This window comes from Petaurus breviceps, unplaced genomic scaffold (assembly GCF_028583685.1).
Source record: "Petaurus breviceps papuanus isolate PSGF00001 unplaced genomic scaffold, PetGlider_PUasm1.0 184, whole genome shotgun sequence".
NCBI lineage: Eukaryota > Metazoa > Chordata > Mammalia > Diprotodontia > Petauridae > Petaurus > Petaurus breviceps.
Genome location: NW_027185793.1, coordinates 12,947,296 through 13,015,949, shown reverse-complemented (window position 1 = coordinate 13,015,949; position 68,654 = coordinate 12,947,296). Strand labels below are relative to the sequence as shown.

Sequence of the window (68,654 nt, the reverse complement as noted above, 5' to 3'; positions counted from 1 at the left end):
GGGTATGTGGCCAGTGTTCCAGAGCCTGTGGAGGCTTTGGAGAGGGAACCCTCCTAATAGCTCCAGCAGCTGCAAAAGCCCCAGCAATTTGGAACATAGCTCTTTCCACTCTGGGAGCAGAGTTCTACCATGGCAAAGAACTCAAAAGTCAAGTAACTGGCTGGCAAGATGAGCAAGCAGAGGAAGCACAAACAGACCATAGAGTCCTTGGTAATAGAGGCCCAAAAATCCAGTGAGGAGAAGAAGGCCTTAAAAAGCTGAATTTGCCAGACATAAAAGGAATTTCAAAAACTCACTGAAGAGAATAACTGCTTCAAAATTAGATTGGAGCAATTGGAAGCTAGTTACTTTATGATAAATCAAGATATTATAAAAGAGATCCAAACAAATGAAAAAATAGAAGGTGATGTGAAATATCTCATTGGAAAAACCACTGACCTGGAAAATAGACCCAGGGGAGATAATTTGAAAATTATTGGACTACCTGAAAGCCATGATCAAAAACAGAGCCTAGACACCATCTTTCAAGAAGTTAGCAAGCAAAATTGCCCTGATACTCTAGAACTAGAGGGCAAAATAGAAATTGAAAGAATTCACCAAACACCTCTTGAAAAAGATCCCAAAAAGAAAATTCCTAGGAATATTGTAGCCAAATTCTAGAGTTCCCAGGTCAAGGAGAAAATACTGCAAGCAATTAGGAAGAAACAATTTGAGTATTGTGGAAACACAATCAGGATAAACCAAGACCTAGCAGCTTCTACATTAAGGGATCAAAGGGCTTGGAATATGATATTCTAGAGGTCAAAGGAGCTAGGACCTACCTAAAATCAAAGAATCACCTACCCAGAATAACTGAGTATCATGTTCCAGGGGAAAATATGGTCATTCAATGAAATAGAGGATTTTCAAGCATTCTTGATGAAAAAACCAGAGCTGAATGGAAAATATGACTTTCAAATTCAAGAAGCAAGAGAGGCATGAGAAGGTAAACAGGAAAAAGAAATCATAAGGAACTTATTTAAGTTGAACTATTTTCATCCCTACATGGACAAATGATAATTTTAACTCATAAGACTCTTCTCAGTATGAGGATCATTAAAGGATATATGTGTGTATGTATATGTACATATATATGTATAGGAAGGTGTATGTGTATATAAATATATATGAGTGTGAGCATATGTATGTTCATGTATATATAGACAGAGGGCATAGGATGAGTTCAATGTAGAGGGATGATATCTAAAAAATAAAATTGAGAGGTGAGAGAGGAATTTACTGGGAGAAGGAGGAAGCTAGAGATAGATTAGGGTAAATTATTTCATATAAAAGAGGCAAAAGAAAACTATTACAATGGAGGGGAAGAGCAGGAAGGTGAAAGGGAATGGGACAACCTTATTCTCATTGAATTTGGCTTAAGGAGGGAATAACATACAAACTCAATTGTGTATCTTACCCTATAGGAAAATAGGTTGGTAAGGGGTTAGAGAGGGCATGATAGAAGGGAGGGCAGATCAGGGGAAAGGGTAGTTAGAACCAAACATTTTTGAAAAGGGATAGGGTCAAAGGAGAAAGCAGAATAAGTGGGGGGCAGGATAGAATGGAGGGACATATAGTTAGTCTTTCACAATGTAACTACTATGGAAATGATTTGGGTAACTACACATGTATAATCTATACTGAATTGCTTATCTTCCCAGTGGGGGTGGGTGAGGAGGAAAGAAGGGGGAAAAATCAGGAGCTCAAAGTTTTAAAAGCAAATGTTAAAAAAATGTGTTTTTTTACATGCAACTGGGAAATAAGATATTCAGGCTATGGGGTATAGAATTCCATCTTGCCCTACTAGAAATTGGGGGGGGGGGGTGAAGGGGGAGGATATAAGAGAGAACAGATTAGGGGAAGGAGTATTCAGTAGGCTTCTATTTTGGGTTGGAGGCAGGGGAAAGATGAGGAGAAAATTAGTAACTCAAAATCTTGTGGAAATGAATGTTGAAAATTAAAAATAAATAAATACTTTAAAAAAGAGAGAGGTTGGACAAGGTGTTTTATAAAGCTCCTACTAGCCCTAGGAGTTTATGAGACTTGGAAGCAAAATTAACAGCTTTATATAAGAGGTACTTAAATAACAGACTCCTTTGATATTCAAATGGATCAAATAGAAGCCAATGACTCCTTAAGACAACAAAAATATTAAAATGAAGGCAAAGGATTGAAAAAATAAAAGAAAACATAAGGTTTATTCATATTAAAAACAAAATTCCCTGGAAAAGATTTCAAAGACATATAATTTAATAGTTAAAAGAATATTTGAAAATCATGACTAAAAAACAGATACTGGGTATCATATATCAAGAAATCAGAAAAGACTCTCCAAAAGAAGCAAAAAAAAACAAGCAGAAAAGGAACTACTCATGTTTATTAGACCTGTAGGCAAATTAAAAAGGGAAAGAATCAATTAGTCATCTGCTTTTTTAAAAATCCCATAAATGAAAACTCCTGAGAATGTTATAGCCAACCCAGAACTTCCAAGTCAAAGAGAAAATATTGTAAGTAGCCAGGGGGGAAAAATTTAGGTTCCAAAAAACAGTTAGGATTATAAAAGATTTAGAAACTGCCATTGTAAAGGAGTGAGGAGCTTAGAATATACTATTCCAAGAGGCAAAAGATAGAGGTGTATAACCAAAAATAGTTCACCCAGCAAAAATGAATATAATTACAAGGGGAAAAAGAACCTTGAGTGAAATAGTAGATTTCTAAGCATTCCTAATGAAGACACTGGAACCGAGTAGAAAATTTGAAATACAAACAACTGTAAAAAGACACTTAGATATGATAATAGAATAAGCCAGGGGCCAACCCAACATAGTGTGGGCATGATGGAGGGTGTCTTCTAGGAGGGCCAGGAGTGCAGACTCATGGATCAGAACTTTGAATCTGGAGATACTCAGAACTAATGTTAGAGTCAGTCTCTGGCTCAGAAGCATCTTGGGATTGCTAGAAAGGTATTAGAATGTGGATTCAATTCCCAGATCCCAGAGGATGGGGCCTCCCAGGGCAGACAGCAGAGTAGCAATTCTGAGGGGCAGGAGGCAGGAAGTCTTTCAGAGGGTCCAGAATTACAGAATCAGCCCCTAGCATTCCCAGTTAGGCCAGTGATGATGAGTTGCTCAGAGCAGATGGCTAGACAAATGAATAAACAATAAGGATAAATAACAATTATTATGAAACCTGTGACACCCAAGACAAAAATCCCTGAATAGAATAGCCCCCAAAACATCTATAATCAAAGCCTCAAAGAAAAACATAACTTGCCCACAAAATCAATTAAAATTTTTAGAAAAAAAAATTTCTAAAGAGTGAATTAAAATTACGTTATCCATGGAATTAGAGTTATAGAAAAAAAACTGGAAAAAATAAAAGTAACTGGAAAAAGAATTAAGAGCATAGTACATGAATTATAAAACTTTGCCAAAGTCACAGACTCCGTTAGAATGTACCAAACAGAACTTAATAACTCTAGGAGACAATAAGAACTGTTTTTAAGAGTTAAAAGCCTGAAAATATAAGCCGAAAGTATATACATCATACTTTTTAAAACTGACCTGAAAAAAAGATGATGGAGCGAAATAATTTATGACTCATTGAAATATTAGAAAGTCATGAGCAAAATTAAAAAAAAAACAAGATAGAGCCTACATGGTATATTTCAAGAAAACTGCCAAAACAATGAAACAAGAGTCCAAAGTAAAAATAGAAAGATTTCACCGTTCATCTCCTGAGTGTAACCACCAAATAAAAACTTCCAGGACTGCTACAGCCAACATAAAGGGCTTCTGAAAAAAAAAAATACAAGAAGCCAGAAAGGAAGAATCCATTATCAAGGAACCACAGTGAGAAATACAAAACATTTAGAATTTACTGCAATGAAGAAATAGAGAGTGTAGAATACAATATTCTAAGAATAAACCAGCAAACGTGAGAATAACCTCATGGGGGGGGGGATGAACCTTTAAAGAAATAGTAGACTTCTAAGCATTCCTGATGAAAGGATCAGATCTGTATAAGAAACTTTGAAATTCAAACATAAGAGTAAAAAGAAACGTAAAATATTCTATAATTATGAAGTGTTTGGGTTTTTTTTAAAGCAATTGAGGTTAAGTAACTTGCTCAAGGTTACATGGCCAGGTGTTTCTGGGTGGGTGCTAAGTGTCTGAGCCCGGATTTGATCCCAGGTCATCCCGATTCTGGGGCCGGTGCTCTTACTTACTGTGCTACCTGGCCACCCCGAAGTGTTTGCTTTCTAATGGGGAAGGTGGAGATGATAGAAGTATCCCTTGAAAACCATAATTTTAGCAAAGGTCATAGAGGGAGACCAATATGATGGAAGACCTGAGAATGACTATTGTTAGACTTTAATGATCTTAATAGAAAATGGAAAGGAATCAGGAGATAACACAGGGGAGAAGAAAAGAGGAGGGATGAGGGAACTTACTTTCTCACATAATTAGGGATACAAGCAAAAGTTGTTTTTTTTTCAATGTAGTGTAAGGAAAAGTCCTTAGGTGAGAAAGTGAGGGAACAAGAGTGCTATGGGAGATTTGAAGAGGGATTAAACATGGAAGGGAAACCCTTGTGGTTGATGGCAACATCAAAGATATGTCCATCTTTTGTATAGATGAGGTACAGTGGAGGAGTAGGTCATGGGAAGTAAAAAGATTGTCAAATTGGAAAGTTATTGAGGAACTCAGTCACTCAGGTTTGAAACCCAGTTGTCATCCTTGACCCCTCACTCACCCTTTCCTACATATCTATCTGTTGTCAAGTATTTTTTCTATCTTCATAACACCTCTCTTATACATAAACCTTTCATCCACTGACACAGTCATGACCCTGGTATAGGTCATCATCAATTCATGCCTGGACTAATGCAGCAGGTTTGTGACTGGACTTCCTGTCTATTCCATCCTCTCCTTAGCTGCCAAAGTAATCTTCCTCAAGCTCAGGTATGACTCTGTCACCCACTAATCAATAAACTGTTGAGACTCCCTATTACCTCTACCCATACCTTTCATTCTGGCTTTTTCATAAATCTTATTCCATTAATTTTCCTTTTTCTCATATATAAATTCTTGTATCTCCCCTCACCCTTAAAGAAATTCACTTCATCATTTTATCCCTTGGAAAACACATAGATATAGCTTTCTTCCTGCAGTTGATTAATGAAGCAAGAAACTGCAGCATAGGGGCGGCTAGGTGGTTCAGTGAATAGAGCACCGGTCCTGGAGTCAGGAGGACCTGAGTTCAAATCCGACCTCAGACACTTAACACAAAAAACTAGCCTGTGACCTTGGCCAAGTCACTTAGCCCCAGCTGCCATTCCCCCCCAAAAAAAAAAGAAACTGCAGCATAGTGCCACAATGAATTGAGAGAGAGAGTGGCATCGTGAAAAGAACATTAGCCTTTTGGTTGCAGGACTTATGTTTGAATCCCACCTCTGACTCTCGGTTAGGTAGGTCTCTTAGTGTAGCCTTGCCTCAGTTTCCTCTTAAAGCTATCTTAAGCTTCAAGATTTAAATAAAAGAAAGTAATTGAGGGAATACCAATAAGCAAAGAGGAAACAAAATTAACTCTTTTGCAGATGATGACAGTTTACTTCAAGAACTTGAAAGAATAAATAAAAGTGTAATGAAGAAATACATCAGGAACACTGCAGGACATAATAGAAATCCATGCAAATCATCAGCATTTCTCTATAATACCAACAAAAGAAACAGAAAAAGGCATGCCATTCAAAATTACTGCAGAATATGCAAAACATTTGAAATTCTACCTACTGAAACACATTGAAATTATATGAATATAATTATAAAACATTATTTACAGAAATACTAACCTAAATAAATAAATTGCTCATGGTTGGGCCCTAGGATTGTCTTTTGCCTTTTTTTGTAATTCTAATGCTTGGTATGATGCTTTGAATATAGTAGACAATTAATAAATGTTTGTTGACTTGATAACTTGCTCCACAGAAATTTACTTCTCTATCTGTCAAAGGTAATTCTTGCCACAATATCAATGTATAAAATCAAAGCTCTTGCTGATTTATAATCTAAATTGCAATGAAGTGAGTTTGCTCAACTTGGAAAAGGTGATGTGGAACAGGTAGGAGACTTGTTCTGTTTTGTTCTAGAGGGAATAAGAAAAAGAGTTAATAAATGATGGAGACAGATTTTTGCTTACTGTGAAGAAAAACTTTCTAATTCTTAGATATGTCCCAAAGCAGAGTGTGCTGCCTTGGGAGATAATAATCCCCTCCCTGGATGCTCTCAAATAGAGGCTGGGTGCTTGTTGGAGATGTTGCAGAAACAATTCTTGTTCAAAATGTTACACCATACAGATGTGGTAGAGGAATTTCACACTTCAGAAATTGTCTTGACTAGATGACCCCTGAGGTCCCTTCCAACTCTGAAATTCTACTAAATGTAAATTACTATTTAGTAGAATTCTCTGCCCCTGAAATGCCTAGTAAACAGAGATGGTATACTCCTATTCCACAGAGACAAGCTGGGAGGATTGCCCTACTTAGTGCTATGATTACTTAATACATAAATGAAGGGAAACGTTTGCCCTCTGCTTCCTTTGGTGCTCCCTCTTTCTGAGAAAACCAAGAAGAAAACAAAGGTCTCAAAGAAAGCTTGAGGAAAACAACTTTTCTCACCTCTTAGGAATTTACTTTTTAATTGCCAGCAGATGGGAGATAAAATTGGGAGGTGGAAATTAATGCAGCTGAGTGAAATAAAAAGGACTACGTGAGGCCTTATCCATGGCCATCCTCACCTCACAGCAAGCCAGCCACAACAGCAGAGCAAGGTCACTGGAGCATTTCCTTTTCAGTATCACTTTTTATCCTTTACATACCTGAACAAGAAAGCTGTAATGCAGGGGGAGCAACCAGTTGAATTGCTGTATGAGTGGTACCACTGTTCCAGGAAATATGATATATAGGACTGTATGTAAAGAAAATTTTACTTTTTTCTGCCTAAACTAGATAATCTTTGCAACTGATAGGGCAAGAGAGGGATCATTAGGTCAGGCTTCTTGGAAATAAGGAAAGAAAAACACTGAACAATTTCTTCTAGCTAGGATTCAGAGAGCAAAAGTTTAGACTGCGGAAAGGAGTCAGGAGGCACCTCGTTAGGTACCAATTTAAACATTTTTATTAAAGGATAATAGATGAAAAGACAGAAAGTGGGTGACCTCATCAAATCCCAGGTTAGAAGGGACTACAGAGGGCATTCAGTCCAACAAATACCTGAAGTATGAAAATTCCCTACAATGTCCCAGATAAATGGTCATAAAGCCTTTGCCTTTTGGAAATCCATTCCACTTTTGATTAACTTTAGTTGTTAGGAAGTTCAAGAAGTCAATGCCATGCAGTGAAAAGACTGTTGAATCTGGGGTCATGGGATTACTATTACCCTCAAATACAAAGTTATGCAAATTTAACAAATGACAGTTTGCAAAGTTAATAACCTTTAATTTTAAAGATCATGCAATTTAAAAAATTAGAAAAGAAGCAGATGTGAGTAGCTGATATATTCTTATCCAAATGAGAGTGAGGCAATTACAAAAAAAGATAACTTTAACTACATGAAACTGAAAAGCTTCTTCAAAGACAAAATTAATGTACTTAGGATAAGAAGGAAAGGTGTTAAATGGAGAAAAATATCTTTGTATCAAATTTTTCTGATAAGGATTTAGTTGTTAAGATATACATATGTATGTATATGTGTTTGATCAATAGCCCCAGTAGATAAGTTGACAAATAATTAGATAACCACTTCTCAAAAGAAAAATTGCAAGGTATTCAGAACTATATGAATGAATACTCCAAATGATTAATAATAAGAGAAATGCATAACAAACAACCTTGAGTTTCACCAAATTGGTAAAGATGACACAAATGGCAATAAGCAATGTTGGAACGGTTGTGGAATGACAGGCACATAAATATATTATCAGGGGAGCTATGAAATGGTATAACCATTTTGAAATATAATTTGGAAATAGGTAATTAAATTGTCTATACCATTTAATTCAAAGACTGTTTCTTGGCTTAAACTCTAAGGAAGCTAGTGATACAAAGTCTCTACACACACCAAAATATTTATAATAGCACTTTTTGTGAGACAAAGAATAAGAAATAAAGTATATCCTATTAACTAGACAATAGTTAAACAAATTGTGGCACATTATGTAATAGTGTATTCCTGTACTGTAATAAATGATAAATACTGAAACATCTACATGAACCGATACAGGGTAAAGTAAGCAGACAACTCTCCTCCCCTGCCATATAGATACTAACTACAACAATGCAAATTGAAATAATGACACTCCAAAAAAAATCAACAGTAAATGTAACAAAATTACAAAGATCACGCATGACCCTCAACTCATCCCTTCATGGAGGTGAGAGTTCCACAAGTCTTAGATTTTACATGTTTTCTGGACTTTTTCAATATATTGTTCAATTGTGCTTTTTTCTCCTTTTTTTTTTTTGGTCTTTAAAAAAATACCTTTTTTCATACAGATGGTTCTCTGGGAAGAGAAGGGGGAGGGATTCCAGGGATAACTGTGATGATGTTAAAAAAAAAAAAAACTAAGGAGAAGGGCAGCTAGGTGGCACAGTGAATAGAACACCGGCCCTGGAGTCAGGAGGACCTGAGTTCAAATCCAGCCTCAGACACTTAACACTTACTAGCCATGTGACCTTGGGGAAGTCACTAATCCCAACTGCCCAGCCTACCCCCCTCCAAAAAAAAAAAGCTAAAAATATACCTAAGGAGGACAGAGGTAAAACGACTTCCCCAGGATAATACGGCTAGTATTAAACTCAGTCTAATTTGTCAAATTTGAACTCAGATCTTCTTGATTCCAGACCCAGTGTTCTATCTATTATGGCACCTAGCTAACTGAGTTCAAATTTCATCTATGCCAGGTAGATATGACCATAAATATGGGTAAATCACTTATCTTCTCAGTGCTGTAGCAGTTTTCTAAGACTACTTTTTTCAGAGGTATTGACTTGCATTGATAGAGGGAGTTTCCTAATCTACAAGTTTCCTATGCCAATGAAATCACAGGTCTGGACCCTATATCCTGCCTCTAGTGACGTTCAGAGTATAGTAGATAGGGTATAGTAAAGCAAGTGTGCAGGGTTAGTGCTATATTTGCCTTCACATCTTGGGTTAGAGTGAAGACCTGGGTTTTAGATGTACAAGAAATTGGTACTCAGGAAGCTACGATGTAGCAAGTAAGCAAAAATTAATCATTTAATTAATAAACACACACTCACACACACACATACACACTATATGGCAATATAGATAGGGAGAGGTTTGACTACACATAGCCAAAGTCACTCAACTGGGGAGGGAGGGAAATGTGTATGGTAACAGAGATCTCAGTGGGAGTATATACTCAAACTGGAGTATGAGCAGGAAAGTTCTACATCTTAAAGATGGCACTTGGTTGAGAACAAATAATCAATGGTCAGATGTGACAGGGGCATTCTTAATCAGATCCAGCTATGGTGGGGAAATTCCCTGGGTCACTTATCAATAGCAGACTCAGTTGAGGGGAGTTTTCTAATTGGGACCAGAAATTGGATGGGAGTTTGCGTGGATGACAGGGAGACACCAGGAATGGGTGTTGGCTCCCAGTTGCTCCAGTTAACTATGAGTCTTTTTCAATGAGGAACCATCATCATTTACATGATTGGCACAGCCAGAATAAGTCAGGACAGTGAAGTCTGTCATTGCTTAAATGTTGATGATTGTTAGGACCATTACGCCTAAATGACTCCAAATTAAAATTCTTCATATATCAAGGAATATATTACAAAAATCAAAATTACCCCAGTTGATTTCAGTTGACATTCATGTAATGTCTCTAACATCTGCAGCCTTTTCTGTCTCAGGTGGGAGGTGGACCTTATTGTTCATTGTGACAAAGGAAATCTTTTGGAGGCAAAATTAAAGTAAATAATGGGTTCTTTGGGTTTTGGACTGGGAGGAAACAGAGAATGCAAAATCCAAATGAGTTTCAGATTGGAAAGTTACTAGGTTCAAATTTGATCCATCAAGCCTGCTAGTGGCACCCATAATGGATCTGAAGGATACCCCAATAGGCTGTGAACCTAAGGACAGTCAAAATGGGCCAGAGGAGGCCCCAGGTCCTAAAATCTGGTGCACTACTGCTCTTTTGCAACTTATCCCAATTTAGCTGGATTGCTCAGGTCAAAGTTAGACCCAATGCTTCAATCTATCACAGTCCAGTGTCATATATCTAGTCAGAGGCCCAGAAGAGTATTTCAGACAGGAGAGTATTCCTCAGATTGTGGGATTAGATTCCTCTTATCCAAAGCCATGGTTTAATGGAAGACTAGAAATAGGTGCTCCACCTTCCATATCCCTGTGAAGATAGACTCTACGCCTTCCTCCTCCAGTTCCATTGGACAGCAAATGAAAAATAAGGGAGAAGTATTGAAGGCTCCTGAGGGCTTCTACTAGGCTGGTTGGTTATAGAGGGGAAGAGTTAGTCCTAATCCAGTTAGAGTTCCTTCTCAGTCCAAAAGTCTCTGACGGGGGTGGCTAGGTGGCGCAGTGAATAGAGCACCAGCCCTGGAGTCAGGAGGACATGAGTTCAAATCCAACCTCAGACACTTAACACAAAAACTAGCCATGTGACCTTGGGAAGTCACTTAACCCCAATTGCCCTCTAAAAAAAAAGCAAAAAAATAAAAAAAGTCTCTGAGGAAGGGGTGGTAGACTGCAACTTAACACCATATTTGTCCTGCTGGGCATGTCCCTGGGTTTATGGCTTGGCATAGAAATGAAGGACAGCGGGACAGGGAAACCTCTTCTAGGGAGAGCCTGTGTCATTATTCCCACCAGAGGCCTTGCATGAGAGACCCCTGAGGCTACTGCTACCTCCCTAGCAGTACTTCTGGATTCTCTGAACCAAAGCCCCAAGATCATCTTGGCTGAGTAGCTGGCTGTAAGCAGACCATGTTACTGTTCTTGATCTAAGTCTTCTAGTGGTTCTATGATGAAGTCAACCTTAAAGGTGATGTCTATAGCTATGGAGAGTGGTCATTTCTGTAGATGACTGGTTGTAACACCAAGCACAAGCAGCTTTCCAGAGGACTGCTGCTCTGAACAGCTTCAAGGTTCTATTTATTCAACAGTAAATTAAAGTAAAACATAGAAAGAAATCAAAGTATAGCATTCACAATGTTATAACTTAACAACTTATCACTAAAGTGACCACATAGTTTTCTCCAAAGTGATTACATAGTTTTAAGCAAAAGATAACATTCATTTAGTAACTGAAAAATTTAGTAAATCCTTAATTCAATCATTCTTAAGGAGCCTTGTCTCTTTAATGGGCACAAAGTACAAAGGTCTCCATGCCTAGGTCACATTGTCTTAATCTCTTCAGTCAAAAAGTCTTCTTTTTTCTTAATTGGAGAAGCCCTTAAGTTAATCATCTAATGTAAATGTCAAAGTTCTCCACCCCTAGGCCACAGTAAATCATGATCTTCTCAGTTTGCATTAAATACCCAAGGAGAGGTCTTTTCATCTTGACTTGAGGCAGGCTCTCAGCTTCCATGGTTCCTCTTCCATGGTCCCAGCTCCTGCCCAAATCTACACAACTGTCACCTGAGTTCAAAAGCAGACAGCTCTCAGTTCCTTATTCAGCTCTTTGTGTATTTCCTGCTCCATATTGAAGCTCACAGTGTCTAGTCCACCTGAAGTCCTTCACAGTCCTTGTTCCTGGGAAGACAAAGCTTAACAGAGCCACAATAATATTCATGAACATCCTCATCAATTCACTTTCTGCCTGTGAAATCAACATAGACCCAACAAAGGTCTGAGAAATCAACACAAATTATCAGTATAGTCCCAGGACCTCTGAAAACATCAGTGAGACCCTCCTCCAGTAAACATACAACAAGAAAATCGTCTTTCAGGGCTTCTGAACCAGCAGTAAGGCCCCAGGGCTTCTGTAACAACAGCAACATCCTCTATCAGCAGACGAATCTGACAAAGTAACATCAAAACAGACAGACAAAGTATCAACACCACAACCATGCTTCCTCCTAGTTCTCCTCTCTTCTCATTTCTCTCATTTCTTCTCAATTTTTGTCTCAGTTCTCCATTCTGCCACCACAAGTTCTATTCTCCATTCTGTTCTCAATGCCTAGCAGTTCTCAGAAGTTCTCAAGATCCTAGCAGTTCTCTCTCTCTCAGCAATTCTGGCTCTCTAGCTTTGGCTTTTCCTTATATATGGTATTAGCTCCTCCCTGTTCCAACTCTTCCTGCTACACCAGCAACTTCCTCCCTCTGTGGGATTCACAAATTCTGGATCTTAATACTTGATTCAATCATGAACTGAAACAAGGTGCTAAGTACCTGTTTGAATGCCAATACAAGGGGCAGGAAAGTTCCCCAAATCCCCATTACCATTACACCAGACAGCTTGTGAGGCTGGCCACTAGCCTACTTGGGCAGAAATCAGGCCTCAGGCTCTTGTTCTCCTCTGCTGGCACATATTGGCTTATGCCATTCTTTGATCACATCTAGCCCTTGCCATGTGGAAACCATTCCTGCCCTAGCCTAACAAACCTTATACAGTACCCACTGTCACCTCTATCCTTTGACCATTTACCAATTGGGAAATGATACATATTCTTATAGATTTTAGAAAGTTCTTTATATATTTCAGATGAGACTTTTATCTGAGAGACTGTATATAAAACTTTCCCTGCAATTTTTTTGCTTTCCTTCTGATCTTGGTTATATTTGTTTTATTTTTACAAAACTTTTTTTAATTTAATGTAACTGAAATTATTTATTTTATACTTCACACTGGTCCCTTTCTCTTTTTTATTCATACACTGTTTGCTTATGCATAAGTCTGATAGGTAATATTGATGGAATCCTAATAAAGATAGGCTCCACTGAACAGCAGACCCACTGCCCCTCAACCCTACCCCACTCGTATCCTAACTTCTTCATATTTACCTCACTGCTCACTAGAAAAACAGATGTGTCCATGAACGCATATTTCTCACAAAAACAGCAGGCATATCCATGTGATGGGATCCTAGCCACTGCCTCCAGACCCATTCATCATATTTCACACAGAAACAAGTGTATCCATGAACTCAAACACAACCACATCCATCTAGCTTTAGAAAGGACAATACTCAGCCAATCAGAAAGCAGAACCAGCAGGATGTGGACCCCAAAACAATAGAAAGGACTTTCCCTAAGAAGGCACCTGCATAGAAATAGTAAAGAACTGACCTGTAGTGATGTTATGGCATAGAGAGGCCTATTGTAATATCATTATCATATATACATACCCCCTCCAAATGGGTTTTTCTTTATGTATTGTGGGTAATCACATGTGCAGTTTCACTGAAGCTGGGACTCCTCCCCTATTACTTAATCCTTTAACAAACCCCTCTTGCCTTCTTAATATTCATAATTTCTGCTATATAATTGCATCTTTACCCTATAAAAATCCATCTTGCTTTCTCTGAAGTTGCTGGTTCCTCTTGGAACTTAGCCCACTTGATGAGAGGCATCAATATCAATAAATGCGTATACTTGGATTAGATGTGGTCTGACTGACTTCTTTGAGATAGTTCCCCCACAACACATGATGAAAGTGCAATAATATGCTCCATGTTCTTCAAATTTTCTTATAATATCTCTCTTTATATCTCTAGGTCATGTATCCATTTTTACCTTATCTTGGTGTAAGATATTGGTCTATGCCCAATTTCTTTTAGACTGCTTTCCAGTTTTCCCAAAAATGTTTCTTTTTACTGAAAAATGAATTATTTTTTGTAAATAAAATTTTATTTTTCTAATTACATGCAAAGATAGTTTTCAGCATTCATTTTTTATAAGATTTTGAGTTTCAAATTTTTCTCTTTTCCCTGATCCCTCCCTAAGACTGCATATCTGACATATCTGATATAAGTTATACATGTGCAGTCACATTAAACACATTTATAGATTAGTCATGTTGTGAAGAAGAAACACAACAAAAGTGAAAAAGCATCAAAAAACAACAAAAAAAGTAAAATTGTATGCTTTGATCTTCATTCAGACTCTGTAGTTCTTTCTCTGGTTGTGGATAGCATTTCCCATCATGAGTCTTTCAGAATTTTCTTGAATCATTGTATTGCTGAGAAGAGTTAAATTTATCATAGTTGATCATTACACAGTGTTGCTGTTAACTGTATACCTGTTCTTATTCTGCTCTCTTCACTCAGCATCAGTTTGCCTAAGTCTTCGAGGTTTTTCTGAAGTCAGCCTGCTCATCATTTCTTTTTATTTTAATGCTTTATTAACTTCTGATTCACATCATTCGTTTCTGCCAGATTTTGAGTTGCAAATTTTCTCCCCGTTTTTCCCCTACCCACTGCCCCAAAACAGCAGTCCCACAGGATATCCCCTCCTCCAATCTGCTCTCTCCCATATTTTCTCCCACACCCCTTTCTACTTTTCCAGTGGATCAATATGCCTCAGTGCCTGTATACCCTATTTTCCAATTACATGTAAGATGGTTTTAATAATAGTATATATATACACATACACACACACATACATATATATATATATATATATTTGAAAATTGATTTTAAAACTTTCAATTCCAGATTCATTTCCTTCCTTCCTTGTCACCCACCCTTACTGGGAAGATACGCAGTTCAGTATAGGTTGTACATGTGTGGCTAATGCAAAACCATAACATAGTAGATATTTTGTAAAAGACTGACTATATTTCCCTCCCTCCTATCCCATCTCCCACTTGTTCTATTCTCTACTTTGATCCCATCTATTTTCAAAAGTGAGTGCTTCCAACTTCCCTCCCCCCCAACCCACCCTCCCTTCTATCATCCCCCCTCTCATCCCCTTGCCCCCCCTATTCTCCTGGAGGGTGAAACACCCTATTTAGTGTGTATTTCACTCCCTCCTCAAGCCAAATTCAATGGGAATAAGGTTGACCCATTCCCTTTTGCCTTCCTATTCTTCCCCTCCATTGTAACCATTTTCCCTTGCCTCTTCTGTATGAAATAGTTTACTCCAATCTGTCTCTCCCCATCTCCTCTCATTATATTCCTCTCACCTTTTAATTTCACATTTTAAGTATCATTCCTTCCTGTTAAATTGGTCCTGTGCCCTCTATCTATGTATACCTGTAAACATAAATACACACATTCACATATGTATTCATATGCCCATATACCTCATATATAGACAAATATATATATATTTCTAATCCCTTCAACTACTGAGAAAAGTTTCATAAGTTACAATTATTGTTTTTCCATGTAGGAATGTTAATAGTTCAACTTTGATAAGTTCCTTATGATTTCTTTTTCCCTGTTTACCTTCTCATGCTTCTCTTGCTTCTTGTATCTGAATATCAATTTTTCTATTCAACTCTGGTTTTTTCAGCAAGAATGCTTGAAAGTCCTCTATTCCACTGAATGACCATATTTTCCCCTGAAACATGATACTCAGTTTTGCTGGGTAGGTGATACTTGGTGAACCCCAGATCCTTTGCCCTCGGGAATATCATGTTCCAAGCCCTTCGATCCCTCAGTGTAGAAGCTGCCAGATCCTGGGTTATCCTGATTGTGTTTCCAAAATATTCAAATTGTTTCTCCCTGGCTGCTTGTAATATTCTTTCCTTAATCTGGGAATTCCAGAACCTGGCTATAATATTCCTAGGAATTTCCTTTTTGGGATCTTTTTCAGGAGGTGGTCGGTGTATTCATTCAACCTCTATTTTGCCCTCTGGTACTAAAACATCAGGGCAGTTTTCTTTGAAAACTTCCTGGAGGATGATTTCTAGGTTCTTACTTTGGTCATAGCTTTCAGGCAGTCCAATAATTTTTAAATTATCTCTCCTGGATTTATTTTCCAGGTCAGTGGTTTTTCCCATGAGATATTTCACATTGCCTTCCATTCGTTCATTTGTTTGGATCTGTTTAACAGCATCTTGATTTCTCATAAAGTCATTAGCTTCCATTTGCTCCAATCTAATTCTGAAGCAATGATTCTCCTCAGTGAGCTTTTGAAATTCTTTTTCCATCTGGCAAATTCGACTTTTTAAGGCATTCTTCTCCTCATTGCCTTTTTGAGCCTCCCTTGCCATTTGAGTCAGTCTGTTTTTTAAGGTATTATTTTCCTCAGTCAGGCTGTTGACTCTCATTTCATAATTTTCTTGCATTGTTCTCATTTCTCTTCCCAATTTTCCTCCACTTCTCTTATTTGGTTTTCAAAATCTTTCTTAAGTTCCTCTATGGCCTGTAACCAGCTTGAATTTTCCTTTGAAGTTTTTGGTGCAGGAGTTCTGACTTCATTGTTTTCCTCCTGTTCCATGCTTTGCTCCTTTTTGTCCCCAAAATAGGAATGTATTGTTGGAGTCTTCTGTCTGCTTTGTTTCATTTGCCTGCTCATTTTGCTATACAATTACTTGACTTTTGGGCTTTTTGCCACAGTAGGACTCTGCCACCAGACAGGGGAGCTTTTGTCCCAAACGGGGTTTTCTCAGCTGCCAGAGGTATTAGATGGGTGCCCTCTCTGAGGCCTCCACACCCTCTGGCAAGCTGGACACACATCCCAGAACCTCCACCCTAGACTGCAATCCAGATCCAAGCAGGTCAAAGCAAGAGAGATTACCCCTCAGACTGGTGCTTGGTCCCCCTACACTCTGCAGGCTAAGAGCTGTAGCCGCCACGTGGCGCTGGCTGGCTGTGCAGGCGGCTCAGTGGCTTTTCGCCCTGGGGGTAAAAGCCAGGCACTCCCACTTACTGGTCCCAAAGTCCAGACTGTACTGACCTCTCACTTTGTCCTTTGTGTCTATGTGTTGATAAATCTGGAAGCAGCCACAGCTACTGATGATCTGGAGTCCCTCTGGACAGCGGCTGGTCAGGCCCGCCCTGGGGCTAAAGCAGGGCTGCACTTGGCTCCCAGAGCACTGTGCTGGATTCCTGCCCGCCTGCCAGGCTGTCCTCAGCGGGAGGTTAGCTTCTCTGTGTCATTTTGTGGGTTCTGCAGCTCCAAAGATTTTTTAGAGTCCCCTTTTTACATGGATTGGGTAGGGTGGAAGCCGGAGCTGTGGGAAGGTCGTCCTTCTACTCCGTCATCTTGGCTCCGCCCCCCCCTGAAAAATGAATTCTTATCCTCAAAACACAAACAGGTATAAATACTTATGTTTTGGGGATAGGAAGTCAGCAGGTATCACATATAAATAATAGCCCTGAGTGAAACAAGGCAAATAAAGGCCAGCTTACCAAAGTCAGAGATGGATACATATTTTTCTTGAGTGGCTACAGTGAAGGAGAGTAGCATGAAGGTGCCATAGGTTTTAAAATTAAAACTAATCTAGTTAACAGGCTTGTATGCCTAGCAAAAGGAGTGATTGACAGTCTCATGACAATGCAATTATCACTTGCAGGAAAGTGTCATGTCACCATCATCGGTATGCATGCTCTCACTATGATGAGCCCTTATAAGCTCAAATAAAAATTTTATGAAGACCTAGAGACTTCAAGCTTATAATTCTGAGTGATTTTAATGCCAGAGTAGGCACAGACTACCAGACCTAGCAAGAAGTCCTTGTGAGAAATGGAGTTGGAAATAGCAACAGCAATGGTCACTAACTACCAAAAACTTGTGTGTCTCATGACCTTCTCATTACCAACACTGTTTTCCATTTACCTAAACAAAATAAAACTTAGTGAATGCACCATCACAGCAAAAAATGGGCAATGACTATGTCACCGTAAGGAGAGAAACATGATATCAGAGTGGCAAAGGTGATGTGTGGTGCTGGACTAACCATAGACTTATCCTCTCCAAGTTAAACACTCTCATTCAACAAAAGTGATGGCCCCAAGGCAAGATGACAACCAGAAGACTTATTGTGAATAGATTAGAGCATTTGCCTGAACTGGAACAGCTCATTGCTAACTTGGAGAGAAAGTTAAGACAACATACAATTGGCAACAGTAGAGCAAGAAAGGAGTGGGTAGCTTTCAGAGAGTTGGTGTACAGCACCACATTTACACATCTGGACCAGAACACTCACAAATATCAAGACTGGTTTGACAAAAATGATGGAGAAATTCAGAAGCTGCTAAATGAAAAACAAGAACTCCATAGGGTTTACGAGTAGGATAGTTCATCTGTCTCTAAGAAAGCAGCATTTAATTCCATCAAAAATAAAGTATGTCAAGTTAAAGAGATGCAGAATTTTTGCCTCAGTAAGAAGGCAGATGAAATTCAGTTTTACATAGACAACAACAATCCAAAATATGTTTATGATTCCCTGAAGGTTATTTGTGGGCCAAAGACCTATTAGTGCTTCTCAACTACTCAGGGCTGATGGAGCCACCATTGATTAATGATAAGAACATGATCCTGGTGAGATGACCTGAACACCTCCATAGTGCTCTCAACAGACAATCATCAACCAATGCTGAAGTCATTGACTGTTTACCTCAAGTTGAAGTCAATTCTTCTTGTGTGGCAAAGTGCCTACTGCTGATTCTATTCCAGCTGAGATTTTTAAGGCAGGGAGTACACTACTTATACGAAAGCTGATTGAACTCTTACAGATTATATGGCAAGATAGTTTCTCCCAGGAGTTCAGGGATATCTCTACTGTTTCTTTAAAAATAAGGGAAATAATCTGTCCTGTGACAATCACAGGGAATTCTCTCACTTAGTCATTGCTGGCAAGATCCTTGCCAGAGTCCTTCTTAATAGACTGATCCTCTTACCTGGAAGATCATCATCTACCCAAGAGCCAGTATGGCTTCAGAAAGGGCTAAGGAATGGTTGATATCATATTTTTGCCTAACAGCTCCAGAAGTAATGCCAAGAGCAGAACAGAGGTCTGCATACAATGTTCATCAATCCGACCAATACCTTTTAGACTGTCAGTCATGAGTGCTTATGGAAAATTATGCAAAAACAACAAAAACAAAAGGAGAGCAAATAGTATACTTCCATATGCACTCAGAGTCCAAAGTTCTTTCTTTGGATGTAGACAGCATTTTCCATCATTAGTCTTCTGGAGTTGTCTTAGAACTTGCATTGCTGAGAAGAGCCAAGTCTATCAAAGTCAGTCATTGTGCAGTGTGGCTGTTATTGTGTACAGTGTTCTCCTGGTTCTGCTCACTTCACTCTGCATCAGTTTATATAAGTCTTTCCAGGTTTTTCTGAAGTCTTCCTGGTCATAATTTCTTATGGCACAATGGTATCCTATTACATTCATATATTGCAACTTGTTCAGCCATTCCCCAGTTGATGGACATCCCCTCAATTTCCAGTTCTTGGTCACCACAAAAAGAACTGCTATAAATATTTTTTGTACATGTGGGTCCTTTTCCCATTTTTATGATTTCTTTGGTATATAGACCTAGAAGTGATATTGCTGAGTCAAATGGTATGCACAATTTTATAGTCCTTTGAGCATAGTTCCAAATTGCTCTCTAGAATGGTTGCATCGATTCATAACTCCACCAAAAAATGCATTAGTGTTCCTATTCTACAACATTTAACATCTTCCTGTTTTGTCATGTTAGTCAATCTGATAGGTGCTATGTGGTACCTCAGAGTCATTTTGATTTTCATCCCTTTAATCAATAGTGATTTAGAGAATTTTTTCATGTGACTATAGGTAGCTTTAATTTCTTCCTCTGAAAACTGCCTGTTCATATCCTTTGACTATTTATCAATTGGAGAATGACTTATGCTCTTATAAATTTGACTAAGTTCTCTATATATTTTAGAAATGAGACTTATCAGAGACACTGGCTGTAAAAATTTAGATTTCTATCCAGGCTCAGACACTTAGCACCCACCCATAAACACTTGGCTGTGTAACCTTGAGCAAGTTACTTAACCCCAATTGCTTAGCGGCAGCCAGGTGGCTCAGCGAGTAAGAGCACTGGCTCCAGTGTGGGGATTACCTGGGGATCAAATCCGGGCTCAGATACTCAGCACCACACCCAGAAATAACTGGCCGTGTAACCTTGAGCAAGTTACTTAACCCCAATTGTTTAAAAAAAATTTTTGATTTCTGTTTCCCTTCTAATCTTGGTTGCATTGGCTTTGCTTGTGCAAAAAGTTTTCAGCTTGAGGTAATCAAAATCATCCACTTTTCATTTCATAATGTTCTCTGTCTCTTCTTTGGTCATAACTTCTTCCCTTCTCCATAGATCTGACAGGTAAACTATTTTTTACTCTCCTACTTTACTCATAGTGTTAGTCTTTATATTTAAATCATGTACCCATTTTGACTTTATCTTGGTATATGGCATAAGATGTTGATCTATGCCTAGTTTCTGCCATACTGTTTTCCAGTTTTCTAAGCAGTTTTTGCTAAATAGTAAGTTCTTATGCAAGAATCCAGAGTCTTTGGGTTTATCAAATAGTAGGTTACTATAGTCATTGACTTGTTTGTGTCTTGCATACCTAACCTATTCCACTGATCCGTGTGGTGTAAAATATCAAGACTAACACTTTACACCAATGTATAACTTTGGAATATTACAATTCATCCTAAATGGATATATGAACTTAATGTTAAAGAGCATACCATAACATATTAGAAGAGAAACAGTTCATATACTTTTCACAGCTGTGAATAGGAGATGTATTCTTTTTTTTTTGCTTTTTGGAGGGCAAGTGGGGTTAAGTGACTTGCCCAAGGTCACATGGCTAGTTTTTGTGTTAAGTATCTGAGGACAGATTTGAACTCAGGTGCTCCTGACTCCAGGGCTGGTATTCTATTCGCTGCACCACCTAGCCACCCTGGAGATGTATTCTTAACCAAACAAGTGAGAGAGTCCATTTAAAAAGATGTGATACTTTATTTTGATTACATGAATTTGAAAACTCTCTGCACTAATAAAATTACTGTACCTAAGTTAAGGAGGGAAATGTTAAAAAAAAAAGATTTAATTCATTTTTCTCAGAGAAGACTTTTGTTCCATTCTATCAGTCTGGGTTTCTTTTGGCTGATCAGATTGCATGTCAGATATCATATTTACCTATGATTTACATTGAAGAAATGACTGAAATTCTTCCCTTTTATAAGAGAAATTTGCTGTGATTCACCCTGCCCCACAACCCCCCAAGAAACTACAGCTTCTTCTAATTTTAGATAATTTGGTTTTGCTTGTGCAAATTTTTTTTTTATTTCAAGCAGTCAAAATTATCCATTTTGCTCCCTGTGATTCTATCTCTTATTTGATAACAAACTTTTTCCTTGTACTGCTCCAAATATTTAAGGGACAGTTAATCCCAATACTATATAATTATTTGAAAAAAATGGGTAACAAAGGAGTCATACAAAATACTTTAAATGAAAGAAATATGGTGCTGATACCTGACGCAAAAATTATAAATAAAATATTAGCAAAGAGATTACAGTAATATATCACAGTGGGATTTATACCAGTAATGTAGGACTTCAGTATTAGGAAAACCATAAGCATAACTGACAATAGCAAAAATAACAAAATCATATGATTATATCAATAGATGCAGAAAAAGCTTTTTGACAAAATATGATGCCCATATCTATTAAAATACCAGAAAGCATAAATTTAACCTTTTTAGAAATGATAAGTAGTATCTATCTAAAACCATCAGCAAACATTATATGTAATGGAGATAAGTTAGAAGCATTTCCAATAAGATCAAAGGTGAAACAAGGACCCCCATTATCACCACTGTTATTCAATATTGTATTAGAAATGATAGGTTTAGCAATAAGAGAAGAAAAAGAAATTGTAGGAATTAGAATAGGCAAAGAAGAAACAAAGCTATCATTCTTTGCAAATAATATAATGGTATACTTAGAAAATCCTAAAAAATCAAGCAAAAAACTTCTTGAAATAATAAACAACTTTAGCAAAGTTGCAGGATATAAACTAAACCCACATAAATCATCAGCATTTCTATATATTACTACCAAAGTCCAGCAACAAGAGATAGAAACAGAAGTCCTATTTAAAGCAACTTAAATTTAAAGACAACTTAAAATATCTGAGAGTCTACCTGCCAAGGCAAATCCAGGAACTACATGAACAAAATTACAGAACACTTTTCCACACAAATAAAGTCAGATGTAAATAATTGGAAAATATCAGTTGTTTATGGGTAGGCCAACCTATTATAATGAACATGAAAATTCTGCCTAAACTGATATACTTATTTAGTGCTATACTAATCAGACTACCAAAAAAATATTTTATATAGAGTTAGAAAAGATTATAACAAAATTCATCTGGAAGAACAAAATATCCAGAATATCAAGGTAAATAATGAAAAGAAATGCAAGGGAAGGTGACCTCGTCAAACCAGATCTCAAACTGTATTGTAAAACAGCAATCATCAAAACTCCTTGGCACTGGTTAAGAAATAGAGTGGTGGATCAGTGGGATAGGTTAGGTATACAAGACATAGTGGCCAATGACTATATGTTTGACAAACCCAAAGACTCCAGCATCTGGGATAAGAACTCATTATGGTTTTTTGTTGTTTTGTTTTTTCTTCTTTCTCATGGTTCCTCCCATTAACCCTAACTCTTCTTTCCATCATGACTAATGTGAAAATATTTTAAAATAAATATATAGTTAGAACCTATATCATATTGTATGCCATCTTGGGGAGAGAAGAGGAGAGGGTGGGTGAGAAAATTTAAAACTCAGAATCTTATGGAAGTGAATGTTAAAACTAAAAATAAATAAATAAATTATTTTAAAAAGATACTTCACACCAGAATATTACCAATAATTTGATAATATTGCTATTTTTTATTTGTCCCAGTGATGAGCAGTGAATATTTCTTCAGCTTTTTAAGTTATACTTTATTTCTTTAAGGAATGTTTAGTAATTGAAACTATGCAAATAGTTTATGTGCTTTAGTAGATTGAGCACCAAATAAGTTATGTATTTATAGTTATTTGGAACAAGATTTACTTTTTCATGATTGCCTCCTGGAATTTGTTATATATATATATATATATATATATATATACACACACACACATATGTACACATATATGTATATATATATATATATTCACACCCATAGACATACACACAGATGTATGTATTGTTGATTTAGAAGTTTTTATTTTGCAGCCTGCAACTTTCCAGATTCTATTAATTTTCTCAATTAGTATCTTTGTTTTTTTTTTAATTTTGTAATTAAACCATGATTTCATCAGCAAAAAGAAATTATTTTATTTTCTCTCTCTCTTTTTAAAATAATTTTCATTTTTTCTTCTTGTCCTTCTGCTATTACTAGCATTTCCAGAATTAAATCAAATTGTAGTGAGGAGTCTGGCATTCTTTCTTTATTTTCAGATTTGTTGGAGAAATTCCAGAATGCTCCATTGCATATGATATTGTTTTTTTTGTTTTAGATATACTTTTAATGATATTTTTTAAAGTTTCTCTAGATTCCTACTTTGTAGAGCTTTTAGTAGAAATGAGTGTTGTACTTTGTCAAAACCTTTACTGCATCTATTTAGACAAGCATGGTTTAGCGTATTTTTACTTTAAATATGATTAATTATGTTGTTTCCTCGTATTGAACCATTCTTGTATCTTTTCTATAAATCCTATTTTATCATGATGAGTGATTGATTGTATGAATTTCTGTAGTCTGCTTTATAGAATGCTATTTAAAAACTTGAATTAATATTCATTGATATATATATATATATATATATATATAATGTGCATTGCAAACCTTAAAGCATCACATAAATGCTAGCTCTTGTTGTTAATGGCAATCATTTATAGTTACCCTGTTATGCTTTATCTTTTCCTCATTTAAGTAATAGGACTATATTTGTCTCATAAAAAGGAATCAGTAAAATTCCCTTCTTTCTCAATTTTTGATATTAATTAATGCACTGTTGGCATTAACTGTTCTTTAATGATTTTTTTTTGATGTTACTATGGCTTCATCATGTCCACAAGTTTTTCTTTTGGTTTTCAATTTGCAACTATTTCAATTACTTTTTTTTCTTCTAAGATTGAATTATTTATATTTCTATTTGGTCTCATATCCTGAGTATTTTATGTTTTTGAAGGTATTCCTCTATTTCTTTAGAGCTCTCAGGTTGTTAGTATATAAGTATGCATAGTACCTTCTGATTATTTCTTTACATTTCTTCTGGATTTGTTGTGATTCACCTTGTTTGTTATGTTCTTGCTTTCATTTTCTATCCTCCTCTTTTTAATCACATGGGTTAAGGGTATATCAATTTTCTTAGTTGTTTTTTTTTTTAAGAATAAGCAGGTAGTTTAATATTTACATAGTTTTTTGTGTCTAGGTTTTCAATTTTCCCTTTAACACTTAATATCTCCTCTTTTTATTTTAGGTTTATGTATTTGTTGGATTTCAAATTTTGTTAAATATATAATTATTTCTTTAATTGTCTCCTTTTCTATTTTGTAACTGGACATTAGTACGAATATAATTTTTTCCCTTAGGATTGCAGAAATTTTGGTGTACTTTTTCAAAATTACAATTTTCCCACAGAATTGTTATTTTTCCTTTTATATATTCTTTGACCCATTCATTAGTTGAGATTTTATTGTCTCAATTTGTGTTCTTTTTTCATGCTCCTTGAACTTAATACTATTCTTATTGCATTATACTCTTCAAATAATTGCCATCTCTGCCTTTTTATATGCATTTGCAATATCTTTTTCCCATAATAGATGGTCACTTTTTATAAAACATCTCTATGGTGATGACAAATACACACACACACACACATATATACATATATGCTTATATATACACATACAAATATGTGTCTATATATGTAGACATACATGCACATATATACATACATGTGTATATATATGTATATATATATATATTCTTCAGCAATTTTATTAGGAAGATAATTATTTTTTTGCCTGAACTAAATCAAAGCATTCAAAATTAGAGTAAAAGTGGGAAACTGGGAAAAATTCTTTGCAGGAGGGTCTCTGATAAAGGTCTTAGTGCCTTAAAATGTAAGCACCTGAACCAAATATATAACAATAACACTCATTCCCCTCTTGCTAAATGGTCAAGGGAGTTGAACTGGCAATTTTCAGAGGGATTGAGCAATACTATCCATTGTTATCATTTAGTTAATTAATCATGTCCAAATCTTCATGACCTCATTTGGGGTTTTCCGGGCAAAAATACTAGAGTAGTTTGCCATTTTGTTCTCCAGCTCATTCTACAGATGAGGTAAACTGAGGTAAACAGAATTAAACTACTTGCTCAGGGTCACACAGTGAGTAAGTGTTTGAACAAATCTGAACTCAGGTCCTTTTGACTCCAGGGCTGGTGCTTTAACCACTGCACCACATAACTGCCCTAAACTATCTATAGTCATGTGGAAAAATGCTCTAAATTATTAAAAGTCATGAAAAAAGATTCTAAATCACTAATAATTAGAGAAATACAGATTAAAACAACTCTGAGATCGCATTGTTTACATCTCTATTTTGTCTGTTTATACCCATCAAGATAACAAAAAAAAAAAGGAAAACGTGGAATACTGGAAGGGAGGGGTGGGGTGTGGGAATAGATATGTTAATGCAGGTTGTATCCTGGAATTGAAGCCAAATAGAATAGCTGATGGAAAATGGAGTTACTAGACAGATTTGAGTTCTCTGTAAAGGACAACTTTGGGAATGGATTAGTGATCCTTTCTCCATCCCTCAAATTAATTTCTTTGATTGAGTACTATCAAAGAACACAGTATGGCAAAGCTGTTGTTTTAGGCAGAGCAAGATTTTGGTTTTTGATTTTCCACAGGATGGGTTGGAGGGGGGTAATGATAGAATTGAATTCTGTTTTAAGTCTATGCATCAGCTTGAGCAGCATGGTTACTTGTGGGCAGGGCATGTAAGTGAATACTTTACGGATTAGGCTTCTTTTTTGTTAGTTCACCAGGTTATTATCTCAGTAGGGTTCTTAGTTTCTTAGACCATGGAAACATCTGAAATTGCCTTTAACTCTTGAACATGATTCTTACTTTGGAGAGATTGGAGAGGTCCCAAGGATGGGAGAAAGTGTCCAGTCTTCCATCCTCTTAGTCATTGCTACATGTATATCTTTCCCTTTGGAATGTAAGTTCCTTGTAGTGCAATTTTTTTTTCATTTTAATATTTGTATCCCCAGAGTCTATCCAGTGCCTGACAGATAATAGGTGCTTGATATAGGCTTGTTGGTTGATTGATGTTGTCTTATGGAATAGATGGATTGATTTGAGTTAGATGTTAACACAACTAGTTGGATTCAGAATGGATGGACCCAAGTAATAACCAGTAATAGTTTAATGTCACCCTGGATCTTTGGGATACTGTAAGTGTCTTTTATCATTAGTTTGGATAAAGGTACAAATTTCATTCTTTTTAAATTTGCAGATGACACACACTGGGAAGGATAGTAAATGTAGAGATGACAAGGTATGAATTCAAAATTATCTTGACAAATGAGAGCATTGGGTAGGATATTGTTTAACTGAATCTGTGATTTCATCAATGTGGGCAGGTCCAGTGAGGAATTTCCTATCCCTCTATCATCTATCTAACTATTTTATCTATCATTCTATTTATCTATCCTTTAACTAGTATGGCAAAGAAGATCAGAGAGTTTAAAAAATCAGGAGGAAAAGAGTATAAATCGAATTAATTTTTTATACTAAAATGACCATTAGTATATAAGTATTTTGAAGGTGGCAAAATATAGAAGATTGCTTAGGAGAAAGAAGGAGAGGAAGTGTATGGTAGCAAATTTAAGACCTATAGTGGCTTGTGAATTACTTAGAACAGCAAAAATTTTGATATGGTTATATTTTGTAAAAAAAAAAAAAAAAGAAAGAAAAAGAAAAAATGTCATGTGTGTGCTTTTTCCTAATACTATGATGACTCAGAGTATTAGCAGGCACCCTAGTATAAGTTCTTTGATCTGCTTTGCTAAAGGAAAGAGAATTTTCAATTTTTAAAGGGGTCAACAATCTCACTTTAATTACAGATAAGTAGAAAATACAAGCAGAGAAATTAGCACAGAGATTCAGAAGACAGGGCTCCTACTGTCTGAACAAAGTAATACAACCACCTACATACAGCACCCCATTGGGAGAGCACAAACCTGGGGCAGCGGCGGGGGGAGGGGGGGTGTCGGACTCATAATAAACGGTTACCCAGAATCTCATTCAGGGAGTCAAAAGATCCTTCTCATAAGCAAACACCCAAAGCAAACTACCAACCTCCCAGTATATATAGGTTTCAATTAATAGACTTAGGGCCAGAAGGCATCACGACCTTCCTGACTCAGTGCTTAATTAGCTTAGTACCAAAAGGTGTGAAAGCCTTCCAACAAGCAAGCCTCCCCCTAAGCAAGCTCACTCTATGTGACTCAGGATGTATCACAGCTGGGCAGAGCTCAAAGCAGTAAGACATCCATGATTGAACACATGTGATCAGATAGGCCTGTTATTGTCTGGCTTCACATTCCATTAACATTACACTCAGAATATCTGGCCTTGATCAGATAAAACAGGATTAAGCTGATTTCCTCACTTTTATTTATTTTTCTGCCAGTTGAGTGCTAGATTATCTGACATACATTTGATTCATGCTCTCTTGTGTTTTGTTGACCAGTGCTTAGAACAGTGCCTGGAACACAGTAAGTACTTAAATTTTTATTGATTGATTGTGTTTCTAGTTCTGTGGTTTCAAGGAATAAATATTATTACAAGTAAATATGTAAAAGTTGTAGCTTTTACAATGCAAGTTTCAATGACTGTTAGGAGTACTAAAGCAGATGCTGGTGTGGAGAAATCAAGCATTTCAAAGATCATTTGAGCCCATGATGAAACAAAATTAGTTTCACTTGAAGCACAAAGAAAATTATGATCTACAGTATAAATAATTCACCAAACTGACAATCTGTTACAGCAAAAAAACTAACTAATCCTCAGAACATGAACAGAAACTATTGAAAACCTTTAGAGGGATCACAGTTAGAGAAGTTGGTATTAATTCCTCTATGTATAACATAGGTTTCTTGAACTTGCATGAAGACAAATGGAAAGCAATCAAACAAGCAAAGAGCTGCTAACTATTGCCTTGAAGAAAAAAAAATGCTTATCAAAGGTCAAAGAATACAATGACTAGAATGGTAATTAGAAAATCATATTTTTTAACTAATGAAATTTACTTTTTCATTCAAGACTATACCACTCTTGGTATCAATAGAAGCCAAGGAGAGACAGTAAAAATATTGGTATCTTCATTAGATTGCATAACATCTATACAAAAAAAATGAAATTAAGAGAATTTTATATTTTCAGTGGGTCTGAAATTCTTGTTCCAACTGAGGTAGTAATGACTTCTGATAAATATATTAATATATTGAGAAGTAGAATTATTCCAGAATTATATAGATTCTCAGGTGGAGATGGAATATTAAAAGGTTAATGAAATTATCCAACAGTTGGAGTAATATAAACTTCAATAGCTTGGTAATTTACTGAATTTAAATTCCATTGAAAACCTTTGGGGAGGGGCAGACCCAAGATGGTAGAGCAGGGGTGAGGAACCTGTTGCCTTAAGGTCATGTGTACCCTTCTAGGACCTTTAGTGTAGCCTTTTGACTGAATCCAAGTTTTATAAAACAAATCCTTTAATTTTTATTAATACATTTTCATTCATCTTTTATATTTTTATTTTATTTTAAAAATGAATGTGTTAGAAATTCCACAGAATAAAATAAGTTTCAATGAAATAGTCCTCCCAGATTTACCTACAAAATTAGAAACTTAGTAAGCCGTAAGGGCTAACCTGATGACTGCTAAGCTCATTATTTAGTTCCAACTTCCCCCTGCATGACTGTAGTCACCACTGCAGGAAGCTGGTTGGCAAGAGTTTATGGGGGTCAAGTATACCAATTTGTTTTCAGCTTTTGACAATGGTGCACTGTGTTTCTGTTTGAAGTGGAATTTGTGAATAGTTGCACAGCTTGATAGTATTTTTTTTTTAATTCTGTCTGCTTAACAGTCTATCTTGTCAAAGAAGACCAAGAGAATGCAGAAGGAAAAAAAATAGATTTTTTTAATGAGGATTGGGAATTACAATATTATTTTGTTTCTGCTAAAGATAAGATAATTTGCTTGCTTTGTGATACTATGATATTAATATTAAAGAAATTCAATGTTCATCAGCTTTATAAAGACCACAACTATTTTCTTTTTTGTTTTGTTTTGTTAGGCAATCAGGATTAAGTGACTTGTCCAGAGTCACATAGCTAGTAATGTCAAGTTTCTGGGGCTGGATTTGAATTCAGGTCCTCCTTAACTCCTGGGCCTGTGCTCTATCCATTGTACTGCCTAGCTGTCCCTTTACTTTATTCTTCTTTCCCTCTTCCTCCTGCCTCTTGCCCACCCCAAGGCTGTAATTAAGCACAGATATATGTATGAATAGATACTGATATATATATACATATACACGTACATATATATATATATATGTATATATATATATATATACTTTCCCTAAGAGATTCTATTCCTAATCTTTTGTTTTTTGTGGGTTTTTTTTAATTTTTAAAAATTTTAGCCAAATACTAAAACTTAAATACATAGTAAGGAAAGAAAAAGAAACATTATAAACTTAATAGAAAAAATGTCATATGTACAGCAGAACATAGGAGATGATTCAGAATATAAAGCAATAACTTTTCATTTCAAGAAAGCATATATATTAAATATTGCACATTATATTGAAAGCTGTCCATCCTTTCTTTACTTCCTTGTAGGTTTTCTTTCATTCTCTATTGTACACTTTTTACTTTGTTCTTTTTTTCTCCCTTTCTTCCCCCTCCCACCCACCCCAACACTACAATTACGCATGGATATATTTATATACAGATATTGATACAAACACACACACATATGCACATACTTTCCCTAAGAGATTCTACTCTTAATCTTTGTTTTTATGTGTGTGGTTGTCTCTTTTTTCCTATTTCTCCTAACTCCTCTACTTTACTCCTACCCCCTACCTTGACCTATTATTTAACCTAACCTCTATACAACAATCCCCCCCTTTTCCTCCCATTCCCATAAATCTAAACACCCTTTTGCACTCCCTTTTGACCTATTCCTTCACCCTCCCCTCTAAAGATCCCTTCCTTATCCTCCCATTCCCATTGATCTAAACACCCTTCTATATGCCCCTTTTAATCTATTCCCTCACTCTCCCCTCTAAAGATCCCTACTTTATCCTCCCCCCCTTCCCTATTCCCTTAGAGTTTTATTTCTTTCTGTGGGATTGTGTGACATGGGAGATACTGGCACAGGACCACTCAGCACAGTGTGCCAACATCTGAGAAGGTGCTGTGCTCTATAAGCAAAGAAGAATTGAAACAGCTCAAAGGAAACGCAGGCTATGCAAATTTAGAGAATCCACCCCCAAATGTTCACAAGGACTATTTGTGGCTGACGTGTGTGGTGGAGCATCTCAAGAGCATTTTGGTCTGATCGGCCACAGTTGAACACACTGAGACTTGACTCTAGCATGCCCATGCCATTTTGGTCCTCTTCTAGAATGAAGGATGACAACCAACCTCTTTCCTTCTAAATCTAGAAGACTTTTATACTCTTCTAGATGTATGTATGCCTTTTTTCCCTCTTGAGCCCATTCCCAGTGAAAGTCGGTTTCTAGAACCGTCTCCCTCCAGCATCTGACTCCTCTGTATTGATTCTTCCTCTTGTACCTCATTTGTATATATGCACTAGTGTGGGGGGGCTCAGCTAAAAGGTCCCTGTGAAACCACACATACTTTATTTGTCCCTGTTCAGGAAGCCACTTGTTGTGACCCCAAGGTTTCGAGCTGAGTCTTACCTCTCCCAGGTCCTCAGTATGCATGTTGGCCAGGTCCTGCTGTTTTAAAATGACTTTGCTTTTCGAAGTCATGTCATATTTAGGTCTACCCCAATTTTTCTTATAAACTACCTAATTACTAATAACAATTTTAGACAAAGGTTTTACATTTTACATAAAGGGCAAACATTTTATGCTTATTGTGTCCCTTGTAATTGGTTATTGGTATGTACCTTATATTTCTCTTAGCTCTTACATGTCAAATCTTCTATTGAGTTCAGGTTTTGCATTTGTTTGTTTCTTTGTTTGGTTGGTTTTTAACAAAGTCCTGAACTTTTTTTTCATTCAGAATTAGCTTTGATGGGTATGATATTTTTGGCCAGAACCCCATTTCTGTTGCTCTTACATATAGAGTGTTCAAAGGCCAGCAATCTTTAATGTTGCCACTGCTAGGTCTTATGTCATTCTAATTGTGGTACCATCATATTTAAATTGGTTTTTTCTTGTTGCTCTTAATATTTTTTTTCTTGAGTTGTGGGTTTGGGAATTTGACGATAATATTCTTATAAGTTTTAGTCATACGATCTCTTTCAGGTGGTAATCAGTGGATATTTTTTTTTCCTATTTTTTACTTTCTATCTTGTTCTAATGCTTCAGGAGGATTTCCTTTAATTATTTCTTGTATTATTGTATTGATTGTTTTTTTTTGATAATAACTTTTAGGTAGTCTAATTTTTCTTATGTTTTCTCTTTTTGGTCTGTTCTCCAGATCAGTTGTTTTTCTTATAAGATGTTTTGCATTCTCTTCTATTTTTTTTCTTTTTTTATATTTTGTTTTCTTATTTCTTCATCTCTTGTAACTTGTCTGGCTTCCCTTTGCCCAATTCTGATTTTTCAAGGAGTCATTTTTTCCTTAAGATTCTGGATCTCCGGGGCGAGGTGGCTAGATGGTGCTGTCAATAGAGCACCAGCCCTGGAGTCAGGAGGATCTGAGTTCAAACCCGACTTCAGACACTTAACACAAAACTAGCCATGTGACCTTGGGCAAGTCACTTAACCCCAATCGCCCTGCCTTCCCCTGCCAAAAAAAAAGAAAAGATTCTGGATCTGCTTTTATAATTGGTTGACTTTCTTTTCATAATCTTCTTGTTTTTCTTATATTATTCTTATATTTCTTTTTAGTTTTTTTCAATCTCTCTCATTTGATTTTTTTTAATCTTTTTTAAGTTATTCAATAAATTATTTTTGGGCAAGTGACCATTTGACATTGCTCTTTGGGGTAGAAAAGAGGTCAAAGATATCACTTTTAAAGAAGTTTTTTAAGGAGTGGACACATAAATAAAGTTTATTGGAGTAAAAGTTAAATCAGCTGAAAACATTTTACAAAAATTTATTAAAGCCTCTCATCCCAGATTAGGCTAAAAGAGAATGCTCAAGACTAATAAGAAATTTGAGTTACCCTCCCAATCTGACTAAAGGGAGAAACCCGCACCTTTAAGCAAGCAGATGAACCTCTCCATTCAAAACACCTAAATACACAATCACACTCTGCATCTATGAGGAGAGGAGAAAAATCTCTACACTTGATTAACCCAATTTTCTATCAATAATTTTTGCAAGTGATGATTTGGAAATACAATCAATGTCACAATATCATTGTGTTGTTATGGTCTTCCTAAATTGTAGTAAAATTCTCTCATTTTAAAAATTGAGGAATTATTCTAAGCCAGAAATAGTGTTAGATAAGCAATTTTTTATATGTCTACTATCATTGATAATTTCAACCACTGTATCTTTGTATTTAGGTAATAAGTTAAAGTAGAGACTTTCAGCAAAAATTAGATGTTTTAAAGGATACTAAAATTTGTGAAAGACAAGCTTGCAGAAACTGAGTTTTGTTAAAGTGTGATTATAGATTTCATCCTATTTATGTTATACTTGTGAAATATAATAGGTCTAATTATGATTGGCAAAAAGTTAAAAATTGTTTGTCAGGGATTTTTAGAAATACCTCCATAGGAGTGGATTTGGCACAATTCGATGAATTGATTTCCTGTATCAATGAGGCCCCCCTGGATAAAATTACAGTGGACAATTTGGCATGGCAAATTTAGGGTTCATTTAAAGAGTTAAGTCCTTTGCATTGGCTATATATATATATTGCTTTCACCGCTTCTTCCTCTTGTTATATTGTATCTCCTTGCTATTTACATTGTGAAGTATGTAGTAGGTATTTTTTAAACAAACACTCTAGGCCTGGCAAGTGTCCCCACCTCGTTATCCTTTTCCCCGTGATTTGTGAATACTATATAATATGTAATTGAATGGCTTTTGGTTTATGGTAATTATCGCCTCGTCTGTTGCCCTCTCATGCAGACGTCCAAAAAATCCCATGCCTTGCAGGACTCATAAGATTTGGCGCTCTGCGCTAAAAGGAAGGGGGACTTGGGACCTGTAGCCCCTCTTTGGGATTCAGGCAGCCTCTCTGAGCTCAGGTCTGACATAACAAGATACAGAGCAATCAGCAATATGTGCTGATCTCATCTGTAGTCAGGGCACCCTGAACCCTAGGAAGTGCCAAGGCGCCCAGACTGTGTGCTGTCACGCAATTTACCCTGTTACCTTGAGACTAATCTCGGGGACTAAGGGTAAGTGTGCAGGAGTACGAAAGCTGTTCTGGACATGGCCATTCCCTGATTGCCCCCCCACCTTCCCTCAAAAGCTCTCCAGGAGCTCTGCAAGTGCACTGTGGGGATCTAAGGGCTGAAGCAGGAGGGGGCTGGAGAAGATAGAGGGAGAGATGTAACAACACACCATGGGATTTGATATATTGTTTTATTATTATAGTGTTATAATTCTTTTTATTTATCATTTGTTGTTTCTATGATGTTCTTTAACCTACTCATTCTTTAAGATTAGGTTATTTAGTTTCCAATTAATTTTTAATCTGTGTTTCCATGGTCCCTTATTAAATGTAGTTTTTGTTGCATTATGATCTGAAAAGGATGTATTCCATATATCTGCATTTAACTATGAAGTTTTTAGACCCTAATATATGGTCAAGTTTTGGAAAAGGTATGATGTACCACTGAGAAAAATATATTCCCTTCTATTATTATTCATTTCTCTCCAGATAGCTGTGATATCTAGTTTACCTAAGAATCTTTTCACCTCCTTGACTTTTCCCTTTTTTGATTAGATTTATCTAGTTTTGAAAGGGGAAGGTTGTCCCATTATTGTAGTTTTGCTAACTATTTCCATCTTTAATTCATTTAGCTTTTCCTTCAAAAATTTTAAAGCTTTATCATTTGGTGCATTTAGATTTGGTATTGATATTACTTCATTATCCATGGTATTTTTAGCATAATGTAGTTTTTCTATTCATCTCTTTTACTGAAATGTATTTGGGATTTTAATTTGCCTGAGATTATGATTACTACCCCTACTTTTTTGCAACACTGAAGCATAATAAATTCTACTTCAGCTCTTTTTTATGCTATGTGTATCTCTCATATTGAAATACATTTCTTATAAACAAAATATTGTCAGATTCTGGTTTTTAATCCATTTTTATTTATTTTTTTTACATTTCCATTTTATGGGTGAGTTTATCCCATTCATATTCAAAGTTCTAATTACTAGCTCTGCATTTCCCTCCATCCTATTTTTCATCACTGTTTATCCTGTCTCCATCTCTTTTTACTCTATCCCTTCTCAAATATCTAATTGATTCTAACCACTCCCTCCCTAACCTTCTAATAATGCCTATTTTTTTCCTCTTCCCTTATCCTCCTGTTCTTTTTTTAATAGTTTTTTTTCTACTTATGGACAAATTTTAATATTCATTTGAAAATTGAGTTCCAAATTTTCTCTCTTCCCTAATATGGTAAGCAATTTGATATGGGTTATATATTTTCCACCATGTAAAACATATTTCCATATGAGTCATGTTGTAAAAGAAGAAACAGATCAAAAGAAAAAATGAAAAAAGTAAAGAAAGTGAAAATAGTATGCTCTGATCTGTATTCAGATTTCATCATCATTCTCTGGATGTGAATAGCATTTTTCCTCATGAGAACTCTGGAATTGTCTTGGATCATCATATTGCTGGGAATAGCTAAGTCATTCATAGTTGATCATCATTCCTTTGGTTCTGGTTTGGAACTATGCCAAAAGGGCAATCAAACTGTGCATACTCTTTGACCCAGCAATAACACTCCTAGGATTGTATCCCAAATAGATCAAAGAAAGGAAAAGGACTTACTTGTACAAAAATATTTTTAGCAACTCTTTTTGTGGTAACAAAAAATTAAAAATTGAGGGGATGTCCATTAATAGAGGAATGACTTAACAAGTTATGGTATGTGATTGTGATGGAACACTTGTGCTACAAGAAGTGATGAGCAGGAGGACTTCAGAAAAAGCTGGAAAGACTTATGTGAACTGCAAAGTAAAGTGAGAAGAGAGCCATGAAAACAATGTACAAAGTAACATCAATAATATGTGATGATCAGCTGTGAATGACTTAGCAATAGAATGACCCAAGACAATTCTGAAGGACTTATAATAAAAGATGTTATCCACCTTGAAAGAACTAATAGTCTGAATATAATTCAAAGCATACTTGTTTATTTTTCTTTCATAGCATGACTAATATGGAATTATGTTTTTTACACATGCACATGTATAACCTCTATCAAATTGTTTACCTTCTTAGTGAAGGGGAAGGGGAAGGAGGGAGAATGAGAATTTGGCACACAAAAATTTTTTAAATTGAATGTCAAAATTTGCTTTTACATATAATTGGCAAAATATTTTATAAAACAAATCTATGGGCTACAATTAAGACTACAATTGGAAATAATGGATCAAAGGGATGATAAAAATGTGGTTTCATGCTAGAGAATTAAAGAGAATATTTCAAAAGCTTGTGAACTCAATGTGAAACTTTGGGAAGTCGAGGAAAAATCATCAGTGGACAGGCCCAACAGTGGTGAAAAGGAGTTGTGACACATCCAGGAAAGGAAAATTTTCTGGGGGTGGGTTTAGGGGGGATTGTATCCAACATGTACCCATGTAGATGGTATGTGTGGGTGTTTGTCTGCCTTTCTGTATATGCTAGGACTTTTATTCAGTGGGAATGGATTTAAAAGACCTCCTCCAAACAAGTGCTATTTTTCTTAGAACTTTCTTCTATCACCTGGGTTAACTTATTTATATGCCCAGGGGCTTCTACCATGCAGGACAATTGTCCAAGTGGACTTCAATCCAGAGGAAGGATATACTCCCCTTAGTATAGGCAAAGAATAAATAGTCTTGTTAAATAACTAGGTTCCTTTATGCAAGATAACAAAACACCTGCCACCATACTATGTTGCCTTTGAGCTTCCTTAGAAGGGGAGAAAGAAATGGAAAGAGAAAAGGAGAGAAAGGAAATGGAGGGAAGATGAAGGAAATGAATGTGGGAAAAGAAGGAAGCTAAGAAGTAAGATGGAATGAAAAAATGAACAAGTATGTGGACTGGATAGAAGAGGTTTTTGTTTTCCAGAATATCATTTGGTATGAGGATTTTACAAAGAATGATTTAAAAATTGCATCTTTAAATACAAAGTACATAAATGGGTAATTTGATTCCAGAGTAGCCCAGAAGGGGAAAGGAGTTTTTTTTTTTAAAGACAGTATTTAATTTTACACTTAGTGGCACAGTCTAAAAATATTTATATTTATATTCACATTTAAAATAATTAAATAATATGTAAATAATAATATTATATAATAATATACAAACAATAATATAAAATAAATGTAATAATTAAAAATAAAGACAGTATCTAACAAGTTGGTAGATTATATCTGAAGAATCATCACAATAATATCTAACATTTATATAATTCTCTAAAGTTTGCAAGTCACTTTGCACACATAACCTCATTTATTCCTCAGGATAATTATGTCAGTAGGTACTATAAAAAAAGGTGGGACAAATGAACACTTCTTAGGAAAAAGTCCACTTATGTATATTACTCAAACTAAATAGTAAATGTATGGGTGTGAGATGTTGTTGGGACTGAATAGGTAGGAAGAAGGGGGATCCTATGAATGCACTCTTATTTGGGCTAAGCAATGGAGACACAGAATAAGAGAAATAGACTGAAAGAGAAACAGAGACTTAGATGGACAAGCTGGGGCATAATAATCACAAGAGATCAAGGAAAGTCTATGGTATTCAGGGAGGAAATAGCAATCAAGTTACTAGAAGCCAAACAAACCACAGGGACCAAGTACTTACAAAGGAAAAGGAGGAAAGGGATTGAATAATCAGTACAAAATAATTTAATGGAAGAAAAAGTGGACTCAACCAGAGAGGCCATAGAGATCCTTTGCACTAAATGACAATATATTCTTTAAAGTTCTGGAAGAAAAATGATAACTTAAAAATTAATTCTAATGAGTTTACCTGGTGGTGCTAAATAGTTAGGATGTCAGATAAAAAAAGATAAAATTTCTCCATGAGGATCCAGATGTTCCTGTTTTGGTAATGTTTATTGGCCCTAATCTCAAATGATGCTTGTCCCTCCTTTAGCAACTTCTTAAATTTGTTCCCACTGCTTTTGCTCTCCTCCTCTGTTGTCTCCTTGTATCTGTGGGAGAACAGCAGCCCACTTATTTTATTTTCAATAAAAATGCAGTGGAATGCAAATAATGTATATATTTAGAATAACTTGGTAAATAATTTATAACCTCATAGTAAATTATTTATTTACTTCAGGCATACTTGTTTAGAATATGAATATAAATATTTTATAGACTGTGCCACTAAGTATAAAATTAAATGTCTCTGCCTTGAGTGTTGGAAACTACTATATACACACTGAACCCAGTGAAATACTAATAATCATATAGTTCTTGAGTTACTTTATCCTTAAAATTCTTCCTGAGGTTTTATGAAACTTCTTCCAAATATATAAAAGTCCCCTCTGCTTTCTCTGGCTAGTGAATACTTGAATCCTTACTCTGTATACATTTAATGTTTCCTACCACATACCTGATATTGTGATAGGCATGATGTGGGCATACAGAAGCAAAAGGCATAATCCCTGCCCTAGAATTTTGCAGTTTGGTTAGGTAGACAAAAAGACATTCTACCAAAGAATGAGAAAACAATTAAGACAGTAGCTAATAACTTGGTAGATTATATTTTAAGAATCATCACAATAATATCTAACATTTATATAATTCTCTAAAGTTTGCAAGTCACTTTACACACATAACCTCATTTATTCCTCAGAATAATTATGTCAATAGGTACTATAAGTACTATGTTCTCTATTTGCAGGATGAAGAAACAGACTCAGAGAGTTTAAGGGGCTTACCTATGTTCATATAACTAGTAATGGTTGGAGTCAGGAATCCAGTGTTAGAAGCAGAAAGGAAGTTATCATCTAGTATAAGGCCCCATGCTTATTATATAGTTGAAGAAACTAGAGCCTAGAAATATGAAGTGTTTCTCCAAAGTCACAGATTAGTTAATTAGAAGAGTCAGAACTAGAACCTGGTTATTCTGAGAATTTCCATCCTTTCCAGGGCTCTTTATACTTATATCTACTGAAATTCCTGGTCCCCCACCATGCCACTATTGTGTAAATTCATGAAAGTTGAGCTTCTTAGAATTTGTGCATAAAATAATGAATCAGTTCAAGTTAGCTTCACTCCTTGACACTGGTCTCATACTCTTGTATATTCCTGTATATAACTACACAAGGGTAGGCTGCTCATTCACCTACACTGTCTACCTGATTCACCCAGTTCTCACCTGTGGCTCCAAGAAACTGTAGCATGCACAGCAGCCACACTCTAGTAAACCATCTCCACAGGTGGGCTATATCAGGCTGAGGGTAAACTTTGGCAAGGTACAGGGTGTCTACCTCAAGCATGTGAAGATATCCCCCATGGAATACACAGAGGTGAACAATTTGTTCCCATGAGCCATGAAGGCACTAGAAACAGATGCTGCGGAGTACTTAGAGGTTGGTTAGTCTTTGAGGATGCCAAGGATATCCACTGCATCCTGAGCTATCACTAGTCATCTTGTCTTTTGTGTGGTCACTGGACTCTGATGAATCTGGAAGAGAGAGTAAGACTGATAACTTCAGGAATCTCTGCCTCACTTGAATCCAATTTATGCTTGAATCAAAAGACATCATCCATACCATTTTGACATTTTTACCTATCTTGAAGTCCTGTAGCAATGGGCAAGTGATAAAGGAACAGGTACAGATACAATGGGAGCTATAGTCACAACCCTACCTGCAGGCAGCCCAGGTCATATGGTCATCATGTCACTGTACTGAAGTAGCAATGGGATTCAGCAGGCCCCTAGGTACTGAGCAGCCTTCTTTAAGGACTACATAGGTCACCTCCTGGAGCTAGGAAGGAACTAGAAAAGGTGACCTAAAAATTGTTTGTTTCACCTAATTTAACCCTAGTCTGCTTACTGCAGCAGTCAGTAAGGTGGTTGAAACACACAGAAAAAAATGCATAAAAAATTTAAAAAGATGATTCTACTCACCATTTGTATATGTGATGTGCACATACTTATGGACAACATGAAATCCATTAGACCTCAAAAATGAACAGCTCTTGTTGAAAGAGAACCCATCAGCTATCACATACAAATAGCAGCCCTATGTGAAACAAGGCTGGCAAATAAAAGGTGATTTAGAGAAATCGAGTTGGATACACATATTTCTAGAGTTGCAATGGTGATGGGGACCACCATGAAGTTGGCTTAGGTTTCACCATCAAAACCTATTTAGTCAATAAGCTTTTATGCCTCCCAGAAAGAGGGAACAGGCTCATGGTAATGCAATTGCCACTTGTAGGAAAGCACCATACCACCATCATTAGTGTGTGTACTCTCTTGATGAATCTTGATGAGCTCAAAGAAAAAAATTTTGAAGACCTGGAGACCCTCATCATCAATGTGCCAAAAGAGGATAAACTTATAATTCTGGGTGACTTTCAAACTATCAGACATGCCAGAAAGTCCATGGGAGAAATGGAGTCAGAAACAGCAACAGCAGCACTCACTTACTACTGAAGACTTGCGTGTCTTGTGACCTCATCACCAGCACTGTCTCCCATTTACCTAAACACAATAAACTTAGTGGATGCACTCTCTGCAAAAATTGGAATTTAATAGACAATTTCATTGTAAGGAGAAAAACAGACAGGATATAAGTGATGAAGGTGCTGTGTGGTTTAGAGTGCTAGATGAATCATAGACTTATCCTCTCCCAACTAAACATTCTCATTCAACAAGAGCAGCGACCCCAAGGCCAGATGACTACTGGAAAACTTAATGTCAACAGGTTAGAGCACTTCTCTGAGCTAGAACAGCTCATTGCTAACTTGGAGGGAAAGCTAAGCCAACACACAATTTAGCAAAAGTGGAGCAAAAAATGACTGAACAGCTTTCAGAGATTGGGTGTGTAGCACCACATTTAATTATCTGGGCCAGAACACTCACAAACATAAAGATTGGTTTCACAAAAATTATGGAGAAATTTAGAAGCTGATAAACATAAAGCAACTCCATAGGGTTTACCAGCAGAATAGTTCATCTATATCTAAAAAGGTAATGTTTAACTCTATTAAAAGTAGAGAAATGCAGGATTCTTGCCTCAGTAAGAAGGAAGATGAAATTCAGTTTTACTTTAATAGTAACAATCCAAAATGCTTTTATGATGACTTGAAGGCTTTATGGGACAAAGATATATGGTACATTTCAACTATGCAATGCTGATGGAGTCACAATAATTAATGATAAGGACATGATCCTGGTGAGATAGGCTGAACAATTCTATAGTGTTCATAACAGACCACTATCAACCAATGATGAAGTCAATCAGGTTGAAGTCAATCTCTAGCCAAACTTCCAACTGGGTCCTCCTGTGTGGCAAAGCACCTGGTACTAATTCTATTCCAACTGATATTTACCAGGCTGGGGGTCCCCTGCCCATACAAAAATCTGACCAAAATCTTCCGCTAAACAGGGCAAAGGAGGTTATCTCCCAGGAGTTCAAGGATGCCTCCCTTGTCCATCTTTATGAAGGAAAGGGAAATAAGCTATTCTATGACAATCACATGGTGTTTTCTCTCTAGATTCTTCTTAGAGTCTTCCTTAATAGATTGATCCTTCGCCTGGAAGATGGTCATCTACCCAAGAGCTAGTATAGCTTCAGAAAAGGCCAAGAAATGGTCAATATGGTGTTTGCTGCTTGACAACTCCGAAAGAAATGCCAGGAGTAGAAGAGAGTTCAATACACAACATTTGTCAACGACAAAGGTCTTTGATAGAATCAGTCATGAGGGCTTGTGGAAGCCCATGGCAAAATTGGTTTGCCCAGAGAAGTTCATCTGTATTTTACACCATGGTGGCATGCTTGCACAGGTTCTGGATAATGAATCATCCTCTTGTGCTTTCCCAGTCATCAATGGAATGAAGCAGGGCTGTGTGCTTGCTTCCATACTTTTTAGCATTATGTTTTCAGCAATGTCATCAGATATCTTCTACAAGGATAAAAACAGTATCAAGGTCAGCTGCCACACTGATAGTAAATTATTTAACTTGAAAAGCCTATATATAAGTCAAAACTAAAGAAGGAGAGGGTTTTTTGCATGACTTTTTGTTCCCAGATGACTGTGCCCTCGATACCATCTCTGAGGCTGAGATGTAACAAAAAAGATGTGATCTCCTTGAGTGTGGAGATTGTTTTTGCCTTTCTCTGTATACCCATAAGCTAGCAGAGTCTCTGCCTTATACTGAGAACTTAACCACTTTTTGACCAACTGACTGATTGACTCTACTTAATCATGTAACATCTATAACAACATAATTGATCTGGGCCAGGTCTGACTCAAACCAGTCTGATAGTTCAAGCTCAAGCTCAGGTTCAGGTTTGGAATGAAATGAGACTATCCAACACTCAATAAGAAAGAAGCTTAGTTAACAATAACATGGAAAACATACTTAACAAGAACACAGAACCTATACAGAAGATATAATCTTCCTTGCCTCCATATGGAAAGGCTTTTGGTCAGAAGGACATGTTGGATCAGAAGGGCATGTTAAATCACACAGTAGTGGGGCATTCATAAAAAATGAAAAACATTAACTAGAAGATAGACTTGTTGTGCCTTAGGTCACGAGGATGTCCATCATCAATAACTAGAGCCTTAACCTGCCAGACTCAAGTTTTATGGGCAACTTCCATACTTTCTAGGGGAAAACTAGCTTAATCTATGTGGAAGGACCCAAGTAGATCTTTCTTTTATCTCAGTATATGACAGACAATAAACACAATGGAATCCCATATTTATATATATGTACATATTTATATATATATACATATATATAGATGCACTCTTGACATACATATTAATCAGTTGGGGGGATGTTAAAAATGTGGTCTGATTTGGAATATTTCTTATAAAAGTTTTCTTATTCCTTACCAATACTCTTATTGCCTAATAATTTTTTAATCATCTTTTTAAGTTGGTTTGTTGTTTTTTTTTGTAGAAATAGAAGAGTAGGTATATGTGTTAATTGTTGCTATTGCAATTAAGTTCAAGATTCTTTTCGTGCCTTTGATATCTCCCTCTCCTTCAGATAACTTGTGAATCAGTTCTTCAGTACCCTTATAACAGCATCAACTCCAGTACAGAGCTCTCTGTTTATCTTCTTTTCCCATCTTTGTTCTTTTTAGTGCTATTTCTCCTTCCTCTAAAATCACACTGTGGTTTTACAGTCCAAATGTAGTGGGAGCACTGCCTAACTGGTGAAAAAAAGAATTTTTCATAAATCTTTGCAAAATTTTTTTTCATTTTTCTTCTGTTTGTTTTCTTCTTTCTATTTTTTTCTCAAAAGCCCCAGGATTAGCTTCAATAGGACTATTGGATCATAAATTTAGAGCTGGAAAGGGTCTTGAGGCCATCTAGTACAATAGCCCTTTTTTCTTTTCTTTCTTTTTTTTACTAATGAGGAAAGTGAGGCCTAGAAAGAATAAGTTAGTTACTTGCCAACATCACTCAGTTATAAATAAATGGCAGAAGAGGGATTTTTGTCCTCTGTCCCCAGATTCATTGCTCCTCTCTCTACCATGCTGCCTCTACTATCTCTAGCCAAGCTTTCTTTAAACTTTTATCTTCTGCTATTTTCTTTTTATGAGCACTATTCATAAACTTCTATGATCCTTCTTTGTAAAATTTTACATATGTGTTTATAGTTTCAACTTCTATTGCCTTTGACAAGCATTTGCTTATGAAGGTGCTTTTTAGTTTCTTTTTGGTCTCTTTGGGCAATTGATTTGCAAGGGTTAAATTTCTGTGCAAAATTATTATATGCTATGATTAAATTATTTCTTTCATCCACATTTCACTTTTATCACTACTTGTCTGAATAGGTCTTGATTGAGTTGTTTTGATTGCATGCTATATCTTTCTCTCTTTTTTGTTTTCTTCCGGATTTGAATTTTTTTTATCTTTGCTCTACCAATTCAGTGATTTGACTATACATAGATAGCTGATCTAAGAATGATTTCCACAGAATACTAAATTTTTCCTTTCTGTTAAATACAATCAGTTAATTTTTGTCATGTTATTTGGTATGCAACATGTCTTGCACCCATCAATACTTTTATTGAAGAAAGTATTCACAATGTATTTGTGTGAGGTTTCCACATAGTCTACAAATCTTTCATCTTTCTCTTTAATTATTCATGACCAATTTTGTATTCTATTTCCACTTTAGCATTGGGTATAAAAGTATATGTTGATTTAATTTGGGGTATTCTATAGAGCATTTGCAGAATTTCATTACCACTTTACTTCTGAAGAGATGTTGCTACATAAGTTGCAACTATTTTTGAAGCTGTTATTTTATACATGCTCATCATGAGCACTGTAATAGAGATCATAGAATCATAGGATAATAAATTTACAATTAAAAAGGAAATCAGTGTAATCTATCCCCCTCATTTTACAGCTTTGACTAAGGTCACTCACAAAGTAGAAATGTGGTGTGATAAGACTAATATAAGACAAATAGCATTTCCCTGACTCAATCTCTTTCACCAACTCCCTCAACTTCACATCTATAATATGGGGAAGGCCAGGTCCATTTTCTTTCAATAATCTTCAGGGATTAGTTTACAAAGCTTCCACTAGGACATGATTGGACCCAGTGAAAACAGCTTCCTGATTATTTAAAAATCTGAAAATCTCCAGCCACAGGCAGTCAGAGCCCCTAGCATTTAATGAATTTCTGGAGATAATGTGAAATCACCATGTCCTGCACAGATCTGTCCTGATAACCAGACAAGTTGCCACATGGAGATAAGGAAAACTGCATTGAGAGAAGCTAAGTACTACCAAATTCTTCTTGCATCTTGGTAAGTGCCACCAAATTCTTCTTACTTATGGTAGGGCAAATTTTTACTGTAGCATAGCAAGCTTAATGTGTTAGGGCAAAGTTAACCTTCTTTAAATGCTGAACAACTTGTAAGTAATTCTTTTCATCCCATCATCAAATCTTAACCAAGAGAGGTGGTATAAGAGCCACATCTCCCATATTTGATGTAGCTATGGCAGGTTGGAATGAGATTTAAAAAAAGTCTTGTGATTGAATTGGGAGAAGAGCTTTGCAGATATGGAGGAGACCACTGTATGGGAAAAGCTTTCTACTAAGATTAGCTCAATGGGTATTTAAGGAGGCATGAAAGAGAGAGTCCTTGACTTTCATGGAGCATGAAATGAAAGCTGAGGAAACTTCATGGAACTGATGGTTGATCAAGTGAAGAAACCTCTTCGGATGGGGTGGTAACTGTTAAGATACTATGTGCCTCATTGTGAGTCATGAGACAAGACAATGAGAGCAGATGTGAAATGAAGATTTGAAAACTTGAAGTAGACCCAAGATGGTGGAGAAAAGCCAGGAAGTTGCCTGAGCTCTTCTCAGTTTCCCTCAGAAACAATGTTAAATCAAACCTCTAAACAGATTCTAGAATGAGATAACCTATAAAGAGGGAATGAAAATTTTCTAGCTTAAGATAACTTTGAAGGATTTCAAGAAAAGTCTGTCTCACTTGAGGAAGAGGGGAACACAGCCCAGTCCAGACAGTGTCCGAGTAAGTCAACAGAAGGCTCTTAGCCATAGCACAGGTCAGCAACTGAGGCCCCTTAGTCTTGCCTCAGCAGGCCAGCCCTGAGGTCTCTAGCCCCAGCACAGAAGGCAAACTGACCACACTTAAACCCAGCATAATAAATGTGAATAGGCCAAGACACTGCAGCACACTAGGCAAGCTGTCAGCCCCTGAGGCCCCAGGGCAGAAAGCCTATAACCAAGGCACTGACCTCTGGCACAAGAAGCTTAGAACAGTGTCCCCTGTGCCCTAAGAGCAGAGCTCAACTTTAAAATTCAAAAAATAGGCTTAAAATGAGCAAAAAACAGAAAAGAGTCCTGATCATAGAAAGCTACTATAGTGACAGGGAAGATCAAAACACAAACTTATGAGGACAACAGTGTCAAAATGCCTACATGCAAAGCTTCAAAGGAAAAGATGAATTGGTCTCAAGCCCCAAAAACCTTGGGAGAGCTCGAAAAGGATTTTAAAAATCAAATGAGAGAGTTCAAAGAAAAATTGCAAAAAGAAATAAGAATTATGAAAGAAAAAGTCAACAGCTTGGAAAAGGAAGGACAAAAATTGACTGCAGAAAACAATTTCTTAAAAAATGCAATTGGCCAAATGGAAAAAAATATATCAGTTGAAGAAAATAACTCTTTAAAAACTAGAATTCGCCAGATGGAAAGGGAGGTACAAAAGCTAGCTGAAAAAAAAATAATTCCTTAAAAATTAGGATTGGTCAAACAAGTGGAAGCTAATGACTTAATGAGATATCAAGAATCAAGAAATCAAACAAAATCAAAGAATGAAAAAATAGAAGAAAATATAAAATACCTCACTGGAAAAACAACTGACCTGGAAAATAGATGTGATATATATATACATATATATATACATATATACATATGTATAATATTATTGTATATCATATCATTATATATTAAGTATATATAATTTTATAATATAATAATTTAAAGAATTATTGGACTACCTGAAAGCCAGTATCAAAAAAAAAAAGAACCTCAATAGCACCTTTCAAGAAATTATATAGGAAAACTGCCCTGATATCCTAGAACCAGAGGGTAAAATAGTCATTGAAATTCACCAATCACCTCCTGAAACAGATCCCAAAATGAAAACACCAGGGAATATTATAGCCAAGTTCCAGAATTCTCAGATCAAAGAGAAAATACTACAAGCAACCAGAAAGAAACAATTCAAATATCAAGGAGCCACAGTCAAGATAATGCAGGACTTAGTAACTTCTACATTAAAGGATCAGAGGGAATGGAATAAGATATTCCAGAAGGCAAAGGATCTTAGATTACAACCAATAATAAACCACCAAGCAAAACTGAACATAACCTTTCAGGGGAAAACCCTGATGTTCAATGAAATAGGGAACTTTCAAACTTTCTTGATGGAAAGACAAAAGCTGAATAGAAGATTCAATCTTCAAATACAAGACTCAAGAGAAATATTAAAAAAGTTAATAGCATGTTTTTCAATAAGGTTAAACTGTTTACATTCCTATATAGGAAGATAATAATTGTAACTCTCAAGAAATGTATCTTTATTAGGGCAGTTAGAAGGAATATATATATATATATATATGTATATATATATACACACACACATATATATATATACAGAGGGTATGGATATAAGTTGACTTGGATGTAATAATATAAGATTACAGTGGTTCTGTAGTCTCAGTTTGATAGTCATTGCCTAATTGATAAATAGTAAAAGGGTATGAACAGACAGTTTTCAGAGGAAGAAATTAAACTTATATAATCATATTAAAAATTCTCTAAATCCACAGTTGATTAGAGAAATACAAAATTAAGCAACTCTTTTTTTTTTTTTTTTGCTTTTTGGAGGGCAGTCAGGGTTAAGTGACTTACCGAAGATCACACGGCTAGTTTTTTGCATTGTGTCTGAGGTCAGATTTGAACTCAGGTCCTCCTGACTCCAGGACCAATGCTCTATTCACTGTGCCACCTAGCCACCTAAAATTAAGCAACTCTGAGGTAGTACCCCACACCCATCAGATTAGCTAATATGACAGAAAAGGAAAATGATAAATGTTGGAGATGTAGGAAAATTGGAACACTAATGCATTGTTGGTGGAGTTATGAACAGATCCAACCACTCTGGAGAGCAATTTGAAACTATGCCCAAAAGGCTATAAAACTGGGCATACCCTTTGATCCTGCAATACCATTACTAGGTCTGTATCCCAAAGAGGTAATAAAAGAAGATAAATGAACCCACATGTACAAAAATATTTTAGCAGCTCTTTTTATGGTGGAAAAGAATTGGAAATTGAGGGGATGCCCTTCAATTATGGAATAGCTGAAGAAGCTATAATATATTGAATGTAATGGAATACTATTGTGCTATAAGAATTGATGAGCAGGCAGATTTCAGCAAAATATAGAAAGACTTACATGAACTGATGCTGAATGAAATGAGCAGAACCAGGAGAACATTGTATATAGTAACAGCAACATTGTGTGATGATTGACTATTGTAGACTTAGCTTTTCTCAGCAATATAATGATCCAAACCAACTCTATAAGTCTGAATGCAGAGCAAAACATGCTATTTTCACCTTTTTTTTTTAACAAAAAACAATGAATAGCAATGAAATAAGGAGCTTCCTTTTCCCCTAAAGTATCAGAATCAGATGTATTAACAAGCCACACAAGAGTTTTATTTCTGCATAGAACATGAACTTTTTCTAATCAAATGTCTTTTTTGCTTTTGTTTTACAAAAAAAATTTTACCATTCCTAAAAAGCACATAGCCTTTGTCATTTTAAAAGATCACAAAATAAGAATTCTTTAATGGTGTAAGCATATTCATTGAATGATTACAAACTGACTATATTAGTCTTGTATATGAAAGGAACTGACTATATTAAAAGATGTCTGTAGTTTTGTCCAGTTGCATACTAAAGCATGGCAAGATTGGAATTTTCTTGATGACTTATTTCAAAAATGTTAAAGAAATATCAATTATTGGGGTTGAATAGTGAATAGAGCACTGTCTCTGGAGTCAGGAGGACCTGAGTTCAAATCCGGCCTCAGACACTTAACACTTACTAGTTGTGTGACCTTGGACAGGTCACTTAACCCCAATTTGCCCTACTTTCCTCCCTCCAAAAAGCAACAACAAAAAAAAACCACAAACCAAGAAATATCAATAATTTTAGAACATATATCATTAGAACCACTTTCAGTATTTTACTCTGAGTAACAAATGTGAAAATATACCACTTTGTATGAGGCAGTAGAATGATTTTTAGGGACAGAATTGTCTGATAGTTGACCAGCTATTACAGGATTTCTATTGACAGGAAAACTGTAACTCTGCTCAATCTACTGGCTCATTTGGTAGCTACCATAATTCCAAAGCAGCGATAAGCATGAACAATATTTTCAGATATCTGCAAAATCTGCATAGTGATATAAAAAAAATTGGTAACAAAGTCACAAGTAATACTAATATTGCTAGGCTTTATTCCCTAAATTCAGAATGTAAGGGTGTGTGTGTGTGTGTGTGTGTGTGTGTACACACATATACATATACACATATATACTTATATATGCACATATAAATGTTTTTTTTCTTGTTCAAGTTCATGAACCCCAGGTTAAAAATACTTGCTCTCTTTAGAAAGGACGTAGGAGAATAAAGTCACCTTCTTTCCATAAACTTATGACAAGTATTGTATAAGTTATGTAATAGTCTCTGGTAGTACTTACAAATGATGAAAAATAATTTTCCCCAAATGGCAAGCTGGCCAGACTGTTGTCTATTTGCTAAATAAAATACATTAGCTTTTACATTAGGCTTTGTGAATTAGAAATTGGAGACAAACTAGAGCCATTGTTCTCTAAGAAAGACTGGCCAACCCAGAAATCAGAAGCCTGTGCGATGTTGCAAAATAAAAGCACCAGACATCATCACAAAGGAAGGAGGCTATGGTATTAATGTCACAGATATAACACAAAAGGAAACAAAGAGAAACAATTCCTTTGCATTTTTAGATTTTGTTCTTCATTGTTGTTTGTTTTGTCCCCTTTCTGCTTTCTCTGGTTTTCATGCTTCTAATTTTCTTAATATTTCCCTTAATTTTTTTAATTTTCCCCAACTGTAAATGCATATTTCAATAAAAATAAGGGAGGAAAAAACTCTGCATTACATGCATATCTGCAAAACTGTCTGCTTTAATAAATTCATTCCCCACGACCACCTAGGTGCCATAAGCCCTGAAGGAGGTGAGCCATTCACCTTATGATAGAAGGAAAAAAATGGTTTCATATCTAGATCATCCAGATATGACACGAAACTTCTAGGGACTAAAACAACAATGAAAATGCCTAGTGCTTTGGCTTTGACTTTTTGCCCAGAAGAAAATTAAATTAACAGAGCTAAAGACATCTTTTCAAATAATATTACAAAAACACTAGTACTCAGTTTTCTTGATAAGAAGCAACCACTTGGTGATAAGTAACCTTTCTGATCTTTTACATTAGAAGAGTAATGTTTTTTGTAATAGTTTTCTCTCTCCTACTAGCCCTATATGTTTTCCAAAGAAAACAGTAAATTAAAGGTTGCAACAATGAATTACTCCTTATTTCCAACCTCTACGAGGCAAGAAGATTTATTCTATGAATCCAATGGCTCTCTATTGTTATCTTTACTGGCTGTATTTGTCTTCACAAAAAGATATGTTTCCCTTCCATCTTCTCTCTGTTATATAACTTACTGAAATTACAAAAGCTAAATTCAAACACAAAAATATTTAGAAATGTCTCTATTGCTAATTTACAACCAACTGACCATAACACAATCAATTTTTAATTAAAAGATTTGCCACAATCTGGAGCCAATGAATCTATTGCAGTGGCAGAAAAATAAATAATATTAAAATTAGATTCTATTTTTAATAAAACATGAACTGTCTTAAAAATATGGAAAATAATGGTGGTGGTGGTGATAATCAAAACCTGGCTTTGCCTTTAGTAGGGTGTTTTAGTGTTTTGATAGATTAAAAAATGAAACAAAATAAGATTCATATTAAACTCAAAAATAAAATCCTTTAATGAGATTAAAATAATTAATACTCATGGAAACTGGGTCTTGTCATACCATACAATCAGACTTCAAACTGAATACCCAATCAAGCTGCTGATCTAGTTCCTCATTAATCTTTAGGAACTTGGAAATTTCTACAAATCAGATGTGACTTTACCATACAGCTAACAGTTGGGGTCTAATCCCACAATGATGCTGAGACATTAGAACAAAGAAGAGTCATGCTGAGCTCACCACTACTACAAAGGAATGTGGTGTCAAACACAAAATGTTGCAAGACATATCATTTTTCCAATACCTTTTATAGCGTTTTTCTTGACTAACTCTGCTGCTCTCTCCACAGTTGTTAATGATAACAGTGACCTCCTTCAGAGATCCTTCCTTCTTTTGGATTTGCTTTTCCTGGGCACCCTGGTTTGTCCTATCATGGCATTCTGCTTACTCTCTTAGATACACCATGCATTTTTTCAGCCTCTAGTAGGGTTCTCTCCCTCAGAACTATTAGTGATCTTTGAAACTTTGTAATATGAGAAATATACTTCAGAATTCATTAAATGCCACTACTCACCAGGTCTCACCAACACCATTCCCACAGGGAAAAGGTAGCATATATGAGAATTTTCTGAGGATAAATTCCAAAACATGAGAAAATTAATTTTCCAAGACTCTTTAGGTACATTTTTTTCTCCTGAGGTCTCTTCAGAAAGAATAAATTCTGGGAACTGAATTGACATAAGCAATTCAAATTAAGTATAAAAAATGTCCAGTATAATTTTTTGAAACCTGAAAACCCTATTCCTTAAGAGGCAAGGGAAACCTCTTCCCTTTTCTCTTTCCTGTAAGTTCTTAAGACCAAATAAAAATTAAAAATCATCCATTTTCCTTTCCAATGGAAACCCTTTAGTAATAAAATGAAAAGCCTTCAGCCTTCCTCTGTGGCAACAGCTCCCATGGTTACCTAATTTAATGATGTTGTAAAGCTCTAATGGTTGCACACTCCACATATAACACATTAAAGTTTGGTTCAGGCTGAGAAATAACCTGACATCAAAGCCTCTTAAGGAAAGCACATTCATTAGCCATGAAATCAGGAAATGAGAAGTGCTTGATTTTATCCTTAAAAAATGAAAAATCAAAATGTTAAAGTCAATGGAAGCCCTATAAAAAGTCCAGAGAAGACTATCTTTCATTATTCCAAATTAGTGTGAAAGGGATGAACTTACATCACATTATTTCAGATTAACCCACATTATGCTGTATGTGTTCCTCTTAATACACATTCATGAGTTCTAAGCTGTCAAATCCCCTGAGGACAAATAAGAATGCCAAGACCTGCTAATGATGCCAGGGATGAAATAGCTAATGCTCCAAATATTCCTCTGAGAAGGAAGTTTGCTATTTAAATAATTGAGAGTGTTTGAAGGAAAAGTAAAAAAAAAAATTAAAAAATAGACCATAGAGCAATATCAATGTATTTATTATTCCTTTTACAAGTTTAGAAAATTCTAAGTACTCTTCAGAATGCATAACTTTACATTTCATTCCTATTTGTGCTCTGGGCTCATTAGAATATTCAGGAACTACTCAAATATTATGAAGGGTCTTGGATTCCCACTAATCAAATAGCATGATTCCACTACAGTTCCCAGCTCGCTTTTGCTTAAAAGTCTGTTTGGTTTAGCATATCACTAGCGCCCTCGATGACAGGGTGAAGCATTATGACAAAGTCATGTTTTGGCCCAAATAAGGGGTGTAGATGGTGGGGAAATTCTGCCAATTCCTTCTTTCCTCTTCACATTACTTTCTCTCCACATTGGTCTGTATTTATTAACATATAATGTGGTTTCCACTAAAGTCCTACTGCACTGTGGCATGGAGATGACTCTGGATTCTGTTTATACTAATAAAGGTGCTACTAAGATGGAAAGGCATATAGGCCTGGCAATATACCACATGTTTAGTTCAGCAGCCCAGCTAAGTTTGGAGAGGCTCATAGCATCCACTTTGGATGCAAGGTAATGCATTTTCCTTCAAAAGCAACCCCCAGAGACCAAGTCTAGAGGGTTTGAGATCTGTGTCAGTGGAAATAGTATCCACATCAGCAAAACCATTGAAGTTTATTTATTGGTACTTGTTTGCATATTGCTTTGTAAGCATTCTTTAATCCCTTCATGTATCTTTCCATCCCCAAAGTAAATCCTGAGCTCTTTGGGAGAAACTGTGTTTTGTCTCACATCTCCCAATTCTCCTCATTGTTATAGTGCCTAGTAGATTGCTTGACATATAGTGAATGCTAAATAAATATTGCAAATTAACAATAAAAGTCAGTGGCAGCTTCTAACACCATTGACCTTAGCCAACCTGTTTTCTTATTTTTTCCTTCATACTTATGAAATGAATGAAGTGATAAATTAAAAAAAAACCATTTCCTGAGTACCTACCTTATTCAAAGCACTGCTGAAGATATGGCTAAGTAAAGAGCATAGTCCTGACTCTTAGGGAGTTTGCTATTTTGTTGGAAAGACAAAACATGTACACTTGGAGGGATAACCTACTATAAAAAGTCATGTGTTGTAATAAGTACAAAAAGAAAGAGAAAACTACAAATAGGTTGTGATACTTCTGGCATGCCTTCCATAGGCAGGTAGGTAAGTAGTCCAGTGGAGAGTGAAAATGACTGGAGTCAAGAAGACTTGAGTTCAAATCCTGGCTCAAATACTACCATAGGCAAATAGCTTAACTTCCGTCTTCTTCAGTTTCCTCGTCTGTGAAAGAAGAGGATGAACTTGATGGCCTCTATGATCTCTTCCAGAGTATGCTGCCATACTATTACATTCACAGAGATACTTATGATATTTACAATTTACAAAGCACATTGTATACATTATAGAATTTGTAATGCAAAACAATCTGATGAGATTATTTAGATATAATTATCCCAGTTTTATGGATGAGGAAACCCAAGATTAAAGAAATGAAGCCAGGATTTCAACCCTTATTTTTTTAGGTCTAAATTGTTCTCATTCCACTGTATCACCACTGATGCTCTACACCAATTCCCTGTCTGGTGCAATCTCCTCTTTTCTTGCTCTTTTCCAGGAAATCATTACTATCATCCATTCCTCTTTCCTCAGTTCTTCACATCAAAGTCTCCAGTAAAAAAAGGAGGCAGATTTCCAACTTCTCCCAGACTCTGCTATTTCTGAAATAAGTGTATAACATGTCTGTAAGTTCTATAAAGGATTTTATTTTTCTAAACCAGGAAGGAACTTTAGTCTAAAATTAGCATAGAAGAAGAAAGCTACAAATTCAACAATAAGACTTAAAACTTAGAACAGTAGGTAGCTGTAGTCCTAAATGAAAAAATATTAATGGAAGTAGGACTTAACCTTCCACGGCTTCTCCCACTCCCTATGTTTCTTTCTCTTTATCCTTGGAATGACTGCAACCCAAATCCTTTCTGGATGTGATGCTGGCCAAACTTCTCAGGTTTCTAATGAGTAAGATTATATTTGGAAAAGAGCTTTTGAATTATAGTCAGAAGCTAAAGGATTGAATCTGAATCTGCTATTTGACATTGAGCAAATCACTTAAACTCTCTAGACCTCAGTTTCCTTATTTGTAAAATAAGGGGGTTAGAGTAAATAATTCATATAAAGTCTCTTCCAACTTCCAACATGTTTTATGTAGTTTCATATATTTAAGGTTGTTGGCAATATCAGCTCTTTCTAGAATCAATTATGGGAATACTACTTAGGGAATGTCCTTCTCCTGCCTGGCTCTAATGCCATAGTCTTAATATCATTTTGCACTGACTTGTTTCTTTTCCCTCTTGCCTCTTAGAAGACTGACCCTCACTTTGATCTATACTTTTCTTTCTTGGTTTATTTTACTTAAGCAATTACATTAGCTGCTTGCTAAAACCAGTTGTACTCAGGTGAAATATGTTGCTTCTCTAGTTTTTCTTCTAGGCTATAACTTGGCTCTTTGTCCTAGTGGCCATTTATTTTTCTACATTTTTCTTGTGTGGAAGATGCCATTGCTCAATAAATGCCTGCCACACTTAATAAATGCTGATTGTGTAGCAGGCACAGGGCAAGGTGATGGAGAGACAAAGACTAAATTGAGAAATTCTTTGAGAGTTTATATTCTACTAAGAAAGTAAACTCGTACACAGATAAATACATACAACTTATATACAAGGCAATTTTTGGAGGGGAGGGGGCAGAATATTAGAAACTAGAATAATCAAGAAAGGTCTCTTGAAAGAAGTGCCATATGACCTAATCCTTTAAGGAATATAGATGTTCTAAAAGGCAGAAGTGAAGAGGGAGAGCATCTGAGACATGGGGACAATCTACAAAAGAACAGAGGTAGGAGGTAGAATGTCCTACATAGGGAACATAAAATGGGAGAGTTGCTGAGCTATAAAGTTCATCCACATAAGAGGAGTAATGTGTAATCAGCATGAAAAGGTAGGCTTTATATGTTTTTCTTGAGATGCAAAGACATACATAAAATAAAAATGACAGGATGAGGAAAAAAATATGTAGCAAGTCAATCCAAAAAATCAGGAGTTGCAATCATTCTATCTGATAAAGGAAACACATTTGCAAAAAACAAAAAGGATAAATAAGGAGATTATATTATGCTGAAAGGAGCCCTAAACAACAAATCAATGTCAGTGATAAGCCTTTATACTCTGTATGCCTTCGCATACAAATTCACAAAGACAACATTATCTAAGCAACAAGAAGACATAGAGAGTAATAAAATTATAATGGGATATTTCAACGTCTAATAGTTTGGGATCCTAACAGAAAGATAAACAAAAAGAAAAATATGGAACTGAACAAAATGCTGAAGAAACTAGAGTGAAAAGACATTTCACAAGATGAAGAGGCCATCAAGACTAACAACTTGACTTGTTCAAGTGATCCCATTCCATTCTGGCTCCTCCAACAGATTGCTCCCTCTATCATCCTCACTCTTTTATTTATTTGCAATCTCTCCCTGTCCTACTGTCTACAAACATGTTCATGACACTGTTGATCACTCTCTCCTTTTTGATACTCTCATCTCTCTAGATTTTCAAGATACCACTCTCTCCTGCTTCTCTTCTGCCTATCTGACTAGTCCTTCTCTGCCTCCTTTGCTGGATCCTCCTCCAGTTCATCCCCTTTAACCTTAAGTGTCTTTAAGGATTCTGTCCTGGGTCTTGTCTCTCTTTCATACTATTTCACACAGTAATCTCACCAGTTTCCATCGTTTTACTAACCATGTCTCTTCCAATGATTCACAAATGTACCTATCCTGCTCCAATCTCTCTGCTGACCTCCAACATCACATCTCCAACTGCCTTTAAGAAATCTCAAACTGGATGTTCAATAGACATATTAAACTCAATATATCCAAAATAGAACTCATTATTTTTTCTCCTAAATGCTCCTTCCATCCTACCTTCCCTGTTACTGTAATACTGTCCTCCAAAGTTTTAGGCTCACAACCTAAAAGTCATTCCAGATTTATCACTATCTCTTACCTCCCACCCCCATGTACAAACCCTTGCCAGAGCCTACCATTTTCACCTTTGCAAAACCTCTAAAATATGTTCTGCTCCTCTCAGCTCTGAAACTGCCATAACTCTAGTGAAGGCCTTCAATCACCTCGTGCCTGGATTATTCCAACAGCCCATGGATGGGGCTGTCTTCCTCAAATCCCTTCCCACTCCAATCCAGCCTCCATTCAGCAACTAAAGTGATTTTCCTAAAACACAAATCTGATCCTGACACCTCCCTACTCAATAAACTCTAGTAGCTTCCTATTGCCTCCAGAAGCAAATACAAAGTGCTCTGTTTGGCATTCAAAGCTAAGTCTCTCCTACCTCTACCTTTCCAGTCTTCTTACAAGGTATTCTCCAACACATACTCTTAGATCCAGTAATTCTGGCCTGCTGGCTCTTCCACCAATGAGGCACTCTATCTGTGGGTTCTGGGCATTCTTTCCAATTGTCCCCCATGCCTGGAATGTTCTTCCTCATCTACTCCAAATACTGACCTCCTTGGTTTCCTTTAATTAATTCCCAACTGAAATCCCACATTCTACAGGAACCTTTCCATAACCTTCTTAATTTTAGTGCTTTCCCTCTGTTAGTTATTTCCTATTTATCCTGTATAAGCTTGCTTTGTACATATTTGTTTGTATATTATCTCCCCCATTATATTTTAAGTTCTTTTTATGGCCAATATTTTCTTTTGCCTCTTTTTTGTATCTCTAACATTTAGCACATGGTAGGTGCTTTACAAGTAACAAAACTCATAACACATTAATGGATTGAATATACCATCTTCTATATTGGACTACAAAAGAATATACATATTTTTAGTACCACAAGGAACTTTTACAAAAATTGACAATATAATAGGGCACAGAAATATTGGAAAGAAATTCAAATAGGCAGAAATAGTTTATACCCTTTAAAAACCAAAATGCAGTAGAAGTAGTCACTGGTTCTGGGAGCACAAACAAAAGATACAGACCCAAATGTAGATTTAATAATGAAATTCCAAAGAACAAGTGGGCCAAAGAACAAATCACAGAAACACTTAATAACTATATAAAAGAAAATAATAATGATGAAACAACATACATAAATTTCTAAGATGCAGCTAAAGTCATCCCCACGGGAAAAACTATTTCTTTGCAAACATGAATTAACACAATAGAATAAGAGGGGATTAATGAACTGAATGTTCCTTTAAAACATTAGAAAACCAAAAAAGAAGTATAGCTAAAATAACCATAAAAGGGAGATATTAAAAAGTATAGGGGAAATAAATTGGAAACAAAAACAATAGAAATGAGCAATAAAACTAAAATTTGATTCTTTGAAAAGACCAATAAAATTGATAACTCTTCTCAGTACCTCCACTGCTGCTGCCTCCTCCTCTTCTTCTTCCTCCTCCTCCTCTTCCTCCTCGTCCTCCTCCTCCACCTCCTCCTTCTTTTCCTCCTCTTTCTCCCCATCACCACCATCATCTTCCTCCTCCTGCTCCTACCGCTGCTGCTTCTCCCTCCGTTCCCTTGGAGCGGACCATCCTGGTGCCTCTTGTGAAGCTGCAGCTGAGGAGACCCCCGGACTCACCATGGCCGACGAAAAGCTGAAGGAAGGAGTCAAGACTGAAAACAACGATCACATTAATTTGAAGGTGGCAGGGCAAGATGGTTCAGTGGTGCAATTTAAGATTAAGAGGCACACACCACTTAGTAAACTAATGAAAGCCTATTGTGAACGACAGGGTTTGTCAATGAGGCAGATCATATTCCGATTTGATGGGCAACCAATCAATGAAACAGACACACGTGCACAGTTGGAAATGGAGGATGAAGATATAATTGATGTATTCCAGCAGCAGACAGGAGGCGATTACTAAAAAGAGAATCTACAACTCTACTCCAGAACTGTGCTTCCAAGGAAAACAATACATTCACAATTAGAAAACCAAGATTTGGTTCATCCACATCCTGACTACTGCACTATAGTTTTCCCTCTTCTTTGATTCCCTTCCCCATTCCTTTATTGTACATAAAGTAACTGGTGTATGTGCACAGGCAAAAAAAAAAAAAAAAGATATTCTTTAAAAATTTGATTTTTCACTGGAGAACAGAAAATCCAATCAGCAAAATAAAAACAGAGTAAGGATTAAACACAACAAAATCAGAAGAAATGAAAAAAAATAAAAAGAACACAAAAGAAAAAGAAATATCTTCAAAAATATAAAATACCCAGACTATCAGAAGCTGAACTAGAGATCTTAACGCAATCTTCAGAAAGGAAATAGATCTATCTGTAAAGGAACTACCAAGGGCAGGGAGAGGGCCAGGAATCCTAGTCTTGATGTATTCGCAGGAGAATACTATCAAATTTTTAAATAATAATTACTACTCGGACCTCAAGAATCATTTACCTTAAGAAATCAATAACCCTTCAATAATCCTTTTTTGAGACAAATTATAATCTTACTACATAAAACAGATAACTATATAAAATTACATAAAACTTAGAAAGAAAACTATATGTGGGTATCATTCATAAATAATGGTTCAAAATTTTTAAGCAAAATTCTATCAAAAAGACTACATTAATTTTCCCAAGAAATCATTCATTATGACCAAATGAAATTTATACCAGGGATGCAAAAATGGTCCAACACTAGGAAAATGATCAACATAATTAGCCATATTAAAATCCCAGACCAAAACTACATAATCATCTCAATAGATTCAGGAAAGGTCTTTGAGAAACCTACTTTATGCTTTTAAAAATGGAGTAGAAAAAAAACAAAAATATATAGACATAGAAATATATTTTATGATTTCACAAAAGGCATCTATCTAAAGGCAAAAGCAAGCATTATATGCAATGGGAATAATTGGAATATTTTGCAATAAATACAAGATTGAAACAAGAATGCCCAGTTCCATAGTATTACGTGATATATTTTTGGAAATATTAGCAACAGCAATAAGACAAGAAAAAGAAATTAAAGGCATAAAGTTAGGTAAAGAGGAGATAAAACTATCCCTATTTGATTTGTTATGCCTGGAAAATTCTAGGGAATCAACAAAGGTACTAATTGAGACAACTGATAACTTCAGCAAATTTATAATCTACAATATAAACTTTCAAAAATTAACAGAATTTCTATATAATAAAAAATAGTAAGAGATCTCATTATAAATAACTACAAAATGCATAAGAAATCTGAGGATCTACTTACCAAAGAACACAAAAGACTTGTATAGATTCCATTGGCTATAGTTAGTATTTAATAAATGCTGACTAACTCATTAACTGACAAAGAGCCATTCTCCAATAATTAATGGTTTTAAAGGACATGAAGTTTTAGCATGAACAAATGGAAGCTATCAGAGACCTAGGAAAAAAAGACTCCCAAATTAAAAGAACTCTGAAGTTCCTCACTCATACCTTTCATATTGACAAAGATGACAAAAGATGAAAAGGGCAAATATTGAAGAGACTTTACAAGGACAGGAACACCAACGTACTGTAGACAGAGCTTTATGTTTCTCCAACCATTTTGGAAAACAATTTGGAATTATATTACAAAACTCATGAAAATGTGTATCCCATTTTACCCAGAAATAGCTATACTATGCATATAACACTTTGAGGAAAAAAGTGAGGGAAAGCACCTAGATTATTTATTTTATGTCACTTTTTTCTTGTAAAAAAATTTTTTTTGGAAAAAAAGTGAGTATCCATCAACAGAAGACTGCCACCTTGTGATGTAGGTATTGCAAACATCATTATCTCTATTTTAGTAGACTGAAAAACTCAGACCTAAAGAGGTTAAGTGACATCAATGATGCTATAGCAAGTCAGTAGTAAAGACAAGACCAAGACCCAAATTCCTAGTCCAGTGTATTTCCCTCTATAATGCTCTGCTCTCAGAACTGGTAAGAAGTTGAATTTATTAATTGTATGCACACACACACACACACACTTTTTTAAAATTTTATTATATCCTGAGTTTTAATAGTAGACTAGACTTTATCTGACCCACACAATCTATGGAAGTATTTCTCATGGTTATTTTTATTTTTTTGTTTTTTTGTTTTCCTATTACCAGGAATGGGCCTAACTTCCTAATGTACCCTGAGTTAAACTGGGATTACAGTCTTGGCTGACTGTTGCCGAGAAGTTGTATATAGCATAAGCACGTGGGATTGAGTGAGATGTTAAAATGGTGAAGCCCCCTCAGTGTGAGATATGGTTTGATCTTTCCTGTTACTGACCCCCACGCTGCACTGCTCCTATATTTCCCACAGAAAGTCTTGCTGAGAAGTCAGGATACTTCACAAGCTAAGGAAGTATATCAGGTGACAGAGTAAGGCCAGAAAGTCCCAATCCTATTTACCCGGACCTCCACCTTCTTCTTGGACCCCCTCCCTTTTTGCTGAACAAACAGTTCCTTGTTTGGGGGCTTTCTGTCCTTTGTTGCTGGGGAGAAGTTCCCCGAGTTTAGATTGTGAGCTCCAAAGTCCAGCCAATGGGTGGGTGGGTGTTCCACCTTGGTGGTCTATATGAACTTGCTCTGAGCCATACTCCCTTACACTCCATCCGGGACAATGATGGGTGTGTCTGCCTTTCTTAAGAAAAATCTCTAGCTGATTATTTTGAGGTCACAAACACCCCACACAGGATGGAGAATCATGGTACTTTCATCCTAGTCCTAACTCTACCACTCTTAGTTGTAGGAATGATTTTGTACAAATTAACAATAATATACACCTATGCTACTTTAAAGTTTAAAAAGCACTTTCATCTTATCTCACCTGGAGAAACTCCAATCCCAACTTTCACAGTGATGAACATCCTAGTCAAGGCTACCACAGGTTCAAGAAACTCTGCAGGTCAACAGCCACTAAGAAAAAGATTCACAAATCTCCACTAATATTCCTCCTTTTTCTAGTCAACCAAAGGATATAATTCATTCAAAACAAAGACATGAAAGGAACTATTAAATAGCAACTTATAAGTAGCCTCCAAAATTTGAGGCCCAACTTCTGACAAATATATATACTGTTTATTGGAGGACTGAACACAAATAAATGGGGAACCTTTGGGGGGGCACACATACAGAGAACACATGTGACCAATGCACACATGTGGAATGGTGCATATCTAGGGAACCCATGACCAGAGCACGGTTATGGAAAGGCAAATACAGAAGGAACATATCTCATCATGGTAAATAAATGAAAAACAAGCTTATGCTTTCAGTATTGTAGAACCACTGAAACAGTCAAAAGTAAGCTGAGAAAACCATCATATATTCACCAATTCAGCTCATTTACTGGGCAGAGTCTTTCCCCTTCATTTTGGTAAATATGTCTGTTGATTCTTGATGAACAAAAGGATGAGAGAGCTTAAGTACATTTTAAGACCATCCCAATATAGTGTGGCTGAGTCACACAAATTTATGGTCCCCATAATGGTTTAATCATTGTATGAGAAAAGAATTTTCATAATTGGGTAAATGGTAAATACAATAAAACAATAGAGATGACAAAGTGTCAATTGAAATTATGATCCAGAATATCTGTGTTTTCTTTACCATCAACATTCCATAACAAGGTATATGTTCAGAAAATCTTAAGATAAGAAAAAGTCCCATTAGTCGAGTTAATGCTGTGAGTTGAGGGTCTCGGCCTTCTGGTTGACATAAGGAGAAGGGTTCTCTGAGAGCGAGACAAAGCTGGGTCTGTTTGGAATTTATGACCTCTGAATGCCTATGTTAAATCCTACTCCCAGACTTATCTGGTCTCTGGAGTGGCTGAGATAGAAAGAGAGACGTTATTGTAAAATGAGGCATAGCAGTCTGTTTGAGTAATTCAAACTTTGGCCAAAATACGATGTTAAGTGATTATCATTCTATATGGCTATTTTGCCTCTTTATATGGTGGGGAAATCCAGTGAGGGTAGAAACAAAACACGCTCTTTATTCTGCTCCACAGCATGAGTCCTGAGAGGATCTGGATGGTAAAGGAGTAACTGCCATAGTCACATGTGCCAAACAGATTGCTATCCCTCCCCCCATCCCTGCCCTCCACTTTATTCTTACCTTCATTTGCTCCACAGACACACTTTTCTCCAACATTGGATGTCTGTTGATGTAATCAAACTATTCTTACCATGCCTACATCCTGATGGTCTCATGCCGCCACTGTTCAACATTGCTCTGTGCTGCCCAAGTCACCACTAACTGATGGCAGGTATGGCTCCAATAAACTTTGACATCTTGGACTCTGTTTCTGCTGTCAGTTTTTGGCATCAGTGAGTCTTCAGTTTTAAGGGGAAGAGCAGTCTATTCTCATGCTCTTTTAGCTTACATCTCTTATGTCTTACAACTTTTAATAGAAAAGCAAAGTCCCAACACATACCAGACTAAAAACAAAGTCCCTAGCACTTTTTAACATTGACTTCCTGATCAACAAGGGCAAAATTTCTGTCACAGTACATTCAATATGTCATGGAGCTTGAAATTCCTTGTGACTCCTTGCTTAATTGGTGATCATTAAGCTGCACATAGCCAGGATCATTGGAAAGGCTACCTCCTCCACACCGATAAGAATTTTCTGGCTTGCCTCCCCATTTTCTTAACCCAGAAATTCTTTTGGTCTCCCATGCATTCCTAGGCAAATGGATGGAAGAAAAACCAAGCCTACGGAATAAAATCATTCCATATCCAGGACTTTTTAAAATATACATGTGTCAAACAATAAGCCTACTATTACTATAATCCTATAAAATAGATTGTGTAAATAAAATATTCTCGTTCATATATGAAGAAACAGAAACTCAGAGAGTAGTAAATAATTTGTCCATTTCCTTCTCCAGCTCATTTTACAGATGGGGAACTGAGACGGACAAGATTAAATGGCTTGCATAATTGGAACTTATTCTCCACCTACTTTAGGAAATCTTCTCTTCTTTGCTACCATCTGTGTGTATTCAGGAGCTAAAAATATTCTCCATATCAAGGGGATGGAAGAGAAGGTGCTAAAGCTATTTTATTCTGCATTGTCTAAGGCTGCACCCCGCCAGGACACCTAAAAATGTGTCAGAGGCTCGCAGGCTACAGCAGTCATTTCTTTTGATCAATTCTGTGCTACTCTCAATAGTCACTAGCTTCAGGGACTTCTGACTTGAAGTTAGAAAATTCCTCATGTCAAATTTCTGCCTATGAATCTCAAACCATTTTAGGAAATGGAAGATCTCTGCAAAGAATACCCCAAATGGGATCTTGAAGAGTTGGACACAAATGACTGAACAACAACAACAAGAACAGTCCAGAACTTTACCAAAATCAGACAAGTAGAACCTTGAGAGTCTAAATCTCTTTTTTTCCCCAGGAAATTAAGGCCTAGAAAATGAAGTTTTCTTTCTGAGAGCCACACAGCAAGGTAGTGGCAGATCCAGAGGTATCCTAGGTACCTTGATTTGTATTTCCTTACTATTTCTATTATGCCATCTTGCCTCTCCTGAAAAAGTTAACACTCTGCGGATTCCATTTATGCCAACTGTTTTTTTCTGGCACACCTAGAAGAAAGAAAGTAAAAAGAAGATGTAAGTGAAAGGTCTGTATATTTATTTAACATATATGCAGAGTATATCATGTGAAATGCCATCCTGGATGAATCAAAACCCAGAATTAAGGTTGCTGAAAGAAATATCAACAATCTAAGATATGAAGATGATAACTACTCTTATGACAGAAAGTGAAGAGGAGTTAAGAAGCCTCTTGATGTGAATGAAAGAGAAAGAGTATGTAAAAGCTGGCTTAGAGTCTAACATATAAAAACCCTTAGATCATGGCAACTGGTCCCATTTCTTCCTAGAAAATAGAGGTAGAAGAACTTGAAGTAGTGTCAGATTTTATATTCTTGGGCTCCAAGATCACTGCAGACAGTGACTGCAGCTATGAAATTAAAAGACACTGACTCCTTGGAAAGAAAACTATGACAAATCTGGACAGCATACAAAAAACCACAAATATCACCTTACCAACAAAGTCTGTATGGTCAAAGTTATGGTTTTCCCATTGGCAATGTATGGCTGTGAAACTTAAGACTATTAGGAAAACTGAACACTGCAGAATCAACACTTTCTAATTGTGGCACTGGAGAAGACTTCTGAGAGTCCCTTGGACAAAAAAAAAGAGATAAATTCAGCCAATACTTACAGAAATTAATCCAGGCTATTCACAGGAAGGTCAAATCCTGAAGCTGAAGCTTAAATACTTTGTCAACATAATGAAAAGGTGAGAATCATCGGAAAAGACCCTAATGTTGGAAAAGATTGAAGGCAAAAGGAGAAGGGGATATCAGAGGATAAGATGGATAGATAGTGTAATGGAAACAATGAACATGAGCTTGGACAACTTTTGCGAGATAGTGGAGAATAAAAGGATCTGCTGCACTATGGTCCATGGGGTCACAAGGACTGAGCCACTAAACAACAATAAAAGGAATGATATTTTGACACAATTTGAATTAGGAAAAAAAAGTAAAGACAACAGAGTTAGATAAGGTTATAGTCAGAAGTTTACAGAACTAATTAGCACAGCCCTTGACTCAGTCTTTCCTCACCATCGTGGTAAATGTCTTTTATTCTATATATCTGTCTTGCCTTTTTATATATTGATTAATCTTGTAAGGGCAAAACTAGGTCTGCTTTTCACTCTCTTCAATGAATTAATTCTGAGAAAATATGGTAGAAAAATGCCAAGGGGAAAAAAAAAACTTCCCCCTCCCCCACACCTATCCTCTCTTTTATTCTCACCTTTGTTAGCTCCATGGGTAGACTTTTTCCCATCACTGGATATTCAGGTATCAAAAGCTCCTTAATATAGCCTTATGTCTTAATGACAACTAAAGTTTATTTCAACTAAATAAGCTAACATTTTTACACTGTGAAGGTGGAAATTTTAGGATTTAGAGCTGAAGAGAACCTCAAAGCTCATCTAGTCTCATTCTCTGATTTTACAATTGAGTAAATTGAGGCCCAGATAGGTTAAGTCATAGGTCATACAAGTAGTGTCAGGGGTGTAATATGAACTGAGGTCCTCTGACTTCAGAGACAGTCTTATTTCTTATATAGGAGAACCAGGATTGAAACTATGTGTGTTAGATTTATTCTATTCTCTCTGTTTTTTAGGTACATGAGGACAGTATTTTTTCCCTATGATACATCTACTCTCTACCACAGAACACATGAGCCATAAAGAAGTTTAACAAATATTTGTTGTTTGAATTATTCAGCAAAGTGATGCCACATTTGATCTAAGCTTCCTTTGTATCTAAACAGATAAGTTTCCAGTTGACTGAATTTGACCATTTGGAGAAAAAATAATGATTAACCTGGCAATACAAGCTTTTTTCCCCACAATAAATTCTTGTAGTTCAGCTCATATTGAATATGCAGCATAACCATGAGTGTTCTTTTTTCCTGGTAAGCAGAAGGGCCAACTGGTGGCATCATATAAAGAAGATTCCTAGAAAAATCACATCTACATAGTATAAAGAAATCTCAAACCATTCTTTTTTTGGCCTGTTTTGTATCTTGACTGACAATCTGTGTGACCTGTGACTTGGAGGATCACATAAGGTACATGATCTACATCCTTCCAAAAGTTACTTCCCTAAATTCACTTGGAGCCCAGATTCATTCAAGGAGCAACCTGAACCCCCAAAATCAAGTTAGTTATTTCTCTCTGGGTCATTATACCCACACTTAGTGGTGTGTCAGTAAATATTTAATAACTGGATCTCTGTGGGGGGGAATGTACACAGGGAACACTTTTAAATTTAATCTACATTATAGGGGTGTGGGGGAAGGAGAGTAGAGATGGCAAAGTAAGAGAAAGCCTATGTCACTCACCACATTTCCTTGACAAAGATCTAGAATATACACCAGAATAAATTCTAATTGGTAAATCCAAGAAAAATTCACAGTGAGTCATTTTTCCAAGCCAAGGAGGCTTAGGGAAAGAGACAAGAGAAACCTGCAGACCCTAGAACCTAGCAGCACAAGGGGAACATTCTAGTGCACAAGGTTTGAAAAAAAAAGTCATGACTGGGCACAAGGACAGTAGCACTGAGTACAGGAATCCAAGTACTAGTGCAGTATGCAGGAACAAAGTCAGTCTAGCAGCTCTGTCCATCGCTATCCAGGTCCAGGTCCAGGTCATAGATCCAGGGCAGAACCATTCAAGTAGTCCCAGAGAAGCTTTCTTTAATGGAGTTCTAGCTGCACACTGAACAAAGAACAAGCTCCGGAAACAAACAATGGTTGTGTGGTTCCAGTCCTGTGAGCAGAGCAGGGATTATTTGTAGCCTCCAGCCCAGGTGAAACCTGCAGCCGAGTTAGAAGGACAGCAGTACTAGACCAGAAAGAAACAGGCAGTTCAGTTGCTCTGGACCTGAGGAGCCTCCCAGTGGCTGAGCCAGCAGCAACTGCTGAAGCTCCCAACGAGACCCAAATCTGGGAGAAGACCTTGGAGAGCTCAAACTAGGAGGAAAGTGAGTAGACCAGGTCCCAGGTTACATCCATTTAGGAGCACTGAAAGCTTGCACGTGCCCAACCTGAGATGTGAAAGCAGCAAAAGGTTCCCTGAGGGCCTCACTACAAAACAAGAGAGAGACTTTAAAACTGGAAATGATTTAAAATGGACTTGTAAAATGAGCCCTTCAGTCTCTCAATATTATCATAGAGACTTCAAAACAGAAAAAAAAATTGTTTTTAATTTCCTTACAGTTATTAATGCAACTATGTAAACTCTTTAATCCAATGTTGAGGAGTTATATTATTAAATATAATTGGAGCCAGTATATCTCAGGAGGGAACAAGAAGAGAAGAAAAAAAAATTGTTATAAAATAAATTCTGTGTGTATTCAGTTGAATCTGGAGAGTGTATTCAGTTGAATCTGAAGAATAGTCAGTACTTTGCCTCTCTCAGCTTGGGCTTTTCTTTATATAAAGTATTAGCTCTTCCCTGTCCTGCCCCTTCCTGTTACATCAGCAAGTCCATTCCACTGTGAGACTGACAACTTCTGGGTCTTAATACTTGACACAATTATAAACTTGAAACTAAGTGCTAAGTACCTGTTAGCTTGCCAATACAAGGATCAGGGAAGATCTTCAAATTCCCATTACCATTACAATCCCTAAGGGTAAAAAATAATATTAAGGATGTTTTTTCCAGTACTTTGTGAAGAATCTAGTTTATTTTCTAACCTGAAGGCACCCTTATCTTAGAATGCCATAAAACTTCCTCCTTATTCTGGACCATAAAATTCTTTGTCATCCCCCATCCTGGGTCATAAAATTTCCCTTTTCTCCCTTATCTTGTGTAATCCATCTTCCTCATCCTGCCCCTAAATCTCCACCCTTCATTAGAAACCCTAAAAATTACATCACCATCCTACAGGCTGTATAGCTTTCTGTCTATATAAATCTGGTCCTTTTCCTGTATCAGTGCCTTTGTTTAGCTCCTTGCTAAATCTCAGGCCCATATGCTTTTGCATCAATAAGTTCACATTGGCTAAAGAGTGCGTCTAAGTGAATTCGTTCAAATCTGAGCTGGCTGTCTCAACTCTGACCTCAACAAAAGGGAAATTAGTTTTCTAAAGATTCAGTTAAACCATTCTCTAGGTATCATTCAAATTTATACCATTTTATATATAGCAACTTAGCAAAAATCACATTACAACAAAATTTAAAACTTAACAATAACAAAAACTACATTCTGGATTTTAAGAAAATTTTAAAAATGCAAACATCTATTCAGTTGAATGCATTTCCAAATCATCTTACATAGAAAATTCCTTTGTCCATGTCACTTGATCATTCTATAGTAATAGCATTCAAAAATCAGCATAGAATAATTTTGAGGCAATTTCACTTTTAATTCTTATTTATGAAGTTTCTACATATCACCTTAATGCCAAATATTGGTATATTTGGTATAAAATATCACAATCATCCTAATAAGAACACATTTCACTTTAAATATGTCCACATTATAATTTAGTTTTATGGTTAACTCAATTGAAATATGGATTTATAATTACAAAGTATCATTCAAAATCTTAATTTTCCTAACGGTTATTAGCTGCCTGCTCTTCAAATTATAGTGCCCACAGCTCTCAGTTAATTTACTTTAAAAATGTATGGTGGCATTCTTATCTCTCCCTTTTGAGGCCCATGAGGCACTTCAAAAATATAGAAATTGTAACATAATGATATATCCTTCACATAAATATTGGTACACAGCCTTCTAATTGTCCTTCAAGGACAAGATTTTAGTATGCTGTACTGAAATAATTCCATGCTGCAAATTTATTTCTGTGGTTTCCATTTGTAAACGTGGCAACTTGATGGAATATGGTTGTAAGGGTTATGGGATTTAAAGATCTTCCATGCCCCGTTGGACTTGCTGATGTAGCAGGAAGGGGCGGAGCAAGAGGAAGCGGAAGCCAAGCTAGCGTTCCTGCGTTGGCTGGCGGTGGTGGTGACGGCGGCAGCAGCAGAGGCAGTGGCAGCGCGAAGCCCTTTTTGAGTTAGGACTGCTAAGGACTTTCTGCTAAGGACTCCTGCTGAGGACTGCCAGGGGCCGGAGCTGCTGGGAGCGCGCTTCCAGGACGCTGGGTGGTTGCTGTGTGTGGGGAGAGGAGGACCTTTGCCTGAGGTAGCTTGTTCTGTTTTAAAGGCTTGAAAATGTGGGTGCTTTCTACTTTATCTACCTGTGCCAAT

At 36.3% G+C, this 68,654-nt stretch overlaps 1 pseudogene; it reads left to right on the top strand.

Moving 5' to 3' along the window:
* Positions 1-57,300: 57,300 nt before the first annotated feature.
* Positions 57,301-57,937, top strand: LOC138161271 (small ubiquitin-related modifier 2 pseudogene; annotated as a pseudogene).
* The last annotated feature ends 10,717 nt before the right edge of the window (positions 57,938-68,654 follow it).